Source organism: Phyllostomus hastatus, unplaced genomic scaffold (assembly GCF_019186645.2).
Source record: "Phyllostomus hastatus isolate PE091 unplaced genomic scaffold, TTU_PhHast_1.1 phas_contig_98, whole genome shotgun sequence".
Lineage (NCBI taxonomy): Eukaryota > Metazoa > Chordata > Mammalia > Chiroptera > Phyllostomidae > Phyllostomus > Phyllostomus hastatus.
The window spans coordinates 6,094,849-6,162,839 of NW_025333999.1; the positions used below are offsets into that span (position 1 = coordinate 6,094,849).

Here is a 67,991-nt window from a genome sequence, read left to right on the forward strand (position 1 = left end):
TTTACCAACAATACCAATGGAGACATTCTTTGTATTTAGGTCCTGTTCTGCAGGAAGTGTCTCTCTTAAAGCAAACAAACCATGCTTAACCAATTCATTTAAATTGCACTCCATAAACTCAGATATATGTCTCTCCAAGTAAGTAAGAGCTGATTGAGAGCAGGCTCCAATGGACATTGCTCTGCAGTCAAAATAGTTAGCAGATGGACAGGTTTGGAAAATATGAGGACCCATATCATCATAAGCAGCAATAAGCAGCCCAACACCATATGGTCTTCAGCCATATCTTTGCGTTGGTATCTGGGTCTTGCTTCCAATTAAAGCTATGAGAGGAGACACAGGAAGAGGTCTGTCAAATACAAATCTGGAATCCAAACACTCCTGGTCATAAAATTATGTAAGAGTCTAGCATCAGCCATAAGTCCTGCAATTGAGATACCAATATGGTTGTCAACATAGACAATTTTTTTTCTGATGCATTTCAAGCTCTGACTGTGCTCTCTTCAATGCAACCAACACTGCATAGGTTTTTTATTTTAGGCCAACTGTGGCTGAACCTTGTTTGTTTGACAGCTTCCATTACCCATTCAGTTTGATGAATCTGGCCCTGAGGACTCCAAACAGTGACATCATTGTCATACTGGATGCAAAACATGGTTCTGATGGAGACGTGGCAGTCACCTCCTGCAAAACCGCAGATCCTAAAGAGAGAATTTTAAAGGCAGCAAGAGTAAAACAGTTACCTACAGGTGAGTTCCCATAAGACTGTCGGCTGACTTCTCAAAAGAAACTTTGCAGCCTAGAAGGGATTCACAAGAAATAGTCAATGTCATGAAAAGCGGGGAGCTACAGCCAAGATTGCTCTATGCAGAAAAGCTATCATTTAGAATTGAAGGGTAAATAAAGAGCTTTCTGGACAAGAAAAAAACAAGGGAGTTCATTGTCACTAAACCATTATTGTATGAAATGTTGAAGGGACTTATTTAAGAAAAAGAAGATCAAAACAATAAACAATAAAATGCCAATAAATACATATCTACTGACAATTGAATCTAAAAAATACACTAAGCAAGCAAGAACAGAGACCACTTTGATGGTTGCCTAATGGAAAGAGGTTGTGGGGGAGATGGGTAAAGAGGTGAAGGGATTGAGAAGTACAATAGGTGCATACAGAATAGCCATGGGGATATAAAGAACACTGTAGGGAAAAGGATTAGGAAAAGAACATACATACGACCCATGGACATGAAAATGGTGTGGAGACTGCCTGAGGAAGTAGGGTTGCTGGTAGAGGAGGCAAAGAGGGAAAAATTGGGACAACTGTAATAACATAACCGGTAAAATATAATTTTTAAAATGTTGGCAAGTAAAAAGAATGACATGATTACAGATTTGATTATAATGCAGTTGGCATAGGGATGTGCTTTCCTGAAACAGCATTTTAAGATAACAACTAAATTACAAATAAAAGTGTACCAGAACTTTGTAGATTCTTGGAGATCTTTGTATAATCTCTAAAGCACCTTACTTAATTATTAAATATATGTATACAACTGGAACATACTTATTTTTCATTATTTGACAAAGCTTCCCAAGTACTTTATATGTATTAAATAGGCCTAATTAGTTTAATACTTCTTTTTTATTTTAAAAATTTATTTATTTTTAGAGAAGGGAAGGGAGGAAGAAAGAGAGGAAGAGAAACATCAATGTGTGGTTGCCTCTCGTGTCCCCCTGCTGGGGACCTGGCCTGCAACCCAGGCATGTGACCTGACTAGGAATCAAAGTGGTGACCCTTTGGTTCACAGGCTGGTGCTCAATCCACTGAACCATACCAACCAGGTCCAAAATTTGTTCTTAATAAGGAGAAGGAACAAATCCCTGATGCATTCCAAGGACACTTTGGAATGACCCAAAACCAATTTTAGGTCCAGAAAAAATCTCTTATTATCTAAACTCTGGGAAAGTTGTCAAATATACTTAATCAAAAGATTTTATTTACATATATATAACTTATATATATTGTACACGTAATATATCTTATACATATAATAAATGTTATATATAATTATGAAACAATAATAAATTATTATTTACCAAAAGTGACAATAAAGGTATCAAACATAAATACAGGGTACCAAATCTATACTTCCTACAATAAAGAATATGGGTTTTGAGTAATGAAGTACCTGATAAACACAATAGAGCCCACAAGTGTGAAAGAAAAAAAAATGGTTCATATACCCTCCATGGCTCCCCGCCTCCCTTAGGGGAGTCCCATCTCCTGACCTGGCACGTGCAGCCTGACCCACTACATACATTTTTGGTCCATTTTCCAACTGAACCAAGTTCCACCCAGAAAAGCTGGAAGAAGAAGTAACTCAGGCATCACCACTGCCCCTGCCCACACCATTCCCTTCCTGGGTGGGGACTGGACCCTTGGCCCATCCCACTCATGGCCACCTCTGCAACTGGTTCAGCATCTTGCTCATGCCCTGCACCCTGCTGGCCTTCCAGGCCCAGGCTCCCTCTCTGCTGAGTTTCTCAATGTCTTCTCTCTCAGGGCCTTTGGACTTTGAGGCATACAGTGCAGCTGCCCTGCAGGAAGGCAAGTATGTCTGGACCTGGATGCCCAGGCTGGACTGTGGGGAAAAGGGGAGCAGAGCTGAATGGGAAGGGAGCACCCTCAGGACTCAGCCTCACCCTCCATCTATCCTCAGCGATGAAACGTTTGCGGGGAGCCAAGGCCTTTCGCCTTCCAGGACTGAGCCGGAGGGAGCGCGAGCCACCTACAGCTGTGTGAGGAAGCCCCCCGCCCCCGCCGACCAGCCCTGGGCCAGGCTATCCCAGAAGTCCCCTGCCGAGGGCAGCCCAGCAGTATTCTTATTCCAGGCCAAACACAGAGTGCCTCTGTCCCAGGCTAACTCGATATCACCTACTCAAGCTAGTCCCGAATTCTTCCCTCTGCCAAGGCTAGACCGGGGGCTGCCTGCCCCAGACTCACCCAGGGTCACCCCACCCAGGCTGGCCCAGGGTCCCTCCCGTTGTCAAGGCTACTCCTTCTGTTTCTCCCCTTCATCCATCCCAGAGATTCTCACTTTGCCAAGACGAGCTGGGGAGCCCCCCTGCCCAGACTAGTAGCCAAGCCTTCCCTACGCCCATAGTCTCCTTGGCTAGCCCAGGGTTCTTCTCTTTTCAAAGGCTAGCCCCTGCGTCCCTTGCCTTCTCAGGCCAGCCCTTCTCACCAGCCCCAGGGCTCCTGCCCTCCACGCTGTTTGAGACCAGCCCTCGCTCTGCTGAGTCCAGGTCCCCTGCCTCCCACCCCAGGCAAGCCGGGATCCCAGCAGCTGCGGGGCCAGCTCAGGACATTATTGCAACCCAGGCCCATGCCCTCAGTTGCCGTTTCCAGTGTTGGGGGCCAGGGGACAGATGAGGTGGGGGAGCTGACTCCCATATCTTTTCCATCCGCAGAGACCCCGTGGAACCTGACGTGGCGGTGAGTGCCATTGGGGCTGAGTTCAGGTCCGGTCCAGTGGGGGGCTGCAGGGCGAAAGTGGACGTTTCGTAGGGCAGAGCCTGACTCACCACCTGTCCCTCCAGCCATGTTCGGAGGTGGATGAAGAAGGCTTCACTGTCCGGCCTGACGTGACCCAGAACAATATCCTTCTGGCACCCTCTGGGGGCAGTTGTTGGCACAGCAATGATAAGGCTCTGTTCACAGTGATTTCTCTACCATCAGCAACCCTCTTTGGGCACACCCTGGGGGGGAGCCTCTGGTGTGGACAAGCACATCCAAATGCAGACACCTGACCTGTGGGGTCAGGGCTGGGGGAGAGGGAGAGAGGAGGGGCTGGGTTACAATAGAGGGGGATTGAAGAGGGCTTCCTGGAGGAGGGGGCACCAGTGTTGGGGTTTAAGAGTTGAACAGCAGTTCACTGGTTAGGGCAGGGCATGCTCGTGCACAGGCTTGAGTGGGGGCAGGGGGAGGGTTGAAACGTGGTGTCAGGGCCAAGGGTGACAACTGGTTTCAGAGAACTGTACAGGCTCTCAAGGGGTTTGAGCCAGAAGGGCCCCAGTCAGACTTGAGGGCCGACTAGCTGGAGGCCCCCGCACTGGGACCTGCTTGGCCCCCTTGACTGAGGCGCACGCACAGCTGAGCCCTCCCTGCTTCTCGTCCAGCGACTCGGACTTTGATGATGAGGAGCCACGCAAGTTCTACGTGCACATCAAGCCCGCCGCAGCCCGGGCCCCCAGCCTGCAGCCCCGAGGCAGCTGCCGCACAGCTCAGGGCCACGGCGGGCAGCCTCATCCTCCCTCCGGGCCCAGGGGGTGAGGCTCAGGAGAGGTGTGCCGGGTGGGGCTGGGGGCTGGCTGGATGCACCCGACCTGATGCCACCCGCTTTGTCCGCAGGGCACCATGAAGCGCCATTCTTCCCGTGAGTAGCTTGTCCAGGGGTCTTCGGTTGGGGGAGGAGAACCCGGAGGGGAGACCAGGCCCGAACTACGGGTGTGGGTTTGAATCCCAGCTCTGCTGTGTGACTTGGGGCAGGTGCTTACCCACCCTGACACTCGGTCCCCTCTTCTATGAAAGGGGGTCATTACGAGAATTAAATGAGACCCCCCAAGGAGTATCCCGGAAAGAAGCCCAACCCAGAGACAGTGAGGGTCAGGGGGAAGTCCCTCTCTGCCTGGTTTGGTCAGTCTGGCCGGCTGGCTGGACAGCCCCGAGCCTCGGTCTCCTGGTCTGCGGATGGGTAGCTCTGCAGCCAGGGCGCTGGGACGGCTCAGGGAGGCCCTTGTCTTGTAGGGGATGCTGCTGGGAAACCACAGAGGCCTCGGTCTGCCCCAAGAGCCAGCAGGTGAGTCCACGGGGGGTCATGGGGTCAACCCAAGTGGGCAGGCAGGGACCGTCCCATCGTCTCTCTCTGCCTCCTCAGCTCCTTCTCTGTGTCTCTGTCTCCACTTCTCTCTCCCAGGCAGAGAGTTCAGAGACACTTAGTGATTCACTCGATGAACATGTGTGCAGTGCCTGCTGTGTATTCGTGCCACTCTGGGTTCTGGGATACATGGCCCAGATAGGCCCCCCTTCTCCGAGTCACGTTCCAGTGGCTCAGGGTTTTTTTGTGTGAGGCTCAGATTTTAAGAATAACAAATAAGGTAGAGCATGTTCAATACTTCTAAGGGTTACGAAGAACTAAAGCAGGGGATGTGATGGAAGATGGGAGTGGTGACATCAGCGGGGCTGGACGTGCAGGGCCTGGGCGGTTGTCGGGGGACGGCTTTCAGCCGAGCCCCGAAGAGAAGCAGGAGTGGGCCCAGGGAGACTGGGGAGAGTGGAGGCCAGACCAAGAGCAGCATGTGCAAAGGCCCTGAGCTGGAAGGAGGCGTGCAAACAACAGAACAGCCCCTCTTGTCCGTTTGGTCCCCCAGCTGCACGGAGAAGCTGCAATCAGATGAGCAGTTTTCTAAGAACCTCTTTGGGCCACCCCTAGAGTCAGCCTTTGACCACGAAGATTTTACAGGTGACTGGGGCACAGGACTTTGGGGGCGTGGGTGTCGCCAGAGGGAGGGTGGGTGGAGCCACAGCAGGGTGGGTGGTTCAGGTGGGCAAGAGGCTGTGCTGGGCTGGAGGGAGGATGTGGGGGTCCTTTGTGTGTTTAAGGGAAGATCATGGGGGCCAGGTCAGTGTGAGGGTGGGCGGGGCCACAGTGTGCATGGGTGGAGCCAGAGACAAGGTGAAGCCCCTAGGGAGAAGGGTTGGCAGTGGGTAGGTGGGTGGGACCTCAGTGGAGATAGAAGTGACCAGAGGGCATAGCCTAGGGTGGAGGGGTAGGGCCTGGCTTTGAATGGGGGAGGGCCTTTCCAGACCTGTGTGTGGCCTGCAGGAAGATGGCCCAGACTCCCTGGGGGCGGGGTCTGGAGCTGGCGGCCCTTTCTCCCCACAGGCTCCAGCAGTCTGGGCTTTACCTCCAGCCCCTCGCCTTTCTCCTCCTCATCTCCAGAGAACGTGGAGGACTCTGGCCTGGACTCCCCGTCTCACACAGCACCAGGCCCCTTCCCGGAATCCTGGGTCCCCCGCCCGGGCACCCCACAGAGCCCACCTAGCTGTAGGGCACAGCCACCTGAGTTGAGGGGAACACGGCCCCTGCTGTCCTCGGATTCGCCACAGCCCCTGGCATCGTCCCCAGGCCCCTGGGGGCTGGAGGCCGTGGCTGGAGGAGGTGAGCCCAGCGGCCGGGAACTGTGATCGGAACCCTGAGAAGAGGATAGGTAGAGCGCCTGCTGTGATCTGGGCCTGTGGGGGCACACACCCACGCTCGCAGGGACAATAATAAAATAGATATTTAACAAGGCAGGAAGTGGCAGGTGGCTGATGAGGGCTCCAAAGGGTGGGGCCTCCCTGAGCAGGGACCTGTGAGCTGAGATAGGCCGAGGTACAGGTGAAGCCACGTGCATGTGGGGGAAGGGCGCTCCCAGCAGAGGGCACTGCCTATGCCAATGCAACACGGCAGGACCTGGCTAGACCCTGAGGAACAGGGGGGAGGCTGGTATGGCTGGAACAGAGTGGACAGGAGGGAAGATGTCCGCAGGCCTTTGGCACCAGGCGTGGAAGGCTGCCCGGGGGGAGCAGAGGAAAGGAGAGGGTCCAAGGCTGAGCTGAGGCAGGGCTAGAGGGCGGGGGGAGGAGGAGAGCAGGCAGGAGCTGGCCCCCGGAGGTCACGTGAGGAGAATGGAGTCCCCTTGGCAGGTAGAGGAACTGTGGGCTGTGACCACACGAGGTCCCCAGCAGTGGTAGTGGGGGTGCTTGGCACTGCCCGTGGTTAGTGAAAGGCCCTGGTCAGAGCTGCTTCACGGGAGGGCCCAAGGGAGTGGGTGTGGACCCCGAGTGTAGACGAGTTGAGTTCTCTGGTCTTCACTGTTGAACAGCGATTCTCAGCCAGGCCGGGTCTGCCCCCAGGGGACACCCAGCAAGGTCCCAAGGTCCCACCACTGATATTTGATGGACTCCTCTGGGGGCATGGGGACAAATAGCATCTGGTGGGTTGGGGCCAGGGATGCTGTTCACCACAGTAAGTACGCAGGGTGGCCCCCACCCAGGAAATGATCTGCAGTGTGAGCGTGTCCGCAGTGCTGTGGAGCAACCTGGAGACTAGAGGAACGTGGCCTGGACAGCCGGTGGGAGGGGGGGTGGTGAGCAGAGCAGGGGATGCCAGGGAGGTAGGAGAGCTAGGGGAACCTGGGTGTCGACGCCATGTTAGTTAACTTACAAGGGTGAGCCTCAGATGGGGGCCAGGGTTGGAGGCCACCCATATACGCTCTGAATGTTAGGTAACAACCCTCTTCCAAATCCCCACTCTGGCGGGCCTGCCTTCTGAGCATCGAGTCCTTGACTAGAGTTCCACCAGTGACGGGGAGCTCACCTCTTATTGTGCCACCAGTCTGGTGTCTGGTGGGCTCAGGGTCGTGGACGGTGTCTGCGGCCTTGTCTGGCGTCTTAGTAGCCGCAGGACTTCAGACCACCAGGGGCTCTCCGCACAATAGTCCGACTCCCAGTTTTTGGCCAAGTTCCAGCCCGGGGAGGCCCAAGAGGCCCGGGGGCAGCATCTCAGCCACGTCTCTGTCACGCTCACCCCCCAGAGCCAAGGCCCGTACCTGCCGACCCCACGGCCATGGAGGGCCTGGCAGCCCCACCCCGGAGGCCCCGCTCCAGGAAGGTGTCCTGCCCCCTCTTGGGCAGCAACGGGGATCTGGTAGGGTGAGGGGGCGTGGCAGGAGCTGGGCTGGGGGTCGCCCCCGGGGGTCAGCCTCAGGATGCTGCTCCTTGGGTGTTCCCAGCCCAGCCCATCTCCTTCCCTTCCAGTCTCATTCTCCGAGTCCCTCCCCACTCGGCTCTTTCAGTCCCCCTGCACTGGCCCAGAACGTTCCAACTTCTCATCGCAGACAGGTCACGGTACGTGTGATTTTCACCTTCTCCAGTCTGGGTGGGGGCTAAGCGATACACTAGAGTCCCTGTAGGCAGAGCGTAGGTTCTGGAGCCTGAAGACTGTGTTCACTCTCTGTCTGCCCCTCATTCCCTCCCCGCACCCCCAGGGATCTCCCGGGGCCCAAGCCCTGTGGTCCTGGGCTCCCAGGATGCCCTGCCCGTGGCCACCGTCTTCACCGAGTACGTCCACGCCTACTTCCGTGGCCACAGCCCCAGGTACGTGGTGCTGGGGCACAGTGCAGACAGTGAGAGGCAAACAGGGCTCCCTGGGGGCTGTGTGTCCGGTTTCCAGCATGGACAGCCTTCAGATGTGTGTCCTACCCGTTTTACCTGGAAGGGCCGGGAACACTGAGCTGAGCAACCATGTCCCTGTCCTCCGGGGCAGGGGGAGGCACAGAGGGTGTCTGAGCAGGGCTGGGCATTATTGTGGCTGCAGTCCAGAGCAAGTCCTCCTAGGCTGCTGTGAGCAGCAACCTGAAGAGAAGAGGACCCGAGGCCAGGCCCACAGAGGGGGTGGGTGAAGGGTGCATTGAGGGACCAGGGACAGTCTGGGGGCAGTGTCCAGAAGAAAAGAATTTCAAGTCAAACCAAGAAGAGGAAGAGAGCAATAGACCCGAAACCCAGTCTGAGGACTCTTATAAAACTGAGCGTGTGCTGTGAGCTTCTTCGTGGCCTAGGGGAAAAAAGAACTAGGGAAGGAGGTTTCCTGCCTCCACCAGCCCAGTGTGGATTCTGCCTGGTGCCTGGATTGCTACCCAGGCAGGGACCCAAGGGGAGGAGGTCGGGGGTAAGGATGCTGGGCATAGTCAGGGCCTTGCTGCTTCTGCAGACCCAGGGAGCCACAGGCTACAGTGGAGCCAGGAGTGAGGGGGCGTGAGGTGCCCGGAGGAGCCCTGAGCCAAAGCCCAGTCCCCTCACCTCTCACCCAGCTGCCTGGCTCGAGTAACTGGGGAGCTGACCATGACCTTCCCAGCTGGCATCGTGCGTGTGTTCAGCGGGACCCCGCCCCCGCCCGTCCTCAGCTTCCGTCTGGTGCACACAGCCCCCATCGAGCACTTCCAGCCCAGCGCCGATCTCCTCTTCAGGTACTGTTGGGAGGTGGGCGTCAGGAACAAGGGGTCCCAGAGGCTAGTGGGGGCCAAAGCCCCCAGCTGTAACTTCCTCCTCTGTCTCCCAGAATTTGCTGTGTGTCCCTGGGTTAAGTCCCTCCCCATCCCTGAACCTCACTTTCCTGCCCTCCTTTGCTTCTCTGCCAACCACACTTAGCTGGGCCCAAGGTGACCCAGAAAATCAGCACTTTTAGGAAGCCCTTGGGGTAGGTGGGATGCTGAGGACCCCCAAGAAGGATTCTTCTGAGTGTGGGAGTGATCGTTCTGGGTCTCTGCAGTGACCCCCTCTCAGAGCGACCCTGAGACCAAAGACTTCTGGCTCAACATGACAGCCCTGACTGAAGCGCTGCAGCGCCAGGCAGAGCAGAATCCAGCTGCCTCCTACTACAACGTAGTGCTGCTGCGGTACCAGGTGGGCTGGGTGGATGGGGTGGGAGGGGGGCGGGGAGGGGGCAGGGCAGAGGGGGCCAGGAAGGAATGACAGGGGGAAAGTTGGGCAGAGAGTAAATGGTGGAGTAAGCAGACTAGGAAGCTGGGCTTCCAAGAGTGGAAGACATCATTATGCAAACTAGAAGTGCCTCTCCCAGGACTCCACACTGGCACCCATCCACGGACTTTATTAGCATGAGGCCCTCTCCTGCCCTCTGCTGGAAGTGTGATGTAATGCAGACTCCTATCTGCAAAGTCTGCAGGAAAGGGCCTCTTGGGGCCTCTTGGGTGCAAGGCAGACCCAGCTGGTTGATAGTGCGTGGCGTGGCAGGGCAGCTCGGCCCAGTCTATGTCTCTCCCCCTTTTCTCACTCTTTCTAGTTCTCCCGCCCGGGGGCCCCAGTGTGTGCCTCTGCAGCTGAGCGCCCACTGGCAGTGCGAGGCGACCCTCACTCAGGTCTCGGTGGAATACAGCTACCGGCCGGGTGCCACGGCAGTGCCTACGCCGCTCACCAATGTCCAGGTCCTGTTGCCTGTGGGGGAGCCTGTGACCAATGTCCACCTGCAGCCAGCCGCTGTCTGGTAAGGGCATGTGGAAGGCCGAGAGAGGCTCGGCAGTGCCCCCTGAGTCCCTGAGCCTCCCACTGATGAAGCAACTAACGGTCCGCCCTGGACCTAACGGGTCCCTGTGAGCTGGCCCTGCTTACACCCGAGGGTGCTATTATCAACAGTAACACTATCTGGCACTGAGAGCTGCCTCCTCGTCAGGAGGCAGTAATGAGTCCCATGGACTCATTAGCTTCAGGCTCCTAGCAGTTGCTCTGGGCGTGGATTGCCCCCATGCCCATGTATGGAGGGGATACAGAGGCAGAGGGAAGCTAAATTGCTCTTCTAAGGTCACAGCAGCATTTGAACCCAGCCCCAATGTCACCTTACATTGTTTTGTAAAGGTTACAACCTGCGAGAAAGAAGCCAGATTTATGAGACCAAATGCACCATCTGCAAAGGCTGCAAAGGCTGCAAAGCTGTGGGGCCCTTGGGGACCAACAGCTCCACCCCCCCACCCCCCATTTCACAGATGGGGAACCTGAAGCCAGGGAGGGGGCCTGGCTTGCGCAGGCCATGGAGCTGAGAGGCAACTGAGCTGGAACCCTGGGTTCTAAATGTTGTCTCTGGGGTAGACTCACCAAGCTTCTCTTGATGCCAGGAACCTGGATGAGAAGCGGTTCCTATGGAAGCTTCCAGATGTGTCTGAGGCAGGGGGTGAGTTCATGGTTATACGTGAGGGCTCAGAGGGCTCACCTGGGAGGACTTCTTTAAACTGCGGAGGACCGGGGATGTGCTGGGGTAGGGAAGTGTGGGCATGTGGACAGGCTTGGAAGGGCTTTGACACAGCTGGAGGAGAGGCACCCTGGGAGTGGGCACAGCAGGTGCAAAGGCCCGGAGGCAGGACTCCTTTGCAAACCACGCAGAGTCTCACGGGGCTAAAGGAAAGGAATACAGGGGCACAAGGGTAGGGTAGAGGGGCAGAGGGGCCACAACCCAAAGGTCTTGGGTGGAGGGACCAGGAGGAGCCTGGGTCACAGAGGGGCTGGGACTAGGGATGGGGCACAGCTGACCTCAGGCCTCCCCAGGCTCCGGCCGCCTGTCTGCCAGCTGGGAGCCGCACTCAGGGCCCAGCACTCCCAGCCCCGTGGCTGCTCAGTTCACCAGCGAAGGGGCCACTTTGTCCAGCGTGGACCTGGAGCTGGTGGGCAGTGGCTACCGCATGTCACTAGTAAAAAGAAGGTTTGCCACAGGTAGGCCCCACCCCGCTGCTGCCGCGCCCCTGCGAGCCAGGGCACAGGAGTTGTGGGAGGCATTTGGGGTGTTTGGGAAGGATAGGTGGTTATCGGGGTATGAAGACCCAGGATGGGGGGGGTGACCCAAGCAGGGAGGGATGGCCAAGACCCCCCCGTGGGAGGGGTCAAGAAGGAAGATGAATGTTTCTGGGTTGTCTCCTGGAGGCTGCTGGGTGTTCTTGCAAGGATGCGAGGCTTGGAGCCTGAAGCCCCGCAGCAGCGGTACCCTTACTCCATTCTCCGGCCCCTCAAGGGGCGGCTGGGGCCCATGGGGCAGTGAGTTAAGGGGTGTTTTGAGGGAGATTGGGGGATCCCAGGGTAGAAACAAGTGACCTTTCCCCACTCACGGCCCTGCCCCCCCCACCCCCCTCAGGAATGTACCTGGTGAGCTGCTGAGCCCGGGAGGCTGACCAGCCCACTGGCCCCCAGCTTGGCACCGAGTCCTGGTGCTGGGTGACTGGCCCCTGCCTGCTTGCTGGGCCCAGGGGTCCGCACCTGGCCTCCTCCGAGGCCCTGACTCTGTGAAGAGGAGCCCCACGCCCAGCCTGGCTGAGCCTGAGATTCACTCCCGCTCACACCAATTCCCACACAGGTCCTTGGACTTTTAATGTTCTTTGAATAAACACTTTATTTTCTAATAAAATAATTTTCCTGCTGCTGGAAGTTTCCTTCCCATCACCAGAGAGGAGAGGAAGAGAAGATGGATGCCTGGGGCAGATCTAACATCCCTAATGTTCCCTGTCGCCCCGCCCCCCCAACCTAGCCTGTGAAGAGTGATACTAGGACAGAACAAGCCAGACACGGACACCCCCAGCCCCATGGACTCCCCCAGTTCCATGGACTCAGAGTTGGGCTGGTGGAAGGAATGAGGACTGGAGGAACCCAGACGTGGGTGTCAGGAAGACTTCCTAAGGAGAGGGTATTCTCAATAAGGCTTTGAGGTGTGAGTAAGAGTTTGCAAGCTGGAGGTGGGCACCCCAGGCCAAGAGATAGTGAGTTCCATGAGACAGCAATTAGTCAGTCCATGAACACCAGTTGAGTGCCCACTGTGTGCCAGGCGTTAAGGAGCCGACTGTGAGCAGGAAAACGCGCTTGGAAGCCATAGGGCCATGAGCCAAAAGCCTGGCTTTAGAGCATGCTCAGTGGCTGTGCGACTTGGAGCAAGTGACTTGACCTCCCTGGGCCTCAGTTCCCTCATCTGTCACCCACTTTGCTGGGTGGCTGAGGGGAGGTCTCACACTTTGACAAGAACCTGGCACAGGGGAAGCACCCTGGCAGTGCTGGCAGCTTTTCTGTGATGGGAGCTAGGGTGGGGGCGGGCCTGATCGCAGGTGGGGGAGAGTGGGCCTGCTCAAGGCCCAGGACAGCCACGGTCACCAGCACACTGTGGCAGGGAGAGGTCTGAGCTCAGTGGGAAGTCCTGTGTCCTAGCGGACAAGTGAGGACCCTGCAAGCCTAGGTGTGAGGCTGTGCAGACCTCAGGGACCAAGCAGGGGCCAGATGGGACTCAGGAAGCGGGGTTCGGCCTGTGGTCTCTGATCCTCCCACCCTGTCTTCCGAAGAGAGAAGGGGGCCCTGACTGGTGTGGCTCAGCGTGTTGGGTATTTTCCCACAACTGAAAGGTCGCTGGTTCTGCTCCCAGTCAGGGCACATGCCTGGGCTGTGGATCAGGTCCCAGCAACCCTGGTTGGGGCGTGCAGGAAGCAATGGATTGATGCTTCTGTCACATGTCGATATTTCTCTTCCTCTTTCTCCCTCCCTTCTCCTTTCTTGAAAAATAAATAAATGAAAATCTTAAAAAACAAACAGGAAAGGGGGTTCTGGCTGTGCCTCAGTGTCTTTGTCTGGGAAGCTGGGAGCAGTCTGGCTGGGGCAGCTCAGCACACATCAACACTGCTTTCATACGGGGGGGGGCCGGCGGGGGGGCAGTCAGCTCAAATTAAATGAGGCATCTCAGGCACCGACTGCTTCAGCCGCACACTTTCCTGCCGCCAAAGGACCGTGGAGCCAGCAGAGGTGGGGCCCGCCCCACTGCTGGGTCTCAGCCCCACCGAGGAGCCAGAATCAAACATCTGACCCTGTGGGTGCTTCCCCTCCATCCCCAGTCTTTGCATACGTGTGCGTGCATGCAGGCGTGCGCGTGTGTACTCTCAGTGGCGTCAGCACCCCCCCCCCCAGATGGCCCTTTTGCTGGTCCTGTGTGACTGAGTGGCTGGGGTGCTATGTCCATGTCGTAGGCCCCTGCCTGAGGGGACACTGTTTATCACCACCTCCCAGTGGCTTGGGTTGGCTTTCTTGGGTCACAAGGGAGGTTCGGTATCTTCTAACACAGAAGGCGTTTGTGAAGTGTGGGCTCCTAGCTGCCTGGACCTGCAGAGCTGTGTGACGTGGGCCAGGAGGAAGGATGGGACACCCCTTTGACTTGCCAGGGCAGGAAGGCTGGCATTTTATGGTTCCCCGTCTCCCATGCCTGGGAAGCCCAACCTCACAGTGGGGCCCAAAGGGATTAGGTCACTTGCCTAGAGCCACCCCAGTGGGTGAGTAGCCTAGCTAGGGCTTCTTAGAACATTAATATGACATTCACATACCAAAACAAATCATCTACATGTGGCCCGGGTGGGGCACTTGGAGCACACAGTATCGGTGTGAAGGCCTGTGGGAAGAGCTGGTGCTCATGGGAGTTCTTGTACTCTGAGTGACCGTGAGAACCCTGCACCCTAGGGCCCTGCAGAAAGACTCCGTGTTCATGATAAGCTCCATGGTTCTAACTTCCCTTTCTCTCAACTTCCTTCTCCCTCACAGAAACAGTCCTCCTCCACCTTGGCGTGCAGGCCAGAGTGAGCATTTGGCTAGCTGTGCCTGTGTGTACTGGGTTGCCACCCTCTCTTTTCCCAAACAAATCCTGGGTGACAAAACACCTAGTCGATATTATTTTTCTGCTAACGACCTCTAGTTCCAGAACATTCCATCACCTCCAAAGGAGAGCCCATTCCCATGGGCAGGCATTCCCAGTCCCCCCTCCCCCAGGCCCAACTACCTAATCTGGCTTGCTGTCTCTACAGACGTGCCTGTTCTGGACCTTCTGCATAAATGGAATTAGACCATGTGTGGCCTTTTGTGTCTGGCTCCTGTCACTCAGCAGGACGTCTTTCAGGTTCACCCACGTTGCAGCTTGTGTCAGTGCTTCAGTCCTCTTTGTGGCCGAGTGATATTCCCGTGTGTGTGAGCCACACTTTGCTCACGCCTCATCAGCTGGTGGACACCGTGGCTGTGACTGCCTTTTGGAGATGTGACTAGTGCCACTCTGAACACCAGCTGCAAGGGTGGGTGTGAGCGCCTGTTCTGGGTCCTCTGGATGGGGACCTAGGAGTGTGAGTGCTGAGTCATATGGTAACAACAGTCCAGGCTTGAACCAGGGCCCTGCAGCCTCAGAATCTGCCCTGGGAGCTTTGGAGCCACTCTGGGTCCTCCCTGCCCGGAACCCCTGACAAGACGAGCCTCAGCTTCCTGGGGCGGGTGCGGCTGGTCGTGTACAGAACTCACTTCCTCCACCCTGGATGCAGGATAAGGGTGGTGCGCATTTCCCCGTGACACCTCGGGAGGGGCTCTGTCTGGTGTGGGGGGGCCAGCGGGACCACCCACTCCCTCAACACCAGACCTTTGAGTTGGATTCTGTCTCCTTTAGGGTGCCCAGGAACTCAGGGAACCCAGGGCTCCACAGGGTGGGGGAGGGCTCCGAACTGAAATCGTGGTGAGGGAGAATGGGCGGCCAGGGCTCCACACGGGGAAACTGAGGACCTGCCTCCATCCCTCGAAAAGGAACACGATGGGCGACTAGAGCCGTCGCCTGGCGCCCTGTGGACCCAGATCTGACCCCCCGACAGTCAGCACTACAAACCTCCAGACACGCAGATGCCCGCAGCACCGAGTGGGGGTGGGTTTGAACCTTCAGCAGCCCCAACCCCAAGAATCTGGAAATCGGACTTGCAACTTATGGAATCTTCCCGAATGCTAGCCGGTGACCTCCGGTGTCTGGGGTCTCGGGTTTTTAGGGTTGGCAACTCTCCGATCCCCTGCAGAGACCCGAAAGGCCACTGGATTCAAACTGCTTCCTGCCCCCTTTCGGCCCTTTCTTCACCGAACGCAAGGTGGACCAGCGCTGGGGGAGGCGGGGCCCTATGCCAGGGGCTGACAGGGCTGGGCTTGCACACCACCAGCGGAGGGGAGCTCACTATCTGACTGCGGGTTGGTCTCAGGTAGAATCGTGAGCCACAGAGGACAGTGGAGGCCACGAAAGGCACAGGCGGTGGATGGAGCCAAGCCCTTGAGGGGAAGGGGCGGGGCCGGGGAGGGAAGAAGGAGGGGCCAGAGAGGGGAACCTCCACCCGGCAACCGGGAAATTCGGCCCAGCAGGTGGCGGGGCAGGGGGCTGGCAGGCGGAAGGCGTGGCCTGGAGGGGGCTGCAGGGAGAGGGCGGGGACTCGCGCTCAGGTGAAACTCTTCCTCCTAGTCGCCAGCGAAGAGGAGTAGGGGTCGCAGACTGGACCGTGGTGGGGGTGAGTGTTGGGGTTTCCCGCGGCCTGGTTGACCCCCTTGGTGGAAGGGAGGGACTGCGGGTTCTTGGGGAACTCTGGCAGGTGCCTGCGGTGGGGTCTCTGCGGGGCGTTTACTGTGAACCTGGCAGGAGATGCTGGAGCGCATCTCCTTACCCCGTCTCAAAACCCCTGTCGTCCTCCGTCATCTCTAACAGTAACCCCGGCTTTTGTAAGGCTGGCTCAGACCTGGCCGGGAAGGAAGTTTCCCCCACACCTGGGGGCGGGGGAGACAGATGCCACCTGCGTCTCTGGCATCCCTGATCCCTGTATTGCCCCACGGACACTCGAGGCGACCCTAGACCCCTGCCCACCTCCAAGTATAGGGTGGGATCAGAGAAAGTGGAGGGTGAGGAGTGGAGGGCCGTCTGTGTGCTCTGGCCATTACTAGTGCTGCTGTCGTTATTGCTGAGATTGTTAGGTGCTGTGGTGGTCAGTGATGCAAGCTAAGAAAGTGCAGACAGTAAAGTTTTTATTCACGCTCCAAGAGAGGAGAGGAGCTTGGTGTGGAGAGATACACCTGCACAGAGGGGTGGCGACTTTGAGCTTTTATTGGATTTTAATTGGATTATAAAAGGTTGGGGGTGGCTGTCGGATGACCCCTGTGCTGTTGGGGGCCTTGCAACACAGGAGGTTTCCGGCGGTTTTTCATCAGCTGCAGTTTGCTCCAGTGTTATCTTTGCCTGAGGCTGGAGTGGGGTGTCGCTTTTTGCCCTTGCTTTTCCAGTAGTGCCCCAGTCCTGGGGACATAGGCTCAGAAGTGTAAAATGGCAGTGGTGTTTGACAAGGGCATAGGGCTGCTCAGCCAATGGCTCTGGTTTTGTCCTTTCACTAGGAGCACTGATTTGGGCAGGAGTAGCACCTGAGGCCCCAGGTGCGCTTTATTCCTGTTACTTGAGGGAGCCACTGCTGACCGCCAGTCTCACCCATTGCCCCCAGCCCTACCAGGCACTGGGCCACATTCAGACCCGAAGACCTCAGCTCATGGCTTCCTCGGGGTTCAGGTCCCTCAGCCTCAGTGTGGCTCGGGCAAGTTGCTCATGGTCCCTAGACATGCCTCAGTTTCCCCACTGTGAGGGAGGACAATGACCCAGCTCCCATGAGGATGTACAAGGTGTTCAGCAGGCAGAAGCTTTAATGATTAGACTGCTCCTGGCCACTGAGGACCTCAAGTGAGTGACTAGGTCTCCGAGCTTCACTTTCCCTAGGATGTCAAGTGGAGCTCATGGTATGGGTGACAGTGCTGAAGGTGACGTCAGTTAGTAGGCCCTATGGCCAATAAGTGGGTGTCCAGCAAACTTCAGCCATCACCATAACCATATGAATGATAGTTATTATTACTGTTATTGCAATCATTACATCATTAGCCAGGTTCCCAGCCGACTTTCCCTCTGGATCAGACGTTTTTCTCATGGCCACTTTTCAGATGGGGAAACTGAGGACCCCATGCCCTGCCTGGCCCTGGGACTCCTGTCATCCAGATCTGGGATTCAGTGCCCAGAGGGAGCTGGTCAGATATGGAGCCGGTCCTGGGGCCACCTCCGACTGCCTCGTGGGTTTCAGGGCAGCAAGGCTGCCGCCGCACCAGGCAGGACTGAGGATCCGAAAAAGAAGGTCTTGCCCTGCATCAGTTAGCGGGGCCCCCATCTGGCCTAGGGGAGTGGCTGTGTTTGCCCAGCCCAACCCTGACACCTACGTGTTCTTCCCTTTCCTGTACCCCAGCAGTTGGTGACTCCTGCCAAGTACTCTGGGTGTGGGGAGACCAAGGTGGGGCCTCAGAGATTCTCTGCGCCAGGTCAGAGTCCAGGGAATCCAGACAAGCTGGCTTAGCATCAGGAGGTAAGATGTCACTGGATAACTTCCTGCCACCACTTCTAAGGCCCAGATCGGAGCAGTGACATGCCTCCACTCTCACTGCCCTGTGAATCAGGGAGGGTGCCCATTGTTATGCCTCCTGATGGGAGTCTGGCTGGGCTTCATTGCCCCACAATGATGAGGAGCTCACTACATACATGGCCAACTAAAGGAAGTCCCACCAGACAGTGGTTAAAGGCAGGGTTTGGGTTCTCACCTGACTTTCTTTCAATGAGTACTTTGACCTCTCTAGCCTCAGTTTCCCTATCCATGAAAACGAAGCTACCTTGGCCCTACCTCTCAGCGCAGCTGTGGAGTATAAATAAGCACCTGGTGGAGAGGCTGCACACGGGATGTGGTGTGTTAATTCTAATCCTGATTATGCTACTCACTGTGTTCTCATGGGTGACATTGACCTCTGCGTGCCAGAAATAATGTGAAGATTGCAGGGCTCTAAGCACAAGGCCTGGAAGAGGGCCCTGACCAACCTGAAAGTGTGGGGGTCCTTCATGAAGTTCCCACAGGAACGGACCATGAGACTCAGTTTCCCCAACTAGGAAATATGCCCAGAGATGCCCTTTGAGTTTGAGCTGGGGCAGGGCTAGCATTTAATCAGAAGCCTCAGTCCAGCCTCAGATTCCTTCCTGGACCGGTCCTAGGAAGGGGAGATTCTGCTCTAGGGGAGGACAGGCTCATCCAGTGAGTCATTTGTGATGAGCCCTGGGACTGCAAAGAGAGGTTCCAGGGGTTCAAATGGTGAGTCACCCTTCTTCAACACCCATATGTTCATCAGGTGAATGTTTGCATAAATCCACCTTCATACTTGCGTAATACACCAATCTAAAGCTTTATCTTTACTGGGCTTTCCTTCTTTTTGATCTGTTTACAAAAGCTCCTCATGCTCCTTGTAAATAGGGACCAGCCCAGCACTACTAGGAGGCCAAACTGGTACTTTATGGTGAGAGATCACGCTCAGATTCAGCAGGTCAGGGCACAAATCCTGCCAACTCTCCTTGACCTCAGCTGGCTGTGTCAGCTCTGCGAGGTGGGCACCCTCTCTGTGCCCAGCTCACCCTGGAACACAGCCACCCCCAGATGCTGAGTGAGAGGCACAGGACTCCTCCACGGGCAAGGGGTCAAACCCTCTCCTGCAAGTGCCCCGGTTCCACTGCCGAGTCTCCAGGATATTGTCTGGTTCGCTGCCTCTCTGCCGCCCATCAGCACGTCAGGCCCCTGAGTGCAGGAGTCCGCTCATCAAGTTGTCTGAGCACCCAGAACCCACAGCGGGACATGGCGCAGGCCTGATGTTCAGCGCAGTCATGAGTGTACAGGTGATAACGGTGGCTGATGATGATATTAACATTGTCATCGCTGGCACTTCGCAAAGGGCTGACTTCGAGAAAAAGGCCATTGGTCGTCTAGCCTTTCCCAGGACGCAGGTTGTTGTGCACACAAATAGGGTTCTTCCAGATGCTCTGTCACCCCACCCTTCCCCTCTCCTTTTGGCAGCCTCGGAGTATTCCACAGCCCCGTCCAAAACCCAGGGGATGGCAATGATGACCCCAGCACCACTGATATTCAGCACCTGCTGGGGCCAACCCTGAGTTGGCGGCTGACACCGTCTCACTTTGCAGGCAGGATGCCGAAGCCCAGGGGTCCCAGGATGATCGGGAGCCAGGTCAAGATGTCCTTCCCCAGGCAGCACTATGGCTGCTTCAAGGGCATCAGCCCTCTCCTAACTCCTCGGACAGGGTATATAGAAAGGGCTGAACACTTTCTATATAGTGTCTTATAAATATTCAACAAGTCATTAATATTTAGTAGTGTGTATGCAATGGGTCATGAATATTCAGTGACATGTATATCTGTTCCTCAGGACTGTTTAGTCACTCGTTCATATTCATTGTGCCAATATTAATATTTATTGACGCATCATGAATGTGCCTTGCAGCTATTAATTGTTGCCTTACAACTATGCCATGCATTGTAAATACTGCGTGCTTCCTGCACATTTAGCAGGTCATTAGTGTTCAGTACTTCACTAACAATCAGCACTTCTTGCTCATTAAATGCATCGTGAATATTTCAGTGTCATGAATATGGGCTGTTTAGCACATTCAGAATATTTGGAGTGGGGAATATTCAGTGTCCCTTGGTCCTGCCCCCTGATTTTAATGCATCCTCCAAGGTCTCCCTACCCCTCCTCCCACAACCCCCCACACCCACGTGGCAGCCACCACCTTCAGTGGAGTTGGGCTGAAGTGAAGCACATGGAAATGGCTAATATATGGGTCATCATTCATATTTTGGCAACAAACACCAGTGAGCATCAAGTGGGGACACAGCTGTTGGGACAAGACTGCAGGACCCACCCCTGGGTCTGCAGGCTGGTTGGGGAATGGACAAGAGAGAAGTGAGTAGATTTGTCCAAAGGCAGTGAGAGCTGTTGCAAGAAACAAAGCCGGGACAGGGTGTTTCAGCTGAGAGGCTGAGCCCCTCTGAGGAGGTGACATTGGGCTGAGTCTGGAGATCAAGGGCAAGAGCAGGAGGGCAGGGCTTCCAAGGTGGAGGGGATGGTAGTGGCAGGGCTGAGCAGGGCAGTTAAGGAACTGTGGAGAGGTTGGTGTGGCTGGAGCAGGTGACAGGGGCCGAGGTCCTTGGTGGGGAGAGATGGGGATGGGCAGGTGCCTGAGAGGAACCGCACCTGGTAGTCGCACTGCAGGAGGCTCTTGGCAGATGCAAGCAAGCACAGGGCTTTTCTGTGGGCTCTGGAGGAAGTGCGTTCTGGGTGATGGTGAAATCGCGCCAGAGCATTGAGGGCAGACAGCCCAGAGCCAGATGGCTTATTCCGGCCACTTTGAGAAACAATTGTCAGTGACTCAGATCTGTGCCAGGTGTGTCAGCATGCCCATATCCTGAGGAAACAGTCTCCTATGAACAAGCCACTTGCCAAGGTCAACTCAGGGCAAAGAGGGACCACACAACAATGAATTTGAAACTGATCTCTCCGCTCCCTGCTAACATACCCTCCACACTTCTGTTCATCCCCCAGGAAACAGTCCTGCTTCTCAGCATGGTATTCAAGGTCTTCACGGGGTCTGGCTGCACACTCCCTGGCCTCAGAAATCATCCTCTCTCCAAATTCTACTTTTCAGCAAAATAAACTGTTTGCCATTCCTTCAATAGGCCTTGTTTTATTTCTTTTCTATGCTTTTGCGTTTTCTATTTCCTCCACCTGAACACTCTTAGTGAACTCCTATTCAGCCTTCAAAGTCTCAGTGTCAATACCCAGGTCCTTCTTCTGGCCCAGCCCTTATCCCACAGGTGTCCAAATTTGTCTCCCACAAATGAAGGTATTCCAGGGGACCAGGCCTGGAGTTGAGTCTTCTTAGTTACCTCACACCTATTTGTTAAAGAAACGAATGCATGGTTTTCAGATGTGTTTTGGGATAAGAGCTGCTGAGACCCTTCTTAGGGCTGAGGAACCTGGAGACAAAATGTTCCAAGGTATCCACTTGAGACATCTCCCTAAGCTCCATGTCCCCATTCGTGAAGTTGGGGTGGAGGTTCCGCCAGAGCTGTCCGGACGCCATGCACTTCAGAGCAGGCAGCTGCTGGGCTTCAATGAGTCCGGCCATTTTGTTTTACAATGAGGCCTGCAGCGGATGGACAGCAGGGTGGGGATCAGGGGCTCAATCCCAAGCCTAAGAGGAGCTTCTCGTGGCCCCGGAGTGGCCGCCCAGTCACTTGGAGGAAGAAATACCAAGAGGTATGCCTTCCTTGGTGAAGCCAAGCCCCTAACCCCAGGGGCCCCCACAGCAGCTATAGGGTCCTCCCCCTTCAGACAGTGACACCCACGAACACAGGTTAGTGACTCCCGGGGCACAGCCCACAGAGGCACCCAGCAAGGTTCACTGCGCCAGCGAGTCCTCCGCACTCCCAGGCATGCTGAAAGGGAGGCCCAGGGATCCTTTGTCGTGACGGTGCAGTTGTGGGAATTGTGAGGTTGGCATCATTTCCTGCCTGAGGATTTAAGGGGGTCTTGGTGGCTGAAAGGAAAGCAGATCTTGGGTGCACTAATGGAGGACTGGTGTAAGAGGGAAGGGAAGTGAGCTCCTGACTTGAATTCTTAATTCCATGAGGGACTTTATAAGGTCTGGGAGAGTGGAACAGCCCTGGGATCCCTCCATTGTAGAGATCTGGTGAGAAAAAGTTGAGAATGCAAGTAGCCAAGAAGGATGTTTCATATGCAAAGAGTTCTGATAAATAAACAAGGAAAGAAGAATGTGAGGAAAATAACAGCCATTGATGGAATTAATTAAAACTAAATGGGACAGAGTTCTAGGCAAGATGGAGGTGTAGGTAGAAATGCTTCACTTCCTTGCACAACTGAAAGAAGGATAAAAACAAATTTAAAAACAATAAACAAGCAGAAGTGCCAGAAATTCAAACTGCATGGAACTCCAACAACCAAGGAGTTAAAGAAACATTCGTCTGGACCCGTAGGAGGGGCAGAGATGAGCAGACAGGCAGAGAGAACCCATGGCAAGGCAGCTGACCGCCTGGGTGAGGTGGGGCTGCTGACCCCAAAACTAAAGACTCAAAGCCTCTAGCTGTAAAATTCTAGGGGGTTTCAAAGGCCAGAGAAACTCCCAGTCTCGCAGAAGAGTTCATTGGAAAGTGGGGCTAGAGCAGAGCAAGGGATTGGTGTTGTTCCCTCTCTGGCGCAGACCCTACAGACTACACCACAACGCAGCAAGGAGGGCTGCCCCGCCCTGGGGCATAGCTAGGGCTCCACCCCCTTACAACTTAACAGGTGCTCAGAGACAAAGAAATATGGCCAAAATGAAAGAACAGATCAAAACTCCAGAAAAAGAGCTAAGTGTCAAGGTGATAGACAACATATCTGATGCAGAGTTCAAAACACTGGTGATCAGGATGCTCACAGAACTGATTGAGCTCGGTAGCAAAATGAAGAAAGAAATGAAGGCTACACAAAGTGAAATAAATTAAAATATATAGGGAACCAACAATGAAGGGAAGTTAACTGGAACTCAAACCGACGATTTGGAACAAAAGGAAGAAATAAATATCCAACTGGAACAGAATAAAGAAACAAGAATTCAAAAAAATGAGGAGAGGCTTAGGAACCTCTGAGACAACTTTAAACATTTCAACATCTAAATCATAGGGCTGCCAGAAGGAGAAAAGGAAGAGAAAGAAATTGAAGACTTATCTGAACAAATAATGAAGGAAAACTTCCCCAATCTGGCAAAGGAAACAGACTTCCAGGAAGTCCAGGAAGCTCAGAGAGTCCCAAAGAAGAACACACCAAGGCACATCATAATTAAAGATAAGGAAAGAACCTTAAAAGCAGCAATAGAAAAGGAGACAGTTACCTACAAAGGAGTTTGCATAAAACTATCAGCTGATTTCTCAAAAGAAACCTTACAGGCAAGAACGGGCTGGAAAGAAGTATTCCAAGTCATGAAAGGCAAGGACCTACATCCAAGATAACTCTATCCAGCAAAGCTTTCATTTAGAATGGCAGGGCAGATAAGTGCTTCTCAGATAAGGTCAAGTTAAAGGAGTTCATCATCACCAAGTCCTTATTCTATCAAGTGTTCAAGGGACTTATCTAAAAAATAGAACAAGATAAAAAACTATGAACAGTAAAATGACACCAAACTCACAACTATGAGCAATGGAACCTAAAAAACAAAAACAAAAACTAAGCAAACAACTAGAACAGGAACAGAATCACAGAAATGGAGATCACATGGAGGGTTATCAGTGGGAAGGGCATGTGGGGAGAATGGGTGGAAAAGGTACAGGGAATAAGAAGCATAATTGGTAGGTACAAAATAGACAGGGGGAGGTTAAGAACAGTATGGGAAATAGAGAAGCCAAAGAACTTACATGTATAACCTATGGACATGAAATAAGGGGGGGAATGCTGGAGGGTGGAGGGGTGCGGGGCATAGGGGGGATAAAGGAGAGTAGAAAAATTGGGACAACTGTAATAGCATAATCAATAAAATATACTTTTAAAAAAACCTAAATGGCCACTCCAAGAGGTTCTGTCTCGCCCTGACACTCTGATTGCAGTGACATGGGCCATTGTGGAGCTGTTTCACCTCTCACACCTCCCCCTCACCAGGGCCCGGGTTTGGCTTGGTTGTAACTGTGTGTATTTGCTGAGGTGTCTTCTTTGTTTTAGAGCCCTTGTTTAGAACTTACAAAATACATTCCCATTGAACTAATGCTTGGCCATTTAGGTTTGATTTTTCTATTTAATAAGTGTTTAATAGATGTGTAAATGACATAAATAAGCAATAGTAAGTCTCCTAAACATTCCACATGGTGAATTTATACAGGACAATATTAAGATTCATGACTCACTTCCTGACTCACCTCTCTGCCCAGCCTTTGGGTTGAGCTCTCCAGGCGGATCAATCTCTGTTGGTTCAGACCAGGATTTCTCAGTCCCTGCAATGTTGACTTTTGGGGCTGTCATCCTCACTGGTAGGGCAGTGTAATGCTGGTTAATCAGCGTGCATGGCCCCCACCCACTCCGTGCCATTTAACAGTTCACACCCCCACCCCACCCACGTCGAGATAACCAAAAATATCTCCAGCCCTCTGTGGGGCTTGGGTGGTGGGCGTTGTTCCGGATCCAGGCTGGGCACACACCTGGGTGTGGGTTCTGTCCCCGGTCAGGAAGTGTGCAAGAGGCAGCTGGTCGGCGATTCTCTCCCTGTCCTTCTTCCTCCCTTCCCCTTTCGTGAAAAATAAATGAGTAAATAGATAAATATTTCTTAAAGTATTAAAATAAATAAATAACTCTGCAGACATTGCCAAGTGTCCCCCGGGGGCCAAATCAGCCCTGGCTGAACCTCTGGCTCAGATGTTAAACTTAGATGGGTTAGTGGTTAATCATCCACCAACGGTCATGGCTCCTTAATGAGGTGGCCCTGGCTTGGCAGGTGGAGTTTTTGTTTGTTTGTTTTTTGAGATTTTATGTATTTATTTATTTTTAGAGAGACAACTGTTCAGATCAGGAAGATGTCCTTTAGAGGTTCAGTTCATTCTTCTGTCACCTTCATCAGTTCACATTCTCACCCCAAGGTAATCCGCCTTTTTGGGTCTCCCAGACCTGCCTGCCAGAAGCCGAACCCCTGGGGTCTGGCAGCCACCCCAGGAGTGCCACAGCAGCAAGACAGGCTCTGCGCCACCTGCAGGCAGGGCCCCGCCACTGCTCAGGCTCTACCAGTTCATTTCCACCTCAGGGTCTTTGCATCTGCTGTTCCCTCCCTGGGGAACACTGCCCCCTAAACCTCAGCCATGCTGGCTCTTCCACCCCATCACATCCCAGCTTAAATGTCACCTGGGCCTCAAAATCCAAACATACCACCAGACTGCATTTTCTCTCTTGGCTTTTTTGTCACTTTGTATCATTTCATTGAGGATTTTATTTAGTGTTTGTCCCCCTCGACAGCGTGGGTTCCGAAGTGGCAAAAACATTTAGACCCTTTGTACCTGATCACCATTGTGTCCCCAGCTCCCAGGAGGTGGCATACACACACAGTAAACATTGGCTTTGAGGAATGAATGAAAGTATACAATCACTCCAGAGTCAGCTGCCGTGGCGAGGCAGCGTGCATTCACTCGTCATCCACTCCACATGCTCTCACTGGGCACTGACTGCATGGCAGGCGCTGTTCTGGGAGCTGGGGTAAAAGGGTGGACGTGACAGGTCACAGGGAGCTTATCTGGTAGAGGAGATGGGTAAGGAAAATACATTTCAAATGTTGTATCATGTATTTTAGAAGGTGGGAAGTGTGTGGAAGGAAGCAAAAGTAGAATGCGTGGGGTATCAGTGAGACCTAGTGTTGTGAGGGGAGGCCTTCCTGAGAAGGGGACATCTGGAAAAACAGAGGGCAGTGAGGAGCTGTATGCACATCTGGGGAAAACCATGCCAGGCAGAGGGACCACCTGTGCAATGGTCCTGAGGCAGGACTGTGCCCATCACGCCTGAGGTTAAGAGCCCCACAACACTTTTACATAGGGCTCATTCCCATCCTTTTACATGGAGGCTCAGAGAGATCCAGCTTCCGGCTCAAGGCCACACAGCGGGATGTGTGGAATGGGAACTGAGTCCCATTTCTGGGTGACATCTGGCTGAAGAGGCCTTAGCCAGGCACTGTGCACACACAGCAATAGACACACTGGGGAAACGGCCTCAGGGGTCCAGGAGGCAGGCCCTGTCCCCTGTGCAGCGCCAATAAGTGGCTCTGGATGTAAACAGGAAACCACTCTCTTGCCTGCTCCCAGGCAGTAGCTGGGTGGGGTCACTTTGGCCAGGAGGGGACCACCAGAACCCCCTAAATGCCCCACACTGTTCCAGGTGCCAGGGGGGACAACGAGGAGACCCCAGACCAGCACAGATCTCCTGAGGAAGGCTGAGGTAAGTGCTGAGGTTCATGTATTCATTCAACAAACACTCATTGAATGCCCACTTAGGTGTCTGTCCTGGAGAGGTCCCTTCACACGTGCACAGTCCCGTGAGCTGGGGATTGCTCAGATGCCCCTTTTACAGCCGAGGAGACTGAGGTCCGGGGTGTGGAAGGCACACAGCCAGGACGTGATGGAATCGGTGTTCAAACCCAGGGTTTGGGCTCCAGAGTCTGCATCCCTCAGGGATAAGCCAATAAGTGTTTGCTGAATAGTAAGTCCTATCTTGGGTCCAATCCAGAACTTCCTGACGCACTGGAAAAGAGATCCTCAAATTTAGGAAAACAGCACAGACACCACCTTACCAGGCAAAAAGGCGCTGAGGTGGTGCAGGGAAGCTGGGAAAGGGACTTACAAGGGAGACCTAGGGCTGTGCCTAGAAGAGGGGGAAAGCTCTCAGGAAGAGGAGACATTAGAGCTGGGGATTTTGAGTTTGAATAAGGGTTTGCCAGACATAAATTGAGTCAATTTAATCTTTTACTCATAAATTTACTCATTCAAACACTCCCTGCTCTCCCCACGTGTCTGCCTCATGCTGGGCGATGCCAGGACCCCAGGTCTGGGGAGACAACTCCAGACACGGTCACCCCACAGGATCAGGACTGAGCCAGATCAGGGGATGGGGCTGGAGGTGCCCACGGGGAAGCAGGACTTTTCCGAAGGGTGGGAGAGGGCTTCCTAGAGGAGTGGGTGTGGAGGTGAGTTTGCCAGGAGGAGCAGGTGGGCGCCAAAGGAGATGGTTTTGTCTGATACATGCTGGGTCAGGGGCCGCGCTCAGGTCAAAAGATCATTTAAAATAGTGAAGAAGAAGAGGCAACGGTTGTATCAGAATGCCAGAGCTCAGAGCTTTCTAGAGCAGCAGGTGTTGAAGGGGAGGAGGAAGGATCCCAGCAGCTTGCACCTGATACAAAGGGCATTCTCTGCCTCCACCTGGGAGGCTCCTGGGCCATCTCTGAGTCAGGGACATGAGGAGGAGCAGGTTGGATATGGGAGGGGTGAATTCTGGGCACTCGGAGTCTGGGGGGCTCTCGTTGGAATTCCCGTGCCTCAGTTTCCTTTGTAAATATGGAACCCCAGGCAGGGCCTGGGCTTCTGTCAGAGTCCAGCTGGGCTGGGGTGCGGGAAGAGGCACGGTGTGGGGGACAAGATGGGGGTGAATTCCAACATTTTACCAACCCGAATGATGGCGAGCTGCAACCAGGTGTTGGGGTCCACAGGTGGCTCAGGAAAAGTGCTCGGCCCATCCGGATCTTCAGTGGCTGCTACTTTCCCTGGAGCCGCCTGGGGATCTCCTCGGATCAATCGCAAACCCTGCAGTCCAGGATGAGGTGTCCGAGGTCCTTGCCACAGGTGGGCCTGGCTCTGGTGCTCTGCACCTTCACTCTCCTCTGCCTCCTCCTCAGTCTGCACCTGTCACCACCCCAGTGCTGCCCCTGCCAGGAACTGAAAGAGCCACTGGACACCCCCGCGGCTCTGATCTGGCTCCCCGAGCCAACCCTCCCCACCACGCCGGCGCCCTGCAGGGCCAACACTTCCCTGGCCCAGCTGCCAGACTTCGCTGAGCAGCCAAAGCACGTGCGCGACTTCCTGCTGCACAGACACTGCCGGGACTTCCCGCTGCTGCAGGACGCGCCTCTGAGCAAGTGCACACAGCGGGTCTTCCTGCTGCTGGTCATCAAGTCCTCGCCGCACAATTACGAGCGCAGGGAGGTGGTGCGGCGCACTTGGGGCCGAGAGCGGGCTGTGCGGGGCGGCTGGCTGCGCCGTCTCTTTCTGGTGGGCACAGCCCAAGAACCGCACGAGGCCCACAAAGTCAACCAGCTGCTGGCACTGGAGGCGAGGGTTCATGGCGACATCCTGCAGTGGGACTTCTACGACACCTTCTTCAACCTCACACTCAAGCAGGTGGGCTGGCAGAAAGAAAGTCACCTTATTGGGGCCACCTGAGCTTCCTGCCCAGATCACCACCATCTCCTCTGAGGGGCCCAAGGGAACCAGCAGACCCTGCACCCCATGCCACCCCCTCTAATGTCCTCAGGGCATCTGAGGGCCTTATCTCTAGGGGAGGCCAGAGGTTCCAGCCTGGCTACAGGGTCCTGCTAACCCAGGTGCAAGTTCAGGCTCTATGTTACCCTTGATGTTCACCTCTCTGTGCCCCCAGTTTCCTCAACAGGGAAATTGGTTATTAATTGGACTCGCCCACCTCTGAGGACCTCTGTAAGGATTGCATGAGATAACATTTAGAAGTCACCTGGACCAGTGCCAGGCACTCAGATAACATTGGCAATGAGGTGCGGGGTTGCAGGGATGCAGGGTACTGGACAGAGCACACCCTGTTTTTGTCTGGTGAGTCCCCCCATGGGGCCCCCTCTGTGCAGTGGGTACTCCACAAAAACGTTTCTGATGGACAAGAACCCATGGGAGGTAGAGAGAATCCACATGCAGAGGAGGCAGTGGGGGCTCCAAGGACCCACCCAGGTTGGGTGGGGGGGGAGCAATCTGCATAGACACCCAGTGCAGGTTCCTGCTCCTGGTAGGCACAGACAGGTCTGGGTTCAAGACATCAAGGGGCAGCAAAGGTCATTATGGAGGAAACTGAAACCAAAGTGAGCAAAGGGCCAGGACCCCTCAACATGCCCCCTTCTTGACACAAAACACCAAAGCACGCGGTAAGTAACAACTTGACACACGTGAATCTAACCCATATGAGGCGCTGGGCCCACAGCGGTGCTGGGAACACGGCACAGGTAGGAGACACAGCCCCACCCAGGGGGAGCCCAGAGTCTGGGGGTGGGGGATGTCCGATGACGACCACACAGCAATTCTATGACAGCAGCGCTCGGCCAGGCACACTGGGAAGGAATGGCAGTAAATGCAGGCGTGTGAGTCTTCCTGGCGCTGTGCAGAATATCGTCTTCATGGACCCCCAATGCTCCTGCAGGCAGGTCCTGAGATGCGGCCTAAAAGGAAACTTGGAAACTGAGGCACAGAGAGGAGCGGGGTTTTTGCTCAGGTCACCCCCACAGGGTGGGACCTTGACCCCAGGCTGGGTTGACAGCGGGGACGCAGCCTCAGCTGTGCTCTGTGGGCTGGGGCGGCCAACAGGGACCTGAGGCTGATGGTCCCAGCCTTGAGCCTGTGTGCCCTGTCCGCCCGCCCGCCCGCAGGTGCTCTTCCTACAGTGGCAGGAGGCTCGGTGCAGCAATGCCAGCTTCGTGCTCAACGGGGACGACGATGTCTTTGCGCACACAGACAACATGGTCTCTTACCTGCTGGACCACAACCCTGACCACCACCTCTTTGTGGGGGCAACTGATCCAGAATGTGGGCCCCATCCGGGCCCCCCCAGAGCAAGTACTATGTGCCAAAGATAGTGACACAGGAGGAGCACTACCCGCCCTACTGTGGAGGTGGTGGCTTCCCTGCTGTCCCGCTTCACGGCGGCCGCCGTGGGCCGGGCCGCCCGCACCCTGGACCTCCTCCCCATCGATGACGTCTTCCTGGGCATGTGCCTGCAGCAGGAGGGCCTGAAGCCCGCCTCACACAGCGGTATCCGCACCGTCGGCGTTAGGTCTCCCACAGCACGTTTGTCCTCCTTCAACCCCTGCTTCTACCGGGAGCTGCTGCTGGTGCACCGCTTCTTGCCCTATGAGATGCTGCTCATGTGGAATGCACTGAGCCAGGCCAACCTCACCTGTGGCAAGCAGGCGAGGGTCTATGGAGGTGGTGCGGGGACCCCTAGCCTCTAGGCTCCTGTCTCCACCCCCATAGGAAGGGGTTACATCTTCCTCCCGGAAAGCTGAGAACTTTGTCCTCCGAGGGCCCAAGGGAGTGCCTCAGAATGTTTGCTAGAGAATATGAATACTTTTGTGGCAAGCTCCTACACAACCTTTGAAACTCACTCAGTACTGCTCATACCATGTTCATCATTTTCCCTAGACTCTCAGCTGGAGGGACCATCTCTTTCCATGGCAGCTACTGGCAGAAGCACTTCAGCCAGGGTTCCAGCAGCTGCTGCTCCTTCCAGCCCCTTTCAGTCAAAGTCCCACATCCCTGCTCCAACCTTGATCACGGGCTGGACCTTAAACAGTGGTCAGCCTCTCCTTGGTAGTGAACCTGCAGTGGTTTAATCATGGGTGTATTCTGGGTAGGGTTCAAGGCCAACTAGGAATTCCTGGGTGCACATGCAGCTGAAACAAGAAGCACTTTTCAGCCAGGGAGAAGGGTTCACCACCCTTCCCTGGGCCTTGGGCCCCTTGGAGGGTAGGAATGGCCTGAGAGGCCATGCACAGACCGCCCCCTCTGTGCCTGTAGCATCAGGTGCTCCAGTGGCAGACACATTGGGCAGAGGGGGGAGGCAGCTATCTTTTTCAGGCTATAGTGACGCAGGGTCTGGGCCCCTGGCAGGACCAAGCCCCCACACCTGTGCTCAGGGAGCTCAGGGAACAGTATTGGGACCAAGGTGCCTTCACAGGGCTCAAGGCCAGTGCATACACTCACCCCAGTGCCCAGAGAAGGAGGTGGTTCAGGCCCTCGAGTGGCCCTGAGCTCTTGTGACTCTGGACTAGGTACCCACCCCAGTGTGTCTTTCTGACTTGGGAGATCCAAGCAAACCCGTGAACCCCAGCCCTGCTGGCCTTAGACAGGTGTCTGGGACTTGGACCTCACAGTCATTGGGGAGGTGACAGGGGCACTTAAGGCAGCAGAGTGAGGGCTGGAGAGTGGCTTCTCAGGGAATAAAAGGTTTTGAGGAGGCCTGGAGGTTGTTTGGTTTGTTTGTTTGTCTTTCAAGTTATTTACAAGTTTTAACTCAGACCAATCTACATTCTTTTGTAAAAGTCTCGTTTCCAGTAAAAAATGTACACCAACAGACAAAGCGGGCTGCAAGGCCCTTGAGCACGCTGGCCACCCTCCCCCTCTCCCTGCTCACACACCTGCTGTGGCTCCCCATCGCCCTCAGTTTACCACCCCCCCACAACTGGTTCTCACTGCTGGCTTGATGACAGGCTCAGGGAGGAGAGGGTCAGCATGAGCCCGACCCTGTCTGCATGGACACTGGGCTCTCCTCCACCTCCTGCTTCTGGCAAGGCCCCTTCCCAGGCCCACCCAACCTCCTCTCCCCTGCCTGGCTCCCCTCCTCCCGCTGGGGCTGTAGCTCTGCTGTCCTCTCTGCCTCCTTCTTGCCCTCCTTTAAGTAGTGTGCACCTCCTGTGTGCTGCACTCCCTGCCCTGTTCTTTTACCCCTAGCCCCATGGGAGGGTCGGCAGACACAAACCCACCTCATGGGAAGGAGGTTATATTGTACAGTCCACATCTTAGGATGGAGGGAGGATGCAAGTGAGAAGAATGGTCAGCGTTGGCTCAATAAATATCCACTGTGACCCATTCATGTATTCATGTGTGTATTTGTGTACCACCAGGTAAGTGTGCATTAAATGATATTAAGACCCTCCCAGGGCTCTTAAGAGATACTATGATTTGAATCCTGTTCTTGGTCATTCCCTGCCTGTCTGACCTTGGCAAGCAGCCATCTCCCCAGGCCTTAGTGTCCTCACTTTGTATTGTGATGACTCTCAAATATTTGTCCAGCTTCTAGAAGTGTTGGTGATCCATAGCTGCCAGGAGCCAAGCCAACACGAGGGCTGGCCCAGGAATGTCCTCTTCTGTTGAGGAAGTTCAAAAAGCTGCTTTGAATTCTGCAGGAGTTTTATTTATTTACTGGTGGGGAGACAGCAAGACAGGGTGTCACAAATGCAGAGAGTGTGGTGTTTGGGGTTCTTCAGAGGTAAGGACATTTGTCCCTTAGTGTCTGGCCCCTCTCTGAAACCAAGGATCCTCCAAGTCAGGGTGGGGGTATGTTTTTTCCCAAGTTGACCCTACAGAGGACAGGTGGTCTGGGATAGGTGGTGAGTTCCCTGTCCCAGGAAGTAATCAACAATCTCTCCCCAGATATGGGACTTTATGGTGCTGTGTGGCTTCAGGAGTTTACCAGACCATACCTTCTGGGTCTCTGGCTCCCCAGAAGCCATGTCCCAGGAAGACTCAGTGGGGACAGAGGGCCAGCAAGTCTTGCCAGGTGCAGCCACTGAGACAGCAGTGGTGTGCAGGGTTGGTAGCAGCTGCCCGGCGGCGGTGGTGATGGTGAGAGGCCTGGGGCAGGGGCTGAGGGCTGAGTAATAGCATCGAGTCCCTGTTGGCCACCAGCCCGTGGAGATGTCGTCCTTCCAGCCATTGCAGCAGCTCACCTGGTGACAGAATAGACGCCCCCACTCTGTGTGCACACTCCTGCATGCTCACATCCCACTGAGTGCCCCACCAAATACTCATCATACACACAAATAGTAAGCACTTATTAAGTTCCTATTGTATACACTGCACACAGATTTAATCACCCATCTAGGTGCGTACACTCTTGACCCACATCCACGCTCATGTCCCCAGGAGTGCACACTCCCATCTGCCACCTATCACATGGACACCCAGACACTTAACAGAGCAGAAGGCAGCAGAGGTGACATGTGACACATTCATGTTCACAGGTGTGCAAGCAGTGGGTACACACTGACACAAAAATACCCCAAGATGAGCTCACACTGGTACATGCCCTCAAACCCTCTCGCAGTGCCCCCCACCTGCCATCTGTGCCTCTGGTCCCTGTCACACATACACGAACACAGGACACATGCGTGGGACATATGTGCACACAAACCTGTTTTATGCCCTCTGAACCAGGGCTGGGACTAGGGTGAGGAGAGTGGGCACTGGTCTCCTGGAGTACGATTTAAGGGAGCGCCAAAACTCAATGATGCAGTATTTTAAAAATCAAAATTATTGGGAAAATGCATGAAGATCAAAATACTGAAATGGTAAAGACCATCTGTGTACTTGTGAGGCTCTGCCTATTCCCGCTGGGCTTTGCACAGGTTCCCGCCCAGCGAGAAAGCATCCTCTACCAACTTGCGCACACCATGCGGCCAGCCGGGGCACCCTGGTCAGGGCGTGACAGCCTGCCCGCGGCCTCGAGGCCCACCTGCGCCCCGTGCACCTGCCCCTCTTAGAGACCAGGAAACACAGTCCCCACCCCATGGCTGTACTCACGGTTGCCACCAGCCACCAGCCTCTCGGGTTCAGGGGACCAGCTTGGGCCCCCACACACTTGCACTAGTGTGCGAACGAAGTGGCGGCCACACAGCTTCTCTGGCGTCTCCGGGGCAGGTGCTCGGCCCAGCGCCAGTATCAGAACCGGGCCCAGCAGCATCAGGGCCCAGGGGAACAGACGGGGGTCCATGGTGAAGGAGGTGCAAGAGCCCAGCCCGCAATCCCTTTATAGGCACCCAGCCCGCCCCAGCTGGGGACCTTGGAGGAAGAAGAAAGCGTGGAGAGGGACCAGGGAGAGAGGGTCAAGGACAGGGTCAGGGTGAGTGCAGCGTGAGCCTTGACACTGTTTTCTTTCCTTTCCTTCTTTTCTTTCTTCTTTGTTATTTTACTTTATTTATTTATATTTTGTAAGGCTAGTGCCTGACTTAATTAAGCTTTGGTTATGGAGACAACCATCTCAGTGATGGCCATCGCCACAAACCACGTGCCTGCCCGGCTACTGGGGAAGTGCTGGCCCCCTTCACCGAGACGCCTCTGTTTTCGAGATCTTGGTTGATTTTGGTAACTGACCATTTGGGCCACTTATGTTTTTTTCTTTCATGCTTTCAATTACCACTCTCATGTTCTAAATTCACAATAAAGGATGAGTCTGCAAAACCCCAGCCCCTCCCCCGCCATCCTCAGCCCAGCACCAGGGAACCGCAGGCCTGTGCATGCTCTCTCTCCTCACTCTGTGGCCCCAGGCATGTTATCTCCAGGTTCTACAAGTAATAAACCTTTATTTTTTTTCAAAGTTCCCCGATGGTCACTGATGGTGTCTTACAATCATAATAAGAACTGGGGGACCTGGTCCAGCTGCAACGTGGGTTATTGACAGGCTGAGACAGGTGCAAAACGGCAAGGGACCCTCTCCCCCGCCAGCGCCTTGGGCATACCTTCCTCAGAGGGACCTCTGGCTCAGGAGTCTTTATTATTACTGTAACCATTTTAAAGAACTGAAATAGATAAACTGAGAAGTAATAATTACACAAGGTGGTAGTGGTTGGGGTGGGCATTCAGCCAACTGCGACGGGGGTACCCAGAACCTTGTTGTTATTACTGTGCACACAGGAAACCGAGACTCGTGGAGGGGACCCCACACCTGCCCAAGGTTGCAGGCGGGTGGGCCCTGGGACTGCGGGTGCTGGCTGTCCCGCATCAGGGTCTCCTTGGCCTGGGCAGAGAATAAAGGTGGCTGCATTTGCTTAGCACCTAGCGGGTGCCAGCAGGAGGCCTTATGACCTCGTTTTACCAAGAAAGGAAACTAAGGCAGAGAGAGCCTGAGCTGAAAACCTGGTCTTGCTTAAGCTTGGAGCAGCCCTGCCACACCGTCCCTCTCTCACTCCCCGCTTTTCACCAAAGCAGGCGGCTTTTCCTGGGCTGAGAGATCTGTCTTCATCTCTCCCTGCTCTCTCTCTCTCCCACTCCCTCCCTATCTTTCTCTGTCACTCTCTGCACGTTTCCAGCAGTCCTGAGGAGCACACAGGAGACCAGCTTTGCCCTTCCAGGCTTGAACCCCTCCCCACAGCCTAGCCCTCCCAACTGGGCCTTGCCCTCCGACCTGCACAGAACAGCCTGTTCCCTCCACCCACTAAAAGCCTGTAATCAGCTCCCCAGGACAGAGCCGAGGCCACCAGCTGGGACTGGGAGGAGGGCTTCTCCCCTATGAGCCCCAGCCAATGCCCCACCCTGCTCTCTCCTCCGCAGCCTGTCCTGAGGCCCTGACCACATTCCTTCCTAGCTCACACCCCTCCCCAAGTTTCCCCATCACCCAAGTCCAGCAACAAACCATCCCTTATACTGAATTACTTTATTCATTCAACAAATACCCCAGAGTCCCCTCTGTGCCCACCCAAGCCCAGCCCCCACAGAGCCTCCAGGTCAGAAAAGGAGCCAGAGCTGAACACAGTCGCCACCCTAGCCCTAGGATCAGAAGGAGGTGCGGGGCTTGCAGGGAGTGGCCAGACCACATCACGGAAGGCTTCAGGGAGGTGAGCGCTGAGGTTCTGAGAGATGAGTAAGAGCTTTCCAGGGAGGCTACGCTGTGCTGCGGAAAAGCCTCACAGGCAGGTGAGGGAGGGCGGCAGGCTTCAGCTGCATGAGCCTCCAGAAGCTGACTCTGCACAGCTGAGGGGCCAGCACTAAGGACCTGCTACCCAGAGAGGGGAAGCAACTGGCCTGCTGTCACACAACAAATAAGTGGCAGAACCATGGGCTCCAACAAACTCTGTCCTCTGAGCCTTCTCACTCTTGTTGTGCTGTTCCCTCTGCCACGATTGCCTTTCTGTCCCTCAACTGCTGAAAAGCTGTCAGGCTCCAGGATCATCAGTGTGTAAACCTCTGGTCAAGACAGAAAGGGTCCCGGTACAGTGAGGGTGGACAGAGACCCAAGCCTCTTCTGACCCTTGACACAGTACCAGTCACACTTGCTCCCCCCAAAAGTGAATTTCCAACCAAATCAGCTGCTCTTGGCCTCCTCCAGTGAGAGCAGGGTGGGGGAACAGAAGCCTGAGATCATATATTTAAAGCTGCACAATGTCCCTGACGGAAATGAGACAGGAAGACATCCTGAGAGGACGGAAGATGAGAAGAGCTTAAATGAGGTCCCTCGCTTCTAAAAGCAGGGCTCAGTGGGCTGATTAAGGCATCTATCTTGAATCTGTACAAGTTCCAAAGGCCACAAGGCTGCTGTTGCTCCACAAGCCAGGGATGTCCCCAAAATGCAATGTCATTTGACTCGTGGGGGTCTTCATGTGGCAGGAGGCCCAGAGAGGAGCAGTTCCTGCCCAAACTCACACAGCCAGTCCACGGAGACCAGAACCCAGGGGTCTGTGTGCAGATGTAAAAGTAACAGTGACTGGGGCTCTTCCTCCAGACAAGCAGGGAAGGTGCATATCTCACGCCTCCAGATGCTACCCCCTGCTTCCACTCCACAGCGCATCCAGCTGGGGGCCCAAGGTGCTGAAGGATGGCCGGTCTTGTGGGCTAGGAGCCCAGCACAGCTTCATGAGCTCATGAACCTAAGTGGGTGTGAGGAGACAGCAGAGTCACAAGGGAGTGGTAGGAAGGACATGACTCTTGTTCACAGTTTTAAAATATACTCAGACTCCATCCTTCTGCTCCAAAGCCTCCCATGACTCCCCATGGGTGTTAGAACAAAATCTCACCCCCTCCTCTGCCTCCTGCCCTCCCTTACCACCACACCCCCCCCCCCACCATCTGCTCCTACCCAGGACCTTTACAGTTGCTGTGTCCACCACTGAGAAAGCCATCCTGCCAACTCTCCCCGTGGGTGGGCTCCTTCTCCAGGTGCCACTCCCTCTAAGAGGCCCTCCCTGACCACCCCTCCCCCATCACTTCCCCCGCTCATCTCTTTCCCACCAGAATGTTCTTGTTAGCTTCTGCTGGTTACTGAGAAGACCCTACTGAGTCCCCAACACCAGCACACAGTCGGCGCTCCATAATGTCTGTGGCCCAAGCAAATTAATTTATGAATGACCAATTGCATGGCAGAAACTTACACAAAAGTTGTGATGATAAACCACGAGAGTCCCTGCCATGGTACTGAGTGCTGACTGTGTGCTGAGCTCTGAGCTGAGCACGGGATGCTGTTAACTCCTCTGATCGCTCACCCTCCAAGGCCTTGTTATTTCCACTTTGGGTCAGGTGAGCTTCGGCTCTGAAAATGTTCAGCCTCTCGCCCTAGCAGGAGCTCTCAACCAAGAGACAACATGGGGAAGAAACTCAGAGGGGCCAGCTGGCTTGCCCAAGACCTCAGGGTGGGAAACTGAGTCAGTCCCAACAAAGGCTCACCTCACCAGGGCAGGCTGGAGGTGCAGGCAGCCTCTGGCCCTCTGCCAGCAAGTCCAGGAGGCGGCAAAGAGCTGGGACATCTCGCTCACATCCCATCATCCGCAGGAACTCCTGGGGCCAAGGGGGAGCACCCATGGTGAGGAAGGAGCATTCCATGATGGTGGGGAGGGGCCAGTCGGTGATTAGGAGGGTAAGCCATAGTGAAGGGGCTCATCATGGTCGGGGCAGGGGAGGGTCCTCTGTGATGGAGGGGCTGCCTGTGGGGAGGAGGTCAGCCACAGCAAAGCAGTGTGGGGAGGAGGGTTGCTAGGGACGCAGGACGCTGACTCACAGCGGAGGGGCTACAGCTCTTGTCGCTGTAGGTGAACAGCTCATACAGAAGGACCCCAAAGCTCCAGACATCTGACTGGCGTGAGAAGATATTGTCCGAGAGGGACTCCGGCGCGTACCTGGGGGGGAGAGGGCATCCTTGTGGTGTGAGCACCTGGCAGAGGACAGGAAAGGCGCAGCCTTGGGAGAGGGGAGCTGTCCAGGGCAGGTGGGACTATGAGAAGGTCAGGCTCCAGCTCTGGGGTCTCAGTTTCCCTGCCTGTGGGATGGGAGTGACTCTGGGGACAGCCCCTGTGAGACTTGGGTGGAGGGAGTCAACTCTGGCTGTAGCTGTAGAGAAAGGAGGTGATAGTGCAGAGGGGGAGGGATGCCGCCAGTACACTGGGAGGGGCATGGCCTGGGTGGGGCCAGGGCCACGGGAGGGGCGGGGCTTCGGAGGGACGGGGACAGTACAGAGGAGAGGCGGGGTCAGAACAGTAGGAACAAGGGAGGGGCTAGGGTACTGGAGAGGGGAAGGGGATGGGGGTGGGGGGCAGGGTGTAGTTCAGGGGGACTGCTGCAGCTTGGGGCGAGGCCAGTGTGGAGGGCGGATCTGGGTGTCGGGAGGAATGGGGTCGGTACACTGGGAGGAGGGGCGGGGCCGAGGCCTGGCCAGGTCCCCACCAGAAGATAGGGCTTTGGCCCGGCTCCCGGACAACGTAATAGTCTTTGTCCAGTGGCAACAGCTTGGCAAGGCCAAAGTCAGCAATCTTGACATGGGTCTCGCTCTCCACCAGGATGTTACGCGCTGCCAGGTCGCGGTGCACACAGCGGCGGGAGCCCAGGTACTCCATGCCCTGCGGGCAGACATGGGGTACAGACTCCAGGGTGACTTAGCAAGGGACCCTGAGCCAGACCTGGAATTTAACTGCAACCCCAACCCAGACCCCGAGCCTAACTCCACCCCTGTCCCATCCTGCAATCCCGTCCGGACCTTAGCCCTAACTCAATCCCATTTCTAACCTGACCTGGACCCCCAAACGTCGACTTTCAGCTTTCCCCAGGACTCCAGGAAGACTCCCATCCCAGGCTAGCCAGCTCGGATCCATAGGTCCCAGAGCTTCCGCCCCTCACCTTGCAGATCTGCGAGGCGTAGAGGAGCAGGCGGCTGGCATCCAGGCGCATGCGGTGGCGCTGCAGGAAGTCACGCAGGCAGCCACTGGGCAGGTATTCCATGACAAGTCTCAAACTCTGGCGGCCTAAGAGGCAGGGGAGGATAGAGGAGTCACCAAGGGGGCGGGGGCACGACACGCTGTCTGCTCTTCTCCTCATTCTTCCTCTGGCCCAGAGTGGGACTGGGACTCAGTATTGTTCTCTATAAAATGGGAAAGCAACAACACATCGCCAATGTCTCTTGAATACTTTCTATTATATACATTGATTTACTGATACCATGTAATGACCCATGCTGTGGAAGGATGGCCATGTGGGGTTTGAAGAGTACCCATTTGGGAGGGGTTGCACCTGGGCCATAGCTGACACCACGATACTTGACGATAAAGTCGCTGTGCAGGGCTTTGAGGATCTGGATCTCCCGCTGGAAGTCCCTCTGCTGGTCTGGCCCGCTGTGCTGCAGCTGCTTCACAGCCACCAGGGCTCCTGTGTTGTCTCCCAGTGGGTCATAGCGGCACAGTTCCACGCTGCCAAAGTTGCCCTGAGGGACAGTGGGGCTGGTGTCCATGTGCCTGGGTGCCACCCTGCCCAACCCAACCCAGCCCAGCCCAGCCCACCGCACCTTGCCCAGCTGTGAAATGTACTTAAGGTGTCTCTCCTCAAAGATGGTAGGGTCCTGGCAGGCATAGAGCTGGGCGCCATTCCACAGCCCATCGCGGGGCGCCAGGGCACCAGGTGTGGGGTCCGAGAGGAGTTCATAATCTGGGGGCCACAGGCAGTGAGTGTACAGTGTATTGGGCCTTAAGCTGATTTGCTATGTGACCTTGATCTGCATGCTTACCCTCTCTGTGCCTTACGGCAGGGCCACTGCGAACCAAAGGGTACTTTACAGGACTGAAAAGGTGCCTTAGGCAGTGTGTACCCTGTGCAACTACACATTGCTATGGAGACCAAAGGGCCTTCCCAGACCCCATTGCTATGAGCTGTGGTCACATGATGGCGCTCAGGCAGATGGAGGAGATATGCTGAGTGCCCCTGCAGGCCTGGTCCACCCTCCCCGCTCTTTCTCTTGTCTACAGAGGATCTAACAGAGTGGAACCACAAAGGAAGAGGTGCCTGTTGACCTGTTCACCTTCAGTGACTGAGAACTAAACACCATCATGTACAACCCTGAGCTTAGGGGCCTTTTTGTTATAGCAGCTGTCAAGGCCATACTGACTATTGCAGTTGCCAGCACTCCAGTTGTGTCAGGCACACGGGCTGGGCTCTGCTCCCACTGGGCCCAGTACCACATGCAGGTCCTGCCCACCCTGCCTGGCCCAGGGCACACCTGATGTAATGAGGTTGTTCAGGTCCCGAATGACAGCACGAAAGGAGGGCCTATGGCTTGGCTCGTAAGTCATGCACTGTTGGATTAGCAGGGCCAGCTCCATCCACTTGGGGGCAGGCAGCTGCTGCCGCTCCTCATAAAATTGGAGCTTCTGAGGGTGGGAGGAGGAACTGGTCACCTCTGGTGCGTCCTCAGAGGCCTTCCCAGACCCACCCATGCTCCCCAAGTTGAACTTTAGTCAACCCCTCTGTCAAAGGGGGACTCTGACCTTGGCAGGGTCCATGGAACTGATTGGCATTGTGACTCCACTGAACACCTCCCAGACTGTGGCACCGAAGCCCCACTTGTCAGCTTCCAAGCCAAGTGTCCGGGCTTCCTGGAGACATTCAGGGGCCACCCAGGGGATCCTGTCAGTGAGCACTGGTGGAGGGCAGGGGTGATGATGGCATCAGGGATCACTTCCTTGCCCCACAAGGACCCTCCATCCACCAGCCCTCTTCACTCACTCTCAAGGCTTAGCACAGTGGGACTGACACCAGGGTCACTCAGCTTGATGAAGGGTAGGTTCCCGTCAGACCCCTCCCGGGCCAAGAGCACCTTACGGGCTGAGACATTGCCATGGATGAGACCTTTGTCCTCCTGAGTGGGCCAGGGATAAAGAAATGCGAGGGAGGGTTTGATGAGAGAACACGCTGGCTGGTAAACTCCTACACATTCTTCACTGCCCACCTGGTACTGCTCACACCGCACTCCAGAATCTTCCCTAGATTACTGGCAGCCTGTCTGGCCTCTTCCAGTCCACCCCCTATGACCTGGCTGTCTTTCCCCTGCTCAAATACTGTTCTCCCACCCTGTGGCTCCCCATTGCCTCCAAGATAAAGTAAAAAGCCCTCAGCCTGGCATTCAAGGCCTTTTTAAATCCAGCCCTTGTTCATTCTTCCCGTGAGCTCTCTTCCATTTCCCCACTCTGGTCTCCTGCCAACTGAACTGCCCGATGTGCCCCAGACATGGAATATTCCCACTGCAGGCCTTTGCCGAGGCTGTTTCTCAGCCTGACGTGCCCTGCTCCCTTCTTCCTCCTGATGAACTCCTACTAAACTTTCAAGGCCCCAGCTCTTTGGGAAGCCTTCCCTCTGCCCAGTCTCATTGCTCACTACTCCCCGAGATCCACAGATAACCACCTCTTCCTTTCTCCTGCTCTTATATCTCTGATCCTGTACATATGCTGTTCCCTCAAGTCTGAAATGCCCTCCTTTGCCAAACTGCTATCCCTACTACAGAGCCCACCCCGCGCCTCCTCTCTCTCCTCTCTCTGAACGGAGGATGATGCAGACAGAGGAGCGCTCACCAGATAGTTGAGGGCATAGGCCAGCTGTTTGATCACCTGCAGCTTCCAGCTGGCTGGCACCAGATGGCCGCACTTACGCAGGTATGTGTCCAGTGCTCCCAGGTGTACAAACTCCTGCACCATGATGCCTGGGGACAGCACAGGGAGGGGCAGGGTTGGGAGGCTCAACTGCATTGTATGCAAGAGAATCTGCCCCCACTCCACCCTCCTGAGTCACTGCTCTCACTGTTCCCTTCCTTGCCCCTCCTCTTCCTTACCCTACTCACCTCTCTGCCTCCCCACCTCCCATCTCAGAACTGTCTTCCTGAAACGCCTGGAAGGTTCTGAGCTCTCTTCATATGCCCCTTCCAGCTCTTTGTATGTTTCATGTCGTCTGCCTAGAACACCCCCCTTCCTTTTCTTCCCTAATTCCTACTTATCCTCACCTTCCCAGAACCATGGCCTGACCCCCAGGCTGTCCCCATCACACATGATCTCTTATCAATCACCTGCCAGCCTGTCACGCTCTCTGCTGTGCCCCCAACTCCTGACACATACTAGGCTGAACGAAATGCATGGAATGGAAGCTTTGTACCCCTTACAAAGTTGCAGAGGGGGAACACGGTGAAGGGACATTGGAACCCAGATCTGGCTTGAGATGGCTCTGGGGGCTGGGTAATGGCAGAAGCCTGGAGCTGCTGCCCAGGGAGTGACATCTGAGGGGCGTATGGATAGGGTGCTTGCCCCTGTGTGAGTACTTCTAATGCTGCCATGGACAGACTCAGTGAGGCAGAGCAGGGGTGGGGCACAGGGTCTCTCACTGTCTCCGGCCATGCACACGCCATGAAGCAACACGAGATGCTGGTATGACACTTGGCTCATCAAGCTCGCCGCTTCCAGGAATGACTGGGGAGGCCAGGAGGGAGAGAAGATGCATGGGTTCCTCCCACTCCTGGGTCAAACCAGAGACCCCAAACTTGCTGCTCGTAAACCTGCCCCAGGAGGAGACCTGGCCCCAACCTTCTCTGGCCCTGGAGCCCACTGTGAGTGCACACAGCCCTCTGTATCATAATTTTCTGACAGCGGCTGGAAGTGGCCACTGTAGTCCACCTCGAGTCTTTCACAGGTAAGTGGGAGATCTGGGGGTTGAGAAAGGCTGTCCTTCCCCTGTGTGGCCCAGCCCCGCCCCCCCCCCCACCTCCATCTACATTACTCCCCTGTCCTTCGTTCACGCATCTCCGGCCCCCTGGCCTCCTCACTGTCCCTTACATCTGCCACGCCCAGTCCTGCCTCGGGACCCTTGCACTGGCTGTTCCCACAGTCTGGTATACTCTCCATCTGCATCCACATTCTCCAACCCTTCTGTAGTTCATCATTTGAGGATGGTGTGGCTGCATTTCTGTATTTTTAAATGTCTCTGACCCCACGACACTCTCTCCAGCCAGCCCTGACCGCAAACTCCTGGTCCTCATCTGCTCACCTCTGTGCAGTTCTTGTGTTTCGCATCTAACACTTTGAGCAGCACCTCTGTCTTCCGAGGCTCCCCGTCCACGGGCTCGTGGCGACAGCCCCGGTAAATCTTGGTGAAGGATCCGTGACCCAGGTTCTCGTGCTGGGGGGTGAGGGGGCAACGGGAAAGGCCAGTAAGGGCGCTCCTGTGGGATTCTGACCCCCCCACCAGCCTGAGCAATACACAGACACTGGCCCCATTTTACAGACGATGCAACAGAAGCACAGAGATTACATCACAGGCCCGAGGCCACACAGCAGACATGGATACAGACCAGGCCTCTGGACTCCAACCGAGGTCCCCCCACCCCTGTTCCCTGCAGCCCTTACCCACTCCAGGCTATCCACAGGGATCTTGTGAAATGTCATCTGACTCAGCTGGCATCCTGAGTGGGGCTGAACAGGGGATGATGTAGGTGGACTGCAACCTCTCCGGACCACAATCAGATTGGACTTTTCTATGAGTAGGTGAAGAGGGAAAACCAGAAGTCAGAGGCGAAAGGCCCTCACTCTGTCTTAGTTTGGGGTCTCCCCTGGAAGCCAACCCTGAGATGAAGACTCCAGGATATGTGGTTTACTTGAAAGGAGACTACAGGTAAAACCAGGGTGGGGGGTGGGGGAGTAAGACAGAGAGGGAAGGAACCCTGCAGGGCCCCGGGATGAGCAACCAGCAGTACGGGCAACCAGGTCTCAGTGCTGCCAGGGACTCCAGGAGACCCAGAACCCATGCCTCAGGGCTGTCCCATCCCAGGGGCTTGTCTGAGTGAGACTCATCCAGAGGGAAAGGCAAAAGAGGAGGGGAGACTGAATGCTAGCGGCATCCCCAGATTCCAATTCTGGGTTCAGCTGTGCCTGAGGGCAGCACTATAACCCACAAGCCAGTAAGTCAATTTTTCTTCCCTAAAACACTTTGACCTGCATTTTCCGTGTCTTGCCACTTACGTGGTGTCACAAAGAGAACGATGGGGCCCCAGACCAACTGCTCAGCTCAGGGGAGAAGGTGGGCTCACCTTTGGGTCTAGGGGTGCAACAGAAGGTGAGGTTCAGTGCAACCCCGTCTACATGCAGCCCACCATCCAGGCAGGCTGCCAGGAGCTCTCGAAGACTGCTGTGGGGTCGGCTGAGGCCAGCCAGGGAGAAGGCTCCTGTGGGGTCACACCGGATGAGGCAGCCCTTGTAATCGGGGCCCAGGGGGGTCTGCAAGGAGGAGAGGTCCCTGAGCGGGAGTAGGCAGCACCCTCCCTCCCCCTCACTCCCTCTTCCTTAAGCACCACAGGCTCATTCTGATCTCCAAGCCTTTGCATATATGCTGTTCCCCTCCACTGGGAATGTCCTTTCCCTTCCCTTCTTCAGGAAGCAAATGCTCACACATTTTTCAAATCTCACCTCCTCTAGGAAGCCCTCCCTGCCCTCCTGGCTCCTAGTGGTGGACCGACCTGGACACAAACAGTGAGGAGGAAGCTGTTGAAATCCTGGGGGCTGCGACGGAGCACATAGGAGCCAGGAAGGGATCCCTCAGTCTTGAGCTTGTTGATGGCAAAATCCAAGCTTGGGGAAAGGTGAGAGAGAACAGAAATTCCAAATCCAAGAGATGGAGGCAGAGAAATCAAGCCAGGCCTGGGTTCTAATTCTAGTCTCTGAAGCCTAGGACCGTCACCTGGTAATATTCCCTCCCTCCCGGATATAAAAACTGGGTCAAAAGATGGATTTCTGCCTCGGAGATTAAACAAGAAGAAATGGCCCTGGAACCCCAGGAGTAAGAGGGTGGGAAGAGGCTGCTCTGGGCAGCAGAAGTGAGACCCTGGACTCTTTAAGCACTGACTATACACCAGCCGCTGTTCGCGCCCTTGACCCCTTGCCCAGGGCTCCTAGGAGGTGAGGACATTGAGGCTCCAAGAAGGGGAGTGACCAGGATTTGAGCCTGGGTGTTTCTGGCTGCTGAAGGCAGACCGGGAGGTCGGTCCTTACGTGATAGGGCCGTGGCACTGCTGCGCCACCTCCTCCAGAAGCCGCGGAGGCGCCACCTCCTTGCAGAAATAGTGCCCGGAGTCGGTGGTCAGCCGGAAGTAGCCGTCGACCAGTGCCACGAAGGACAACGCTCCTGGCAGCCCCGGGAACTCAGCCTCCTGCAAGGGGCCACGTTAGCTCCCCGTGCGGTACTCGCCCACGGGGAGGCCGGGAGAGGAGGGGTCTAACACCCACCAGGATCTGGTTGTCTGTCCTGGTGATGGTGACCAGACGGTGTTCCCCAGCCGGGCCAACGCGCGGCGCCTGCTTGATGCTGATGTCCACGATTTCTGGAAAATCGCAGAAAGGCTGGAAGATCTGGGAAGGAGGAAGAGGGCAGAGGGTAGGGGTCCACTTCCTCGGAGCCCCCAAACCCTTAGAAGCCTGGATCCCACCAACCCGACCATGAGCCCCGCCCCTTTCATCCAGGCCCCGCCCATTCTTTCCCACCTCGCCCCTGCCAAGGCCCACCCCTCTAAAGCCCTCTCCCGCCCATCCCCATTTTTCCCACCGCACCCCTGCCAAAACCCTCCCCATTCTCTCAGTGGGTGTCTTCCTTGAGCCCCTCCCCCACTTAGCTCCACGTTATCTCCCCACTTCTCTGGGTCCAGTCGGAAGCCCCGCCTCCTCTCTTAATCCTGCCTCTTCTCTATACCATCAGTTAGCCCTGCAGGCAGCGAACTCTGCCAGTCCAACCAGCCCCCACCCCTCAGCCCCGCCCACTTTCCTGACCCTCCCTTCTAGGCCCCGCCTCCACGGTTGGCCCCACCCAGCATCTGCCAGGCACCTCCTGTGTTCCTGGGCTCCAGGCAATGCCGCTACCACCAGATATGCGGAGGAGCCCTGACGTATCCTGACCACCAGCAACGCCGGGGATGCCCACGACGAAAGTCTCAGTGGCCCTGGAGGGGTCCAGTCGCTCCAGGTCCATGATGTACTTGACCATGAGTGAGTGCCTGTCAACCTGACAGGCGGCCACACGACCCAGGGCCTGGCGCACCCTCCTCCGGATTCGCCTCCGTGTAACAAAGCCCAGGCCCTGGATCAGGTCGCGCAGGCTGGGAGGCAGGCAGGTCTTGTAGCTGCCAGTGGGGGAAGTGGACTCTCAGTGTGGGAAGGAGTCACCCCGCTGGGACGGACAGGGACATACATCAACTCAGGCTGTAGTTGAGGGGCTGTAGTGTGGCTTCCATGAGGGGCATGAAGTGCACATGGAGACACACTCAGGGACATGCATAGTGTCAGGGCCTCAGTGTGGGGAGGGCCACTGGGGCCCAGAGGACAGACAGGGACATGAGCAGGCCGTTTAGGGGCAGAAGCCAGGGCCCTGGAACCCCAGTGGGGTGTGGACCTGGGTTGAGAAACCTGGGCCACATGGACACAATGCAGGCTTGCAAGTGGGGAGTGCTACGGGGTTGCTGGGCTCTGGGATGCCCTAGTGGAGCCATGTTTGCTCATTCCCAGGTAGCAGCTGGGTGCCACAGCCCCCAGGCCCTCACCTGATGGTCTTCAGCAGCTCCTCTGGTCGCTGGGCCTGCTCACAGGCCATCTGGGCCAGGTCCAGCACAGCCAGGCTGAGACATTCGCCCTGCTCCTTGAGGCTAAGGCCCATGGGGAGACGGCCGCTCACCAGGTCGTTGCGGTGCTGGGGGCCAGTCACAGCCCGACAGTGAGCCCTTAAGTTGCCTTGCAGACCCCCACCCCTGGGCTGACCGCCATCCCTAGGTTGCCATAGGGAGGGTCAGCCAAGGCCACCCCTGAGGTTACTCCGTGGACCGCCAGCCCTGGGCCCAGCCCTACGCAGACCCCTACCTGGGCAAATAGGTGCTCCAGGACTGGCAGGTCAAGGATGGCACTGGCCAAGTCCTTTCGAAGCCCGAATCGGTGACACTTGTCTAGCCCAAACCAGTTGGGGAAGTAAAAGCTGTGTAGGGGAGGGCAGAACCTTGGAGTGGGCAGTAGAGGACCTTGCCAAGACCTCACAGAGCCCAGGGTGTACCAATGAATTGCTGTGTGACCAGGCAAGCCACCTACCCTTTCTGGCCTTAGTTTCCTTATCTGTGAAATGGACAGTGATCACACCCTCCCTGGGGCACCCACTGGCAGGTAGAGGGAGATAATACATTGTAGGATCTGTTTTAAATTCCCATTTCCTAAGCCCTCAGCAAAAGACATCCCATTGCAGAACCCTCTAACCCACACCTGCAGGGGGTAGGGGGAAGTGCTTCCTACCGGAGCCTGTAGACGAGGACTTGGGTGCCCACATCCTCCACGGAGAAGATGTGGCTCGGGGGAAACCAGCAGGACAGGTCCTCCACGGCCAGAGCAAAGAGGGAGTGGTACACGGGCAGAATGCCTGAGGGGACACCCCCATCAGCTCCCTCTTGCTGTTTCCATCCGTCCCTCTGCAGCCCCCACCCATTGCCACAGGGCTCTTTGTCACCTTTAGGTATGACACTGTGTCCCACCCCTGCTTGCCATCTTCTCAGGGCTCCCTACCCCTCTCCCCAGACACCTCTTTCCACTGTACACTTTACCTGGAGGGATGATCAGCTGTTTTCCCTCCTGTGCTGTCACACCTCTGAGTCTTTGCACGTGCCATCCCCTCTGCACTCTTCTCCCTTACCAAACTCCTGCTTATCCCTCAAAGCCTCAGCTCCGAGGCTGACTCGGGTTGGCAGCTATCTAGCTCCTAACCCAGACCCCTACCCGACCCACCCCTCTGACCCAGCATTTTAAGGACCCACTCACCACTGGCCTTAGCAGCCTGAACACACAGTTCTTCAGCCGAGTGGTCCCCAAAGGAGAAGGAGAGGCGCTGAGGGGGCCCGGGGCCCCGAGGGGGCAGCAGCACATGCAAGGCACCAGCCTCTGAAGATGAGAGGCTGCAAGATCGCTGAGAGATCAGGGGTGTCTCCTCACTCGGAGGCGCCATGTGTGCAGCCTGTCTGGACAGAGAGACAGACCCTCAGTTCCGGGCAGAGGGGCGAGACTACAAAGCTCTTGGGCCCGGATGGGGTGGGGTTGGGGAGGAATAGAGATACTGCTGGGTGAAGTAGGCATTCAGCTGGAGAAAGAGAGGGACAGAGGGAGAGAGAGAGGGTTGAGTGTGTGAGGTGGTTGAGGAGTCACAAGTTCTCAGGTGAGAGCTGTGCTGAGGGCTGGAAGATACTCTGCACCCACATTCGTCTGAATTCATGCTAAACACTCTTGTTGGTGCCCAAGGCAGACATCTCCGGTCAATCTGCAGCCTCTACACTTATCCCCCAGCTCAGCCCCAGCCTCAGGCAGACAGGAGCAATTGATCACAGATGTACAGATTTGCCAAACAGGAAGCAGATGGGTACAAGCTTTCGGCTTTCGCACATAAGGTTTGACAGGAGTAAGGGTGGCGGTCACTCCCTGTGAAGGCATGGGGGCGGTGGTGGTGGAAGAGGGTACTCAAGCACTTGGGTCTGGAAGCTTCTGCATCTGATGTGATTCCTGCCCTGGGGACAGACCCAGTATGCTGACTCTGCCAAAAGGGATGTCTGCCCCCCAGCCCCCCTGCCCTCTCTGTCTGCATCACCGAGCCCCCCAGAGCATCTCAGGCCCCCAGAACAGGAAGTCCAGGAGGATCACCCTCTTTATTCACAGTGTTTGACACATACCAACTTCCAGTTCTCTCAAGGTGACCCCTGGGGAACCCCAGAGCTCAGGGCCCCTGGCTGGGCAGAGCGAGGGGTTGGCCACTGAACCCAGTGAGGAAAAGCAGGGGAGGAGGACAAGATCCACTTAAACTGATCTGAATTAAGAAAATACAAAGAGAATGTTGGGTAAAAAACTATGTTGCAAAACAGTAGTAGGGGATGTGGGTGGGAGGGGAGAGCATTAATGCATTTTTAAAGGGTTTTGTTTATTTACTTTTCAGAGACGGGAAGGGAGTGAGAAAGAGAGGGAGGGAAACATCAATGTGTGGATGCCCTCCCCCACCCCGCACATGCTCCCCACTGGGGACCTGGCCTGCAACCCAGGCATGTGCCCTGACTAGGAATCAAACCAGCAACCCTTTGGTTCACAATCTGGCATTCAATCCCGAGCCACACCATTAATCCATTTTTAACGCACCCAGAATATAAGCCTGGGGCTGGAGTAGATGAAGACCCCAGGCTCTGGGTTCAAATCCCAGCCCCACCACGTCCTGGCTATCTGAGCCTAGCAGGGCTCCCAACAGTGGGGCTCAACTCCGTCAGTTGTGAAATGGCCTGACACCCTGCCTGCCTCAATGAGGTGGGCCTCTGAGCCCACCCGACGTGTCAGGGCATTTAATCCACAGTAACTGACCCAATTCTTGGCAATATGCCCAGTGAGTACTCAACAAATGCCAGCTAAACCACACAGGAAGATCCCCTGGCATGGTGGTTTAGTGGCTACTGTGAGGGAAGGTGGGGAAGAACTTTCCCCTAGGGACACCTCTGTGTCACTAGCTCCCAGGCCAATAATGGTAACAGCCTCAGGGGCCCAGGGGCCCCTGTCACTCCTCACAGAGGGGACCACTGTCCTATTTCTAACAGCCAACCTGATCTTGCCAGTCTTTGCACTTTTCTATAAACAGAATCAACATAGCACATCATCTGTTAAAATAAATCCTAAGCAACAACATGATTGTTTAATATCGAAAGTAAAAAAAGGGCAAGTCAGAGGTGAAAACCCAGAGTTTGGGGCCCAGAAAAATGCCCCTGTTTTAAACCAAAATCCCCACATCCCAGAATGGCTGGTCACTCTCTTCTCTGGCCTGGGGACCAAAAGGGTCAGGGCTGGGAACCGTTTCCCCAGGAGTCCTGAGCTCCCTGCAGGCAAGTGCACAGTGATTCGTTCAGGTCTCTAGAGCTGAGAAAGTGAAGCCTCGTTTTATATTAGGCAGTTGAGGCCCAGAGGCCAGAGTGCTTTGCCAGGGGCCACTAGAGCCAGCCATCCAAGCTCACATCTGTTTAGCAGCTTTCCTCAGAGGCCTGGAAGGCAAACTTGCCTTCGCGGTCACATTACCCTCCACTGGCTCTGACACTGCCAGACACAACCGTCCACCCACCCTGAGCCCAGCCAGAGCCCTGTGGCACCACCAGATCTTACCTGGCAGGTGGGGACCCTGGGCCAACAATCAGAAGGCAGAGCCCAGTGGCAGTGGAAGGAAAGTCCCACTGGGCTCTTTCCTGTGTGGGCCCCTGTGCTTCCTGAGCAGCTGTCACTTACCGAAAGTCATGGCCTTGTGGGGGAGATGAGGGCGGGGAGGTGAGAGGGCCCAGATGGGGAGGGGCAGAAAGTTCCGGAAGCCTGTACAGCATTGGCCCTCCTCAGACAGGCTGCTGGAGATTCAAGACCCAAAGGATGACAGCACAGAGGAGGACTCAGGTCACACAAGGGTCTCAGCAGGCTCTGGACTCGCTCTCTTGAGGCCCTGGCAGCACCCTGGCTCCCCAGGCCTGCATTTAGCCCTCTGTGGCACGTGCAGATGCATGCTGGGCACCCGGAGTCATTAATTTTACACTCAGGAAAGACAACTGGGCTGGTCTGTCCAGGAAAGAAGCCATGAAGTTGTTCCAGACAAAGGTGGAGTTCTCCTTGTGGCATTTCTCCCAGGACACCTTGGGAGGGGCAAAGGCCCCCGACTGTGGGCCTCGTGCCCTACACTCTGCTCTAGCAACAGTGCGAACCAGGAGACTGGGCCTGCCAGAGGGCACGCCTCACCATCTGCCCATCATGGAGAGCAAAGAAGACCAGCTGACAGGGCAGGCACAGGCCAGGCCTCGGTGGGACTGGGCAGAGGCCAGGACCCACCCAGCTGGGGTCTGAGGCAGAGGGCACTGCACACAAAAGCCCTGAGGTGGGGGTGAGTCAAGCAGTTTAAGGAGCAGAGGAGGCTGACGGGGCAGGAAGAGGTGAAGTGACAGGGGGCAAAGGGTGGGCAGCACGTTAGGGTCTGATTGATTGTTTTAACACCCCTGAGGCTGTCACAAATGGAGGAAGCAGGAGACTAGGGCAGCACCCAGGTGAGACTTGGGCCAGTGTCCTTAATAGGATGTGAACCCCAGAAGCATTGGGGAGATGCTCTGGTGGGGTGGCTCAGTTGGTTGGAGTGTCATCTCCTACACCAAAATGCTGTGGGTTCGATTCCCAATCAGGGCACACACCTAGGTTGAGGGTTTGACCCCTGGCCAGGGTGTGCACGGGAGGTGGCCTGTCTACTGATGTTTCTCTCTCACACTGGTGTTTCTCTCTCTCTCTCTTCCTCTCTCTAAAATTGATAAACATATCCTTGGGTGAGGATTAAAACAAAGTAAAAAAATTGGGGGGGGGAGATTTTAGAAGACTCTTTTATCTCTATAATCCCATCAAAAGTCTTGGCCCAAAAATGACTTGGATATATATTTCATTGACTTTAATTCTATCATCCACAGATACTTATTGGGCACCTCCTGTGTGCAGGGTACTGAGGACACAGCAGGGAACAGAGCAGACACACTCTGACTCATAAACTGAAGGTCTCCTGGAGGAGACGACAATAAATAAACCTATTAGCTATGAATTGTTGCAGTGAGAGCTGCAAGCTGCTAGGAGAGACCCCCTGAATCTAGGAGGGCTTTCTGGAGGAAGCAACTTTGATACCAAAATCCATGGACAGGTAAGATTAGCCAAAGAACGATGTGGATGTGTGGGGAGTCCCAGCAGAGGATACAGCTGGGAAGTTGGGTAAGGTCAGAGAGCTCCCGAGAAGGGCAGGGTGGCAAAGACTCATTTAGAGGCAGCAGTGAGACCTCGTGGGTGGAAGAAAGGGGTGTAGGTTTTGTCCTTAGCATCGTGGGAGCCACAGCAGGCTTTGCTGCAGGAAGTGCTATGTGGGGACTTAGTATTGTTCTTTCACTTCCTGAGTGGCTTCAGCATAGACAAATGCACACACATATATCCGTTGCCGGGAGACAGAGGCTCCTGTGTCCCGGAAGGACAGGGAGTCTTTAGTCCCCTGGCAACTCCGGTCTGATGGTCACTACAATATTTTGAAAATGAGCAGGAGAGGAACAGAGTGAAGACAAAGGTGGCCCTCAGCTCCAGAGAGAGACACATGCAGGCTCCATGAGGACTTTCTCAGAAGGCAAGGCCCAGGACTTGCCCGAGAGCAAATTAAAACTAAAGTAAGCCCTGGCTGGTGTGGCTCAGCGGGTTGAATGCTGGCCTGCAAACTGAAATGTCACCAGTTCGATTCCCAGTCAAGGCACATGCCTGGGTTTTGGGCCAGGTCCCTAGCTGGAGGCACGTGAGAAGTGTATCTGTGTATCTCTCAGATACACAGATCGATATTTCTCTCCCCCCTTTCTCCCTCCCTTCCCCTCTCTCTAAAGATAAATAAATTAAATCTTAAAAAAAAACCCTCAAGTGATACAAACTCCCTATTTTTCTGCTGGCAAAAAAGCTCAAAGAGTAAACAAAGGAAACAGGTAAAAAGTTGAGTTTATATTATGAATAAAAATATCCTCATTATATGAGCAACCCTGAGAAAGCATTAATAAAATGCCAGAAACTCTGCAGGCTATGAACCCAGAAATCACAGAAAATGAAGCACAAATGCCCCTTAAACCCAGAAAAAAAATGCTAAGCCTCACTCAAAATAGAAGAAATGCAAATTAAAAGTATCAGGAAACCATATGATCATTTCAATGGATGCAGGAGAGATTTGACAAAATTCAACACCTATTCGTGATTTTTAAAGAATTCTTAGCAATTTAGCAAAGCAGGTATACATGAGAACTTCCTCGAACTGATAAGGAGCATCTGCCAAAAGAATCTACAGGTGTTATAACACTTACTGTGAAAGGCTGAATTGTGTCCTGAGACTGGGAACAAGACAAGATATCCATTCTTACAACTTCCATTCAACATTGTTCTGGAGCTCAAGGCCATTGCCAGAGGGCTAAATAAATAACTGGCTTAAAGGTTGAAAAGGAAGAAGGAAAACTGTGCCTATTTGCAGATGACGCATGGTTTATGTAAAAACCCCAAGGACATCTATGACAGCTACTAGAGTAAATGAATTTAGCAAGTTCACAGGTTAAAAAATTAAAATACAAAGTTCTATTGCATTCTTATACACTATATGCTCTTATACAGTGTGGGGCAAAAGTAGGTTTACAGTTGTTCATACAGAAAATAATATAATAATTAATAAATAACAATACAAAAATAAACTCTGTTTCACATACTCACAACTGTAAACCTACTTTAGCTCCATCCTGATACTAGCATTGAACAATTGAAAAATGAAAATATTTTTAAAATCTCATTTTCAGCAGCAAAAATAAAATAAAATACCTAGGGATAAATCTTACAAAATAAGTCTAAGATCTCTACACTAAGAACTACAGATATTGCTGAGAGAAATTCATGAAGACCTGAACAAATTAACAAGACACCCCGTATTCATGGGTTAGAAGACTCACTGTTAAGATGTCACTTCTCCCCAAAGTGATCTATAATCAATGAAATCCCAATCTAAATTCGGCAGGATTTTTTAAAGAAACTGGCACCAACTTTAAAATTCATACAAAATTGCGCCCTGGCTGGTGTTACTCAGTGGATTCAGCACCGGCCTGAGAAACAAAGGGTTGCTGGTTCGATTCCCAGTCAGGGCACATGTCTGGATCTCGGGCTGGGTCCCCAGTGAGGGGTGTGAGAGAGGCAACTACACATTTATGTTTCTCTCCCTCTGTTTCTCCCTCACTTCCCCTCTGTCTGAAAGTAAATAAATAAAATCTTTTTAAAATGTATATGAAACTGCAAAGGACCTAGGATAACCGAAGTGATTTCTTAAAAGGAATATAAAAGTCAAGGGGCTTATTCTACCTGATTTCTGGGCTTGTCATAGAGATACAGTAACTGAAACAATTTGGTGTTGGTGAAAGATATAAAACAGAATAGATAGTAATGAACCCAGATAAACATAGCCACTTGATTTTTTAAATTGACTTTAGAGAGAGGCAGGAAGGGGGAGAGAGAGAGAGAAATCGATGGATCTGTTCCACCTAATTATGCATTCACTGGGCGCTTCTAGTGCGTGCCCTGACTGGAGATCCAGCCTGCAACCTTGGTGCCCTGGCCTATTGGTTTTTGACACAGATACTAAGGCAACGAAATGGAGGAAAGGAAAGTCTTTTCAGCTAATGGTGTTGGAGCAACTGGCCATCATACAGGAAACAACTAACATTAACCCTTACCTAACACCAACCCAGAATTAACTCACAATGGATCACAGACCTGAATGTAAAACCTAAAACTCTAAGACTTCTAGAAAAAAAAAAACATAACAGCAAATCTTGACAAAGTCGGAGCAGACAAAGTTTACTTAGTTAGAAAAAGTTAATAATTACACTCCATCATTGTGCTCTTTGAAAGGTCCCACGGAGAAAACAGAAAGGCAAGACATAGATCAACAGAGAATATTCGCAAAGCTTACATTAAATAAACAAAATACATATATTCAGAGTATATAAACAACTGTTACAACTCAATGATAAAATATAAGAAATTCAATAAGAAAATGGGCCAGAGATTTGAACAGACCTTCCAGCGAAGAGGATGTATGAATGGCCAACAAGCACATGAAAAGATGCTCAGCATCAGTAGCCATCAGGGAAACGCAAGTCCAAACCACTAACTTGCTCACACACACCAGACCGGGCAAAATTAGGAAGACAGGCAATAACGTGCTGGCGATGAGATGCTGGTGGGATTGCAAAATGGCGCCGCCACCGTGGAAAACAGTTTTGCAGGTTCTTAAAGTTAAACATAGAATTACCCTGCGTGCAGCCATTCCCCTCGTAGGCATTTAGAGAAATTACAGCAGGTGTCCATACAATGACTTGTAAGTGAATGTTTGTCGTAGTTTTATTTGTAATAGTTCTAAACTGAAAACAAGTCAAGCAACCTGCGGTCCAGCCATACCATGGAACAGACTCAACAATAAGAAGGAATGAACTGTTGGAATGCACGCCGGCCTGGAACACTCCCAGGATCATCATGCTGAGTGAAGGAAACACCATAAAAGTCTAGGACATGCAGATTATGTTGATCATAGTCATGGTTTCACAGATTTACACCTGTGTCAAAATGGCATACAATGTGCATTTATTTTATTTTTTAAAAGATTTTAGGTATTTATTTTTTTAGAGAGAGGGGAAGGAAGGGAGAAAGAGAGGGAGAGAAACATCAATGTGTGGTTGCCTCTCATGCACCCCCAAATGGGGACCTGGCCCACAACCCAGGCATGCGCCCTGACTGGGAATTGAACCAGTGAGCCTTTGGTGCAGGCCAGCACTCAATCCACTGAGCCACACCAGCCAGGACTGCATTTAAAGTATGTGCAATTTCTTATATGTGGAATCTAAAAAGCAATAAATGAAGTAACAAAACATAAACAAACTCATAGATACAGTGAACAAATTAAATTTGCCAAATGGGAGGGGGTTTGAGGCTAGGTGAAAAAGGTAAAGGGATTAAGTATCAATTGCCAGTTAAAAAGAAATAGTCATGGGGATGTAAAGTACAGCATAGGGAATATGTACAGTCAATAATATTATGATAACTATGTATGGTGTCAGATGGGTACTAGACTTATCAGGGTGATCACTTCATAAGTTATATAACTGCCTAATCACTATATTGTACATCTGGAACTAATATAATATTGTATGTCCACTGTAATTGAAAAATAAATTTTTAAAAATTTAAATGTACAATTTACTGTACTCCAATTATACGTCAATAAAGTTGAAATGATGGGTAGGAGAGAAAGGAAGAAATAACGAGGGGCCATTTTCCATCTGTCAGACACACATGAAAAGTGTGAGAACTCAGTATTTTCTCAAGGGTCTGTAGAAACAGATTCTCGTTTGCTGCTGTCAGGAGTGGAAGTGGCTCAGCTCTAGAGTGGATGAGTTGGGAACTAAAGAAATTACCCTGGGACCCACAAGTCTCCTTTAAGCAAATGAGCCTTCCAGGAATGACACCTGTACAGGGTTATTTATTCACCTTAGCTTTCTTTTTCTTTTCTTTTTTTTTTTTAATTTTAAGCATGAAGCATTTTTTTTAATGAGGGAGTTTTTAAAAAATATTTTATTTATTTATTTTTAGAGAGGGAAGGGAGGGAGAGAGAGAGAGAGAGAAACATCAATGTGTGGTTGCTGGGGGTTATGGCCTGCAACCCAGGAATGTACCCTGGCTGGGAATCGAACCTGGGACACTTTGGTTCCCAGCCCGCACTCAATCCACTGAGCTACGCCAGCCAGGGCCACCTTAGCTTTCTTTGTAACAGCAACCATCTGGAATGACCTAAATGCCTAGCTACAGGGGACTCGCTGGATAAACTACGGCCATTCTCAGCATGAAATGGTAGGCGACTGTGCAAAAGAATAAGGTAATGCAATGCTGACAACATGGAATGGCTTTGTGAAGGAAAAGGCAAGGTGCAAATCCACCTGGGCAGGAAGCCTCCGTTTGTGGAGAAAGGACAGCTGGTGTGGACTTCCCCCACATAGACTCTGTCTGCATCGAAACATGAACAATTGTGCCTCTGGTGGCCCCTGGGGAGGGGTACCGGGGAGCCATGATCAGCAAAAGAGGGAGGCTTAGTTTATATATTTTGTTTTCTCATGCCTGTTGAATTTTGTATTTGTTAACAGCATTTAAAGGGTAAGTGTTTCATCAAAAAAGAAACTGTATGTAACCACACAAGATGGGAGAGAAAATGGGAACTAGTGGAGCTGTTTGGACGCTGACCATGAACTGAAACCATCGTATTGTTAATGACAACAGCAGATATAACATCAGAAACTCAGCAGTGCACCAAACGGCTACTACAGCTTCTTCATCTTTTTTTAAAGATCTATTTATTCATTTTTTTAGAGGGAGGGGAAGGGAGAGTGACAGAAACATAGATCAGTTGCCTCTCATAGGGCTGGACCCACAAGCCAGGCATGTGCCCTGACCAGGAATCGAACTGGTGACCTTTTCGCTTTGCAGGATGACAACCATACCACGCCGGTCAGGGCAACCATAGCTTCTTACATGTAGCAGTTCACTTGATCCTCCGAAACAATCTGAGGTGTGTGCGCTATGATCCCCGTTTACAGAGCAGGAAACAGGCTGGGAGGTGAAGTGACAGGAAGAAAGAGGCTGCAGCTTGCTTTGCTCCCCCTTCTCACAGTGCCTTGGGAGCCCCCTCATTAGGCTGAGCAAAGGAGAAAGGGGTCTGGCCTCTGGCTGGGGTAGGGGAGACACTGCCTGAATCCCAGAAGGCCCCCGCTTCTTTACTTTGTTTTTCTCTCTAGCACATATCACTCTGCCCAGATGCATATTTTTCTGGTATCTTGTTTTTGTTCATTTACCCCACTCGTATGTTAGCTCCCCCAGGCTGGGGTCTTTGGTTGTCCTGATCGGGGCTGTGCCCCTAGAGCCTGGCACAAGGTAACTATTGAAGGAAGGAATAAATTAATGAATAAACTCATTCGGGAGGGCTGGGAGCAGGGACCATTGGAGCAAGGAGACCAGGGTCTGTGTTGGGTGGTAACTAAGGTATAGGAGAGTGGGTGGCTTGGAGGCATTTGGGGGACTAAGGGACTGGAGCAGAACTCCAGCCAGGTGACCCCTGGAAGGATGGAGGCTGCAAGACAGAAAAGGGGGTGAGCAGAATAGGAAGGCTTGGCTTGTGGTCCGGAATGGAAGGGAGATGCACTGGGGCAAGGTGGTGGGTCAGGGGTGCAACAGGGAGCCACAATATGTTAAAAAAAATCTTGTTAAGCAGACTTTAGGCAGAACACACACATCCCTCCAAACTTTCCAGCTACAGGACTGGTCACCCTGGCCCAGACCTTGGAGATGGAAGTGCCAGGCCTCAAGGCTGGGGCCCTCCTTTGGCCCCTCTCCTGCTCTCCCCTGGGGTACTTGATTTATGCCCCAGGCCCTGCCCTGAATTTTTCAGGACCTCTTTCCACCAGCTAGCTGTTTGCTCCACAGCCTGGGGAAACTGGGGCCCAGACCCCTGAGTTCACACACAAAGGGAGGGGCACAACCAGCAGGAGCAGCACTCCTGCCTCCCCAGTCCTAACCATTATAGGCCACTTAAATCTCACAACGGCCCTGACCACTGTGGCTCAGTTGCTTGGGTGTTGGTTGGGCATTGTCTAGAAAAGCAAAGGTGGCCAGTTCGATTCCTGGTCAGAACACATGCCTGAGTTGCAGGTTCAGTCCTGGGTCAGGTGTGTAGGAGAGGCAATCGATGTTTCTCTCCCTCTCTTTCTCCCTCCCTTCCTCTCTATTAATTAATTAATTAATTAATTAATTAATTAAAATGAATAAATAACTCTCACAACAATCCTACCTTCTGGGAACTATCGTTAGCCTCATCTTACATGTGGGGAAACTGAGGGCCAGAGCATCGATGCACCACAAAACTATCAGTGAGCTTCTAACCTGTGGCTGCCGCACAAAAGTGGCCAGACCACCGGCCTAGGCCAGGCAGAGACAGGCAAGGGCTCTGCTTCCACCTAGTGGACCCTCCCGGCAGTGCCGTTTGGTTGGTGTCCTCTCTCCCCTGACGTTTGGGGCAGGGTAGGGGCCAGAGCAAAACCACGGATAAAGGTAACTCCGTAATTATAAAAGACAGCATAAATGCATCACTTCCCCTTTTGCCAAAAAGCAGTTATACAAAAGTACATATTAATTACATTGTTTTATTGAATTTGTATTTAATTACATATTAGTTACATGCTTATAACATGTATTTGACGATAACAGCACAAAGGAAGTGGAGGGAGCAAAGCTGTATTGGAGTAAGGAAATGACACCAGGCAGTAACTCTAATCCACGAAAACTAATGAAGAGAACTGGAAATTTGAAAGGGGAAACTAATAGAACAAACTCTATAAATATGTACTTGTCCTCTTCCATTTTTTGCTTCTTCAACAGACATACAATTGTATGGAGTAGTAATTATAACAGTGCACTCTTGGGGTTTATAACATATGTAGATGTGGTATGTGTAACAATAACAGCACAATAATAACAATTGCACAAAAGGGGAGGAGGAAATGAGCTACATGGGAGTCACATTTCTATGTCATTAAAATTAAGGCAGCATAAATCTAAAGTAGATTTTAAGTTACAATGTATGTTTAGCCCTAGAGGAACTGCATAGAAATAACTGAAAAAATATATTGAAAAAATCATTAAAGGATCAAACTGTTACACTAGAGAACAGTCACTCCATGCAATAGGAAGCAATAAAGGAAGAGTAGAAAAACAAGAACAAAAAAGATGTGAGACATAGAAAAACAAAAGTAAAATGGCAGATGTCATACTGTGAAAACGACAATCCTCCCCAAATTGATCTGTAGATTCAATGCAATCCCTGTCAAACTCCCAGAGACTTCTTTACAGAAATTGACAAGGTGATCCTAAAATTTATATGAAAATGCAAGGGACCCATAACAGCCTTTTTTTATTTAAAAAATTTATTTATTTTTAGATAGAGGGGAAGGGAGAGAAACGTCTTGGTTGCCTCTCCCACACCCTCAAATGGGGATCTGGCCCACAACCCAGGCCTGTGACTTGCCCAGGAATCAAAGAGGTGATCTTTTGGTTTACAGGTTGACGTTCAATTCACTGAAGCACGCCAGCCAGAGGCTGACCTTAAAAAAGAACAAGATTAGAGAATTTGCACTGGCCAGTGTGGCTCAATACATTGAGTGCTGGCCTGTGAACCAAAGGGTTGCCAGTTTGATTCCCAGCCAGGGCACATGCCTGGGCTGCAGACCAGGTCCCCAGTAAGGGGTGCTCTAGAGGCAACTTCGCACTGATGTTTCTCTCCCTCTCTTACTCCCTCCCTTCCCCCCTCTCTAAAAATAAATAAAATCTTTTAAAAAATTATGAATCTAGCCCTGGCTGGTATGCCTCAGTCTCAGTGGACTGAACACCAGTCTGAGAACAAAAAGGTCATTGGTTGGATTCCCTGTCTCAAAGAACCCAATCGAGAAAGTGAAAGGGGGACTTTTTTTAAATTATTTTTAAAGAAAGTGAAAAGATAACTCACAGAATGAAAAAAGTTTGCAAACCATGTATTACATAAGAAACTATATATCTATAGAATATACCAAAAACTCTTACAACTCAATAATTTTTAAAAACCTCATTTAAAATAGGCAAAGAATTTGAATAGACATTCTCCCAAAGATCTATAGGGCCCTGGCTGGGAAGCTCAGTTGGTTAGAGTGTCGTCCGGATATGCCAAAGTTGCATGTTTGATCCCTGGTCAGGACACATACAATAGTCAACCAACGAATCAATAAATAAGTGGAACAACAAGTTGATGTTTCTTTCTCTATCTCTCAAATAAATAAATTAAGAAAAATTTTAGGGTTTTTTTATTTTTAGAGAGAGGGGAAGAGAGAAAAAGAGAGAAATAATTTTTAAAAAGATATACAGATGGCCAACAAGCACATGAAAAGGTGCCCAACACTATCAGTCATCAAGGAAAAGCAAATCAAATCACAAGAAGATACCAATTCCCACCCACTAGGGTGGTTATAATAAAAAAAAGACAAACAATAAAAAATGGTGATGAGGACATGGAGAAGTTGGAACCCTCCATAGACTGCTGAAGGGCACGTAAAATGAGGCAGACATTTTGGCAAATGGTCTGGCAGTTCCTCAAAAGGTTAAACATAGAAGTGCCACACGACGCAGCAATTCCAATCCTAGCTACACACCCAAGGGAAATGAAAACATACATTGAGCCAAAGATTTGCATGCAAATGTCAATATCTCATCATTTGCAATAGCCAAAAAATGGAAACCATACAAATGTCCATCAACTGATGAATGGATAAACAAGATATTGTATAGCCCTACAATGGAATATTATTCAGCAGTAATGAGAAATTAAGTACTGAGCCATGACATAATGGGAATGAACCTTGAAAACGTTGAGTGAAAGAAGTCAACCACAAAAGACCTCATTTTGTCAGACTCCAATAATGTAAAATGTCTGGAATAGGCATGTCCACAAAGGTAGAAAGTAGATTTCTAGTTGCCTAGGGCTGGGAAGGGGAGGGAATGGAGAATGACTGCTAAGGGTGAGGGTTTCTTTTGGGAATGCTGGAAATGTTCTAAATTTTGTGATGATGATTACACAACTGTGCACATATTAATACTGAATATACGAATATGTCTGTGGAAAAAACCATAGTGAAAACCATTGAATTGTACAATTTAAATGGCTGAACTGTATGATATGTGAACTGTATGTCAATGAAGCTATTAATTAATTTTTTTAAAAAGAAAGACTAACTGGGCTCAGTAGTAAGCTCCTCCAAAAACCTCCTCCCCTCCCTAAAATCAACCTTCCAATTTATCCTCTTCTCAGCCTGAAGTCGTGAGCTCTTTGCAGTTCTTTCCTTTTCCATCATGAGTCTCCCCTCCAGGACAGCCTCTTTTTGCCAGAGTCCCTCAAAGGTGGGATCTGCACCTAGATCAGTTCTAGTGCCCCCACCCCATCTCTACCCCCATGATGCCCCAGGAGCTGTACTGAAGGCAAGCAGATGGGGTTTGAATCTCTGCTACTAGGAAACACAAACAAGCCTTGGCTGGTGTGGTTCAGTGGACTGAGAGCCAGCCTGTGAACCAAGGGGTTGTCCGTTCGATTCACAGCCAGGGTACGTGTCGGGGTTGCCGGCAAGGTCGAGTTGGAAATGTGCGAGAGGCAACCCCACATTAGTGTTTCTCTCCTTCTCCTTCTTCCTCCCTTTCCCTCTCTCTAAAAATAAGGTATTTTTTTAAAAGGTACAAACTTCCATTTATTAAAAGAAACACAAACCAGATCCCCATAGTAATGATTACAACTAGCATTCCAGCGCTTAATTAGTGTTAGCTCTTGTTAATTGCTCTGTGCTTGGCTTTTACGTGGGTTATCGCATGTAATTACTGTCACATTTCTTGGAGGAATAGTATTACTTCCACTTTTAAAATGAAAACGCTCAGGTCCGTGGCTCGAGACCTACGTAACACATCTCCCAGAAAAATGCTGCAATCGTATAATAAACACCGCGTCCACCGAGATCTGTTCTATTTACACAGAAGCTTCTCTTCGAAGAGAAACGCTCCAAACGGCAACAGAGTCCTCTCCCTGCGCTTATTACCACTACGCGCTCGCCGCGCACGCCGACGCTCCCGTACGTCTGAACCGCAACAGGAAGAACTAGCCGCGTTACCTCTGGGGATGGTAGTCTAGCTGCAAAGGGAGGGGGAACTGTAAAGAGGTTGGTGTATCAGGAACCAACGAAGAAACAGATCTAATTGAGCGCAAGGCGAAGAGCCAATGGATGCGCGGCTACTAGAGGGCGGGACTTCCGGAAACGAAGTCCTCGTGAGCGGCTGCGCGAGGGAGGGAACTTCCTTTTGTGGGTGGTGGCGCACACGGAGACGGCGTTATGAAGGCCTCGGGCACGGTAAAGTCTCCGTAGCAGGGGAGGGAGTTGTGGAACCTGTCGAGGACCGAATAGGGGGCCCCAAGGGCAGTTACAGGCTGTGTTGAGAGTGCACCCGGCTGGGCCTCGCGCGGCCTCGTGCGAGCTCCCGTAGGTGCAGCCAACATGGCGGCCACTCTGGGTCCCGCGTGGGGATGTCGGTTCTTTATCCGGCTTGGCTTGGGAATCACGGAGTAAGGGAGGCCAGGTACCCTTTTCAGGGGAAGGGACACGTTGCACGGTATGGAGGCTCCCGTTACCGGAGCTCCTCGAGCTTCCGAATCTGAATTGCACATTGAACGTGGGTGGACGCAGTAGTGTTCCCATTTTTCCTTGTATGACTGTGAGAGGTAGCAATTGTTTACAAACTCGAATTGACGATTAGCGTGCGAGCTTTACCACTGTGGCAAGTGTCGGGCAAAATCAGAAGGGTTTATGATGCAGAAGTGGAAAATAGGACCTGCAGAAAAACGTGGCGGGAGGCATCATGTACAGGCCTCCAAACTCAGTATCTACGCTGGGAAAGGGTCCGTGTCAGTCCCTTTCAGAGCGGGTGACCCGCGAAGCTAATAGGTTGGATTAAGAGCCGAGTTTGTGGTACTTGGGGTGGTTTGCTATTGGCCTTAGTAAACTGATGGCCAGGCGTTTGGGTAGGTGGGTCTTGTGCTGTATCCCAGGGCTTGCATTTGGTAGGCATCGCATCCGTGTAAACAGGGAAGTTTGGGAGTCCAAATCTGCTTGGGCATCTGGGAAAACTTGGGCAGCTCTAAGTTCCGTGGCAGCGGTGCAGGGAGCCCAGGGCTAGAGAGGGAACTGCATTCTAGTTCAGGTACTGCTTGGAGAGTGGTCTGTGAGATCCCAGGCTGTTCACTGTCTCAGCCTCACAGTGAAAGAGAACTTTGGCAAGATGTTGTGACCTGCAGATATGCTGTGGAGGAAGGAGGTTGCCTAGCTGTTCTGAGCCTGAGACTACAGGTCTAGGTCTCCACTTTTCCCACAAATGTAATGAGAAAGGGTGGGACAGTAAGGTTGATAGTCCTGCTCAGCTTTTCAAAGCCAGGGCAAAGGGCATGCAGCATTTACTTTTATGGGGAAGGTTGGAGTGTGGCATGACCCACAGTCTACCTGGAAGCTGGGGGATGGGACTCTTTCCTCCTGTGTCCCCTGGTGGTCATCCCCAAGCTTGGGAAAGAGAGTGAGACTTCTCTGCATTGCCTGGGTGCCCATCCCACCTCACCCCTGATTCTGTTTTCAGCTGCGAGAGTACAAGGTGGTGGGGCGCTGCCTGCCCACCCCCAAGTGCCACACACCACCCCTCTACCGCATGCGCATCTTTGCACCTAATCATGTTGTTGCCAAGTCCCGCTTCTGGTACTTTGTGTCTCAGCTGAAGAAGATGAAGAAATCTTCAGGGGAAATCGTCTACTGTGGGCAGGTATGGGGTGTCCAAGACAGGGTGAGGTCTGGAGTGGGTTCACACCTTCCATGGGGCAGCCTTGGCCCCACAGAGTTACTACCCTTCAGAACCCTAGTCCTGTTCAGGGTCCTAGGTGGGAGGGGATGGGTGTGTCTCAGGGATCTTAATGAGAAAAAGCCCACGACCCTGGGGGTGGCATAGTGGGTGTGCTGGGACACCTTGGCTAAGGCTATCACCTTCCCTTGGCCTCGGTTGAAGGGGGGAGAGGTGCTATCACCTGGGCACATTGCCACAATGGGTGCTGGACTCTACACTGTAAGGCTGCGCTGGGTGGCAGCTGGTTTTCAGCCAACTGGTCCCTGAAGCATTGTGTTTGGGAGGAGTCAGGACCTGTGCTGGTCCCCACAGGGGAAGTAACCTGGACTGCTTTCCCTGTCTCATGCTGCGGAAATCTCCGGGCGGCAGGCTTCTCTTAGATGTCTGGAGGTTCAGGGGCTGTCCTTGGAGCAGCAAGGGTTGGCTCAGTGAGGGTAGGGGCCAGGTGATGACCTGCTTACTGCTCTGCCCTCAGCCAGTCCTTTCCTTGGCAGGTATTCGAAAAATCCCCACTTCGGGTGAAGAACTTTGGTATCTGGCTGCGCTACGACTCCCGCAGTGGGACCCACAACATGTACCGGGAGTACCGGGACCTGACCACCGCAGGCGCTGTCACCCAGTGCTGTAAGTTACTGTGACCCACAACTGGGTCCTTTTGTTTATTTGTTTTTTAAGGTTTCTTTTTTCTTTTTAATTTATATTGAGGGAAGGGAGAGAAACATCAGTGTGTGGTTGCCTCAAACATGGCCCACAACCCAGGCATGTGCCCTGACTGGAAATCAAACCAGCGACCCTTTGGTTCACAGGCTGGCACTTAGTCCACTGAACCACCAGCCAGGGTGGATCCTCTCTTTTTTAGAGTCAACACTGACAGACATCTGCACCTCAGTCTGATACTTCCTCAGACTGAGGTGGGACAAATTAAAGAAGTTTTTGGGAGTGTTTGGAGGCTGCCCCAGGGGTGGTGATGTTAGGTGCAGGGGAGGTGTTTGATTAGGGGGCAGGAATGGGGAGGATGTCCCAGGTACATCTTTTTCTGGGACCTGGCAGCAAGTGAACCTTTGGGGGTCAACCTCTGATATTCCCACCCATACCTGGATCCAGCCCCTGTCCTGTGTTGAGACATGTAGTGGCCCAAGGCACTCCCAGCATGGGCCATGTGCCAGGGCCACAGCCCAAGCACCTAAACCCAAGAACTGCCGTTTGTCGTAGCAGCAGTTTAAACAGAGGTGCTGACAGCAAGCGGATCTTGTCGCCTTTGGGGGCTGTGGCTGTGCCCCTCAAAGTGAATTGGGAGGTTCTACACTCTTGGTGGCCAGATGAGGCCCCCAGACAGGCACCTGATGGGAGTTTGGGGAAACACCCAGAGACCCTACTACATGTTCACTCTGTCTGCTCCCTGCAGACCGAGACATGGGGGCCCGGCATCGTGCCCGTGCCCACTCGATCCAGATCATGAAGGTGGAGGAGATCGCAGCCAGCAAGTGCCGCCGGCCGGCAGTCAAGCAGTTCCATGTGAGTGCACTGGGGCCCGTGCTGGGCTGACGTGGGTTCCCCCCAGCTTTGGGTTTGACGCAGGAGCCTGGTGGGGGTTGTCCACACCTCAGCAGACCTTTGGAAGGATAAGGTTAAGAGGCTTCTACCCCTCCCTCACCTGCCTCTCTTTGTCATAGGACTCCAAGATCAAGTTCCCGCTGCCCCACCGGGTCCTTCGTCGCCAGCACAAGCCACGCTTCACCACCAAGAGGCCCAATACCTTCTTTTAGATGCAGGGCCTCCTTGTCCCTTGGTCTACCCAAATAAACTCCTCGGGAAAACCGGGGTGCTCAGACTGACTTGTTTTTTTTGCACACCCTGAAGAACTCAACAGGGCGCAGCTAAACTGAGTTCTCTGCTCTGGGAGGGGTCTTCCTCAAGTAGGGCTCACACAGTGAAATCTGAAGGAGCGTCCCAGAAATGGTGAGGGTCTCACCCCCAAGCTCTCTGTTCTGCCCACTCAGTTTCCTGGGGCTTTGGTGAGAAGCTGTCATGGGTGGAGTCCCAGTGCAAGAGGGAAGAGTTTTCAGCCTTATCGAGCCCTTCTTGAGCTTTGAGATACATCATAGGCCACAGGTTTGGACCTCAAATCTGTCCCACCTGCCTTATTAAACATGGGTCTCCACTTTTCCCCATCATTCTGGTGGTAAGATGTGGCAGCTAGACCCTGGGGGAGTCAAAATTGGGGTGGGCCCTCTTCTGGCCTAGAACCTCGTTCTTGGTTCCGAGGTCCTCAGAGGAGACACGAGGTGGTGGCCAAGGAGGACACAAGCCTGCTGTGCTGAGTTCTACTTCTCATCTTGGGGGTCCCTTGAGCGAACCTGTCCTCATCCTGCCCGGGGTGTTTAAGGGCATCTGTTTCCAGGATACCACTCAAGATGTGAGAAGTTCCAGGCATGAAGCTAATGCCACCCTGTCTGAACCCTCAACCAGGAGGCTGAGGTGTGTCACTTTGGACCCTTGGAGCATTGGTGTCCAGGCCACCTATCAATATACTCAGTCATCCATGCTTGGAGTGCAAGCACTAGGCACAGGCTGGGCGGGAGCCCAAGCACAGAAGGGCAGGAGAAGGCAACCAGGCCTGGGTTCTAGGTAGGGACACAACTACTGCCCTGCAGGGAGTAAGATAATGTGCATGATTGCCCTGGTGGTTTCCAGAAAATAAAGTAACATAAACCCACCTGTGCTTAGAGGGGCCAAATACTCAGGGCTTAGCTTGCGCACAGCCAACCCTTCTCACAGGAAAGCGGCCTCAGTGGGGCCCTCACCCCTGCTTTGCCTGCTGTTCAACACAGTTGATTCCTCACCTCTGGGCCTTTGCACTTGTGCCCTCTGCCAGGTCTGCTCTCCGCAGGTCATCCCTGGGTTGGCCTTAGTAACCTTTCTGAACCACACGTCTAGTCATGGCACTTGGTTTTCTGTTCCCTGCCAGACTAAGGGCAGAAACCACCTCTGTCACTGTCCCCAGCAGTTTCTGCAAGCCTGTGGGACCCAGAAAAGGGCAGTGGTGGCCAGTCAATATCCTTCCACCTGTGTCTGCACAATACAGGGTTGGAATGCGAAATAGCTGGGCCAGGTGTTTGGTTTTGGTGCTGCCGAACTACCCTCCATAGATGGATCTATGTCCAGGGCACTGTTCCCAACAGCAGTAAGAAGGGGTCCTGGTTTTCTCCAGCCTTGGGCTTAGCTAACTTGATGGCTGGGGGAAAAAAATCACATTAGGATTCACTTTTGTTTTTGTGAAGTAGATATTCTCCCCCTCCCCCCATTAAAACAATTTGTATGACCTTCGCTCATTGCTGGGCTGCTGGTTATTGGTTTGTAAATCGTGTAGGGTTTTATAAATCCTGTAGGGAGAAATTTCCCCATATATGTTGCAAATATTTGCCTTGTGGATTTCATTAATCATGTTTCTGGTGGAAAGCCCTAGTTTCCCCAAATATTCCTCTCCTTGACTAATAGGATCTCCATAGGATGCCACCCAGAAGTTCTCCAGCGTGCCTTGTAGTTAGGGGTGGCCATGTAATAGTTGGGACGTGTGTCATTTCCAGGAAGTATCCATCCAGTTGGAATATAGCCACAATGACCCATGTGTAGAGATCATCCTTGGCCCTGAAGGGCCACACACGAGCAACAGGTGGAAAAAGAGCTTGGGTTCCTAACTAGCTGCTACATCACTCCTCAGGTGGGCCCTGGTGGCTGGGGATGGGGGTGGGTGTCACTGCCTACTCTAAGTCCTAGTTTCTATGTAAAGTGTGAACAGTGATCCCTTAGTTCTTGGGAGGCTTGAGATAAGCCGGAGGTTGAGAGTCCAGGATGTACCACCAGGAATGTGAAGTCCAGGTCCCCACAAAGGCCCAAGGGGCACCCCATCCCCACCTTGGGGCTCCATTGAGGTCTCATCCACATTACAGCCTGGGAATCAGTTGGGAGGGCTCTCCCCGGACCAGCCAAGGGCTGGGGTCGAACCCA

General features: G+C 53.2%; 5 protein-coding genes and 1 non-coding gene across 8 annotated transcripts; 4 read left to right on the forward strand and 2 right to left on the reverse strand.

Annotated features, from left to right (window-relative positions):
* Positions 1 to 595: 595 nt before the first annotated feature.
* Positions 596 to 11,785, forward strand: LOC123828328 (F-BAR domain only protein 1-like). The gene is given in 23 exon segments (XM_045853194.1): positions 596 to 749; positions 2,564 to 2,608; positions 2,721 to 2,799; positions 3,472 to 3,496; positions 3,601 to 3,658; positions 4,148 to 4,167; positions 4,169 to 4,249; positions 4,251 to 4,334; positions 4,412 to 4,436; positions 4,808 to 4,859; positions 5,431 to 5,522; positions 5,946 to 6,221; positions 7,639 to 7,751; positions 7,862 to 7,894; positions 7,897 to 7,951; positions 8,092 to 8,200; positions 8,914 to 9,074; positions 9,372 to 9,505; positions 9,903 to 9,914; positions 9,916 to 10,103; positions 10,729 to 10,784; positions 11,156 to 11,320; positions 11,736 to 11,785. Coding segments are annotated over 23 exon segments (2,040 nt in total). The 3' UTR covers positions 11,759 to 11,785.
* Positions 11,786 to 15,750: 3,965 nt separating this feature from the next.
* LOC123828458 (N-acetyllactosaminide beta-1,3-N-acetylglucosaminyltransferase 3-like) lies at positions 15,751 to 31,708 on the forward strand. The gene is given in 7 exon segments (XM_045853461.1): positions 15,751 to 15,918; positions 26,216 to 26,275; positions 27,540 to 28,227; positions 29,490 to 29,627; positions 29,629 to 29,664; positions 29,666 to 29,743; positions 29,745 to 31,708. Coding segments are annotated over 5 exon segments (1,161 nt in total). The 5' UTR covers positions 15,751 to 15,918; positions 26,216 to 26,275; positions 27,540 to 27,645; the 3' UTR covers positions 30,072 to 31,708.
* Positions 31,709 to 32,364: 656 nt separating this feature from the next.
* INSL3 (insulin like 3) lies at positions 32,365 to 33,610 on the reverse strand. The gene is made up of 2 exons (XM_045853641.1): positions 33,421 to 33,610; positions 32,365 to 32,567 (listed from the first exon to the last, which is right to left on the reverse strand). The coding sequence occupies exons 1-2, from the start codon at positions 33,608 to 33,610 to the stop codon at positions 32,365 to 32,367; spliced, it is 393 nt and encodes a 130-aa protein (XP_045709597.1).
* Positions 33,611 to 35,254: 1,644 nt separating this feature from the next.
* On the reverse strand, positions 35,255 to 50,166 carry JAK3 (Janus kinase 3). 3 transcript variants are annotated; one of them, XM_045853499.1, is made up of 24 exons: positions 50,037 to 50,166; positions 47,679 to 47,875; positions 47,160 to 47,283; positions 46,740 to 46,851; positions 46,427 to 46,572; positions 45,715 to 46,009; positions 45,123 to 45,245; positions 44,889 to 45,046; positions 44,357 to 44,468; positions 43,931 to 44,117; positions 43,251 to 43,378; positions 42,892 to 43,023; positions 42,233 to 42,317; positions 41,433 to 41,560; positions 40,591 to 40,723; positions 40,353 to 40,504; positions 40,085 to 40,235; positions 39,377 to 39,516; positions 39,106 to 39,295; positions 38,716 to 38,840; positions 38,266 to 38,438; positions 37,604 to 37,721; positions 37,273 to 37,383; positions 35,255 to 36,479 (listed from the first exon to the last, which is right to left on the reverse strand). In XM_045853499.1, the coding sequence occupies exons 2-24, from the start codon at positions 47,860 to 47,862 to the stop codon at positions 36,372 to 36,374; spliced, it is 3,315 nt and encodes a 1,104-aa protein (XP_045709455.1). In that variant the 5' UTR covers positions 47,863 to 47,875; positions 50,037 to 50,166; the 3' UTR covers positions 35,255 to 36,371. The 3 variants fall into 3 exon arrangements, with proteins under 3 accessions (XP_045709455.1, XP_045709456.1, XP_045709457.1); XM_045853500.1 differs by having other exon boundaries at positions 47,679 to 47,871; positions 50,037 to 50,156; XM_045853501.1 differs by lacking the exon at positions 50,037 to 50,166 and adding an exon at positions 48,111 to 48,131 and having other exon boundaries at positions 47,679 to 47,871.
* A 12,198-nt stretch (positions 50,167 to 62,364) lies between these two features.
* Positions 62,365 to 65,814, forward strand: RPL18A (ribosomal protein L18a). Its single transcript, XM_045853189.1, has 5 exons — positions 62,365 to 62,452; positions 63,726 to 63,905; positions 64,478 to 64,607; positions 65,389 to 65,498; positions 65,657 to 65,814. Exons 1-5 carry the CDS (start codon positions 62,435 to 62,437, stop codon positions 65,747 to 65,749), a joined length of 531 nt encoding a protein of 176 aa, XP_045709145.1. The 5' UTR covers positions 62,365 to 62,434; the 3' UTR covers positions 65,750 to 65,814.
* LOC123828639 lies at positions 65,160 to 65,291 on the forward strand. The gene has a single exon (XR_006787485.1). It is a non-coding gene; the product is annotated as a small nucleolar RNA SNORA68 (small nucleolar RNA).
* Positions 65,815 to 67,991: the final 2,177 nt, after the last annotated feature.

What these genes read in the sequence shown, in the direction of transcription:
- JAK3 (XM_045853499.1), bottom strand. Translation starts at nt 47,862, where the DNA reads ATGGCGCCTCCGAGTGAGGAGACACCCCTGATCTCTCAGCGATCTTGC. An exon ending in CGTGTGCATGGCCGGAGACA is followed by an intron (nt 41,561 to 42,232) that starts GTGAGAGACCCT and finishes TGCTGTCCCCAG; the next exon opens with GCATCATGGTGCAGGAGTTT. An exon ending in CTCCAGCCTGCCCTGGTGAG is followed by an intron (nt 36,480 to 37,272) that starts GTGAGCCTTTGT and finishes ACACCCACTTAG; the next exon opens with GTTCATGAGCTCATGAAGCT.
- INSL3 (XM_045853641.1), bottom strand. Translation starts at nt 33,610, where the DNA reads ATGGACCCCCGTCTGTTCCCCTGGGCCCTGATGCTGCTGGGCCCGGTT. An exon ending in GCTGGTGGCTGGTGGCAACC is followed by an intron (nt 32,568 to 33,420) that starts GTGAGTACAGCC and finishes TTCTGTCACCAG; the next exon opens with GTGAGCTGCTGCAATGGCTG.
- RPL18A (XM_045853189.1), top strand. An exon ending in AAATCGTCTACTGTGGGCAG is followed by an intron (nt 63,906 to 64,477) that starts GTATGGGGTGTC and finishes TTTCCTTGGCAG; the next exon opens with GTATTCGAAAAATCCCCACT. An exon ending in CGGCAGTCAAGCAGTTCCAT is followed by an intron (nt 65,499 to 65,656) that starts GTGAGTGCACTG and finishes TCTTTGTCATAG; the next exon opens with GACTCCAAGATCAAGTTCCC.